The 70,168-nt window shown below is 35.1% G+C and overlaps 2 protein-coding genes across 2 annotated transcripts; both read left to right on the forward strand.

The window, feature by feature from the left end:
• The first annotated feature begins 13,727 nt into the window (after positions 1-13,727).
• On the forward strand, positions 13,728-23,764 carry LOC125874175 (protein INVOLVED IN DE NOVO 2-like). The gene is made up of 7 exons (XM_049555019.1): positions 13,728-13,859; positions 15,111-16,072; positions 16,150-16,331; positions 20,159-20,248; positions 20,349-20,636; positions 21,016-21,225; positions 23,399-23,764. The coding sequence occupies exons 2-7, from the start codon at positions 15,154-15,156 to the stop codon at positions 23,624-23,626; spliced, it is 1,917 nt and encodes a 638-aa protein (XP_049410976.1). The 5' UTR covers positions 13,728-13,859; positions 15,111-15,153; the 3' UTR covers positions 23,627-23,764.
• A 19,433-nt stretch (positions 23,765-43,197) lies between these two features.
• Positions 43,198-44,529, forward strand: LOC125874179 (expansin-A4-like). Its single transcript, XM_049555026.1, has 2 exons — positions 43,198-43,709; positions 43,803-44,529. Exons 1-2 carry the CDS (start codon positions 43,234-43,236, stop codon positions 44,110-44,112), a joined length of 786 nt encoding a protein of 261 aa, XP_049410983.1. The 5' UTR covers positions 43,198-43,233; the 3' UTR covers positions 44,113-44,529.
• Positions 44,530-70,168: the final 25,639 nt, after the last annotated feature.

A 70,168-nucleotide genomic window follows, 5' to 3' on the forward strand; every position in this document is an offset into this window, starting at 1 on the left:
TGATAACTAAAACCAAAACCCCCTGTTATTTGACATTCGTGTCACCCCCTAATTTGAATTATGTTTTTCTTCAATAATGTATATTCATATGGCTGATTAGAACATATTCATGCTTTTCAATTGATTCTCAAACATGTACCGCTCCCTGTGTGATTCGACCCCAACTCATTTAGTTAGGTTACATACTGACTAAAGACGATTGACGCTTAGAATCGGATGAAGTGTCTTTGATAACGTTATTCAATCAAAATGATGTCGCTACTAGGTATGTGGTGTTGGTTAAGATTTTTTAGTTAAGTTGAATTTTGTTCTTGTTAGTTATAGTCGAACTTACTTAATTTTAGTTTTGGTTTTCATGTTTCTTGTTTAGAGCAGAATAAAGGAGCATGTCTTGTAGCAACGGTAGCCAAATGGACCACTCTCCTTTGAGAATGATGATTCTTAGGGATAACATCCTAAGTTTTAGGCAAATGGAGGGTGAGTCAATCTATGAGTTGTGGCTGAGATTTAAGTCACTATTGCTGCAATGCCCAGCTCATGGAATCTCAGATAGCATGCTACTGGACTACTTCTATAGAGGTTTTGGTCCGGAAAGCAGAGGAGTGGATGACCAAATTTCTCTGGGGGGTCTCATACATCTACCTTATGCAATAGCAGCCTAGCTCCCTGATCGCATGGCCAAGACCAACAAAGAGACTGAGAAGGACAAGATTTTGGCCACATTGTTGACTCAGATGGATCTCGTGGCCAAGCAGATTATGGAATTAGAGGTACCGTACAAAAAGAAAGATCGGTACATTCCCCCTCATGAGCGTAGAAAGTCCAAGAAATACGAGGGTGGACAAGTAGAAGATATACTCTCACTCATTCTCCACAAGTCGAAGAACACGACAAAGTATTGAATGATATAAAGGAGAATGTTTCACTGCTGAATCATATGACTGCTTCCCATTCAATATCAGTTCAGCTGCTGGAGACCCAAATGGGTCATGTGTTGTCTCCTCTCTACCCCATAAATCAAGATTGAGTCACGACGTTAACTAAGGTGCTACTTGGGAGGCAACCCAAGTTTTCATTTGCTTTCTTTTTAATTTTGAAATAATGATGTGTTGATTGTGCAGGGTAAAGTATGGAATGTGTTTGAAAAGTGGTGATTCACGAGCAAGAAGTCCAGTCGGCGACTCACCGAAGAGGTCGGTGAGCCCGACTTAGACCGCCGTTGGACTCATGGAGTTTTGAAATTGGAGTCTATAAAACTCGGTGATCCCAGGAGCAACTTGGCGAACCGCCGACCAGGTCGGCGATCACGATTTTCACCACCGTTTGGACCCCCACCTAACTGGAGGTCCTGTAAAAGTCGGTGAGGTAAGTGCCCACTAGGCGTATCGCCGAACGGGTAAGAACTGGACGATTTTTAAAGGCCAAAAGTTCAAAATCTTTCACATTCCCTCACCTTTGAACTTCCCAAACTCACACCCATATTATATTTTCCCATAATTTTGCTTTATTATTGCTTTCTAGTAGCCATTTGTGTGTTTGTAGTTGGATTCTTTGCCACCTAGCTTTACAACTTCTCGTATTCGGCTTCTAAGGTTGGTTTTCCGAACCCCAAATTCTTACAGTGCGATTTTACTCATTTGCAAGTGATTTTATCTTAGTGATGTGTGTTGAGCCTCTCTTATCATAAATGTATGCTTGAATGCCTGTTTTAATTAATATATCATGCATATAATGCCTTTATCGTTGATTTCCCAAATATTGTGTGCCTTAAAATTGATCAAAATTATTGGGTTGTGCTTAAATGATGTTGAGTCTAGTCGGGTGAAGTCTAAGTAACCCGCAATTGTGCCAAATGACGTATTTTCCCAATGATGCAGCGGTTGACGTCATTCTTAAGGGCAAAAGTCATCAAATGGCAAAATTTGGCCACACCGGGAGAAGTCTGAGTACCCTGGGGGCATGGGTGTAATGGGTCTTAGTTTAATTGTATGGATGCATAGTTTGATTTTATTTTCGGTGGCTGCGGGGTTGAATTTGGAAGTGGGGTGAAAGTAGGCACATTGGGCCACTCGGCGGTTCACCGAAACCCCCTTATTGCCTTTAATTTCATGCTAAAACTTGAGTTTGGTTCTGTAACTTTTAGCGAGAAGCCTGAGTTCGCCGAGTGCACTCGATGACTCGCCGAAAGTCCTTCTTGATCTCCCTTTCTGTGCCCATATTCCCTAAAATGCATGGTAACTTTCAATGGGTTAGTCCTTGCTCACCGAATTCTGTTGGTGATTCGCCAAAAGGCCCATCCCATCACCGACATGCCAAATTTTCTGGAATATTTTGAGCCAATTCTTTAAGCGAGCCCGATCTGGCTTGCCAAAGTGATTCGGCGACTCGCCGATCATTCGGCGAGTCTGTCTGCAACTATTTTCTGCAATTTTGCTTGAACTATGCCTAATTCTTTTTGATGTTTTTGCATATATGGATAGAACCAACCTAGACATGCCGCCCCGCAAAAGAGCACGGGGTATAGTTATAAATAAAGAAGGACCCAACCCTCCTGAGGGGGGAAGAGCAGAGGCTCCAAAATGAGGCAAGGGTAAAGGCAACAAGCTCCAGAGCACAACTCTGATAGTGAGGGTTCCCAAGCCGCATTTTCTGAGCCAGACGACGACCAGACACTACAGTCCCGGCGGGCTGAGATCCGTGCTAGGTCTCACCCTGACTCATCGAGAGCTCCAGTAGTCTCCTCTCCAGCAGATACTGTGCTAGCTCCGGCACCTTCTGTGGCTCCAATGCCACCAGTAGTTCCTTCTCCATGGCTACTTAACAGATTGAAAGCCGATGGGTTGCAAACGATTCTTGAGGCGAAGCTACTTTCTACAGAAGGCCTAGATGGCAAATACTCCAGGGTAAAGGAGACACTCCAGTACCATAGCTTTGAGCAGTTTACCAGACCCCGAGGCCCATACATCCCTACATGGGTCCAGGAGTTTTACTTAGCGTATAGTGATCTGGTTCCTAAAGGCAAGAAGAAGGCTAGTGAGTTCAGACCGGTGGGGTCCATAATGGTACGGGGGACAGTAGTGCATTGTAGCCATAATCACATCAACGCAGTACTTGATAGAGGGGCAAGCTTTGACTGCCCAAATTTGGCTACCTCAACAACACCTTTGGATCAGCTCAAGGGATGTCTATCTCCCCTCATTTCTGACTCCACCCCGAGGTGGATTGAGGTAGGAGTCCCGATCGAGAAGAGGGACTTGAGTGTAGCTGCACGATATTGGTTTGGATTCATCAACAACTCCATTATGCCATCCCAGAATGAGTCCATTCTCTACCATCCTAAGGCGGCCTGCCTTGGGTTGATTATGTCTAAGAAAAGCATTGACATAGGACTTATCATAGAGCAGGAGATGACCATGAGGGCCAAGTAGAGGCACACGTACCTTCCCTTCCCGGTGTTAATTACATAGTTATGCCGGCGTGCTGGAGTTCCTCGGGACGCGACAAGAGATATTGAGGTCACTTATTCATCTTCCACAGACATTCGTAGTATAGAGGTCGAGTACACACGGGAAGAGGTAGACAGGAGGAAAGCAACTCCGGTGGATACATCTCCGGAGGTGGACATTGACTCTATACCTACAGAGGCATCATTGCCTACTCCGGCCTCCGGGTCTTCAGGTACATCTACTCCCACTTCTTCCTCCCAGGCTCCTGGTACCTCTACCTCTTCCCAGCCTACCAAGATTACTTAGGCTATGATCATGAAGATGGGGCACCTGGCCTATTCGACTGATGTGAGGGCTACTCGATTAGAGGTTGTAGTTTCATGGATGATTGAGAGTGTTATCGTAGCTGCACTAACCCCCTTACGAGCATCCATTGACACTCTCACTATGAGGGTTGAGGCTTGTGAGAGTAGACATGGGGAGACTTCAGAGGTGATGGCTTTGAAAGTCGAGGTTGCAAATTTGAGGAAGGATGTGGACTACTTGAAGTCGACAGACTTCACTTCACTATTGGAGGCAGCGGATGATGTGGATGCCCTAGCGACTTTTGAGATTCATCCGGCCACCACCGGAGACGTACATAGGGATGACCTAGCAGCTGATGAGTCGGAGGCAGAGACCGATGAAGAGCAGATAGAGGTGAGGGAGGAGAGCATATATAGAGACCTGCCAGATCTAGAGGAGACGATTGTACAGTCGGTGATCCAGACATCGCTGATAGAGACGTCCATGGCAGCCCCTAGTGGATCTGGTACTGTTGATGTGACTCCGGGAACTGATGCCCATGATCAGGCTGCTGTGACACAGGCCATTAATGTCCCAACAACAGAGCGACTATTTAGACAAGATTCCTCTTTACCTCCCTCTCTGTCATTTTTATTGATTTTTGGATGTTTTCTTGCATTTGAGGACAAATTGCTTTTTGTTTTGTGGTGAGGTGAGGTATTTCCATACCTACTTTTTGTGTTGATGACATCTTTTGTCTGTTATTGGGTTTTTGTGTTGTATATTGAGTTTTTGGCACTGTTTTGTGGATGCTTGAGTTTGTGGATCCTTATTCTAATTGTAAATGATTTTGGACCCTTCTGAAAATTTTTACCACCTCTTGTGTTTGAATGTGGCTGTTCTTTTGCAAATTTCAGTGACAGTCTTGTTCAATACCAATGACTTGAATAGTGCTTATAATCGAACAAAAATGAATGTGTGGCTACGCTGAGGCCAAATGAAGTTGCATAGACAATATGTGAACTTTTTGCATCTCATTGTAACTAGTCGGTTATCGGATGAGTCTCTTGTGATGAACATTGCACACTAGCAAAAGTGTGGAATCTTGTTTGATATTTGGTTACAATATCGTGTGTGATGAGCTTACCGTGAACCATGTGTGATTACACCTAGATTTTGCCCCGTTGGTCCGGTTGACTAAGTGATGCAAAGCTTTTGAAATGATCTTAGGCAACAAATTTGAAAGAGTGAAACAATTTGACATTAAACCTCTTTTGTGGCCTACCTTGTGAGTGTGTGAACTTTGTTTGAACACCCTTTGAACCTTACCCTTTTTCTTGGAAGGAACTTGATGCAATTGTGACCTTTCTTTATACATTACCCATAATCCTCATGATTTGTGGTTAGTTTGAATAGCCAACTTAGGCCAAAGTTGGGGGTGTGGTGAAAAGACAAGGTAAATCAAGAAGTGCAAAGAAGTCCCCTTTGACCCATAATTTTGAGAAAGATGGAACCCCTCCATACAAAAGAAAAGAGAAAAAGAAAAGAGGAATGAAAAAGTTTGAAATAAAGTTGTGAAAGTGTAAAAGAAATGGGGTGTATGGTATTCCATGAAAAGTGAATAATGGGGTGACTTTTGAGCATGATTGAAAATGTTGAAGAAAAGGGAAGAAAGTGTTGTTCATACCACATTTCATGAGGACAGTATCCACTTAGCCTAAATGACCATACCTTTACACTCAGCCACGTTACAAGACTTGAAAAGACCTTTTTGATCTTGAGTGAGCTGAAACAAGTGTTGATTGAAAAATAAGGGCAAACCTATGGGTGAAGTCATACATGTGTTCATCTTTGTGAGTGTGAGAGTTGTTTTTTATTCTGGAACTATAAATTGTTGATCTATTGTGTGTGAATGAGGAATCATCTTTGTGTGAGGACATTTGAGTACCTTTGTTGAGCTTGAACTTGCATTTGAAGCAAGTATTGTGAACTTGAGAATCTTTGATAATGGTGAGTCACAACTTAAATCTTTGAGTGCACAATTGATCCTTGCATAAGTAAGTTGAGTCTTGTTGTGTGCGTTCATGATTGAGTCTTGTGTAGTACTTTTTGAGACATCTTTTTTGAACTGCTGAACTTGAATTTTACTTGAAGACAAGCAAAAGTTTAAGTTGGGGGTGTTGATGAGTCCTAGATTTGGACTCATTCAGGGCTTTATTTGGATAGATTTAGTGTCCTCAAATGCTTATTTTGTGCAAATAACTAATGTAAAATCCTTGATTTCCAGGTATATGGATTGAGGAACAAAGAATTGACACTAACTTGCAAAAAAGAACAAAGCGAGCTTAAAGAAGGAAGAAAGAGAGCCTGATGATCATCAAAGTCCATCTGGTGAGTCACCGAGTGGCCATTTGACCGCCTAAAGTTCCAGTGTGCCAAGCCCTGAAGGAGAAAATCAAGTTGGCAAGAAAAAAAAGCAGTCGGTGTGTCGCCGAGTGGTTCCACAATGCAATGTTGGATCGCCCAACGTTACAGAACTTAAAGATGCTGAAGGCCAAAGCAAAAAGGTGATGGAACTGACCAAAGGGCAGATTGTCGAGCTAATCGGTGAGCCCAACTTACTGCGCCGAATGGTCTTTCACAGCATTTTTTTGGCGATTGTAAATACGTTTTCAAACATTAAGTTTAGTATCTAATTTTGATCTTTTACATATATAATTTTCATAGGAGAGTAATTTCGAGTTTTGAACTCTAAGTATTGAGAGGATATTTTTCCTTAGCTTTGAAGAATTGAAGTTTTCCATTTTTGAGAAATTGGAAGTGGGTCTTTGAGATTCTTCAATTTGGACCTTTGTAAAGACGAAATTAATCTTACCTAGTTGATGGAAACACAATTTGGTAACGATTTTTTATCTTTTTATGATGTCTAGCTAAAACCTCAATTCTTGGGGTGTGATTATGTGATTATGGGTTGATTTAGCTTATGGGTATTGCTAATTGTTAGTTTAAATAATGTTAGAAGTGATTTCAATCAGTAATTGTGGTTAAAATTAAAGGATTGTAGTTGCAAATGCAGTTCTACCTTCGTGTTTTTGGCTTGCTCGAGATAAGTTTTAAAACCAAGATTATTGATTGATGGTCTGGGGATATTGGGTTGCCATGGGTTCAACTCGAGAGAGTGAATCCTAAACCCTTTCCACACATTTAGCTCAAGAGAGTGAATGGACTAAGGCATAGGCTGTTCTTATTTGCTTGCTTATTGGTGTTCGAGAGAATCCGACTTGATTTGGGGTAAACTGTTCGAGAGAAAGTTTACCTTCTCTATAGTCTAGCCTATTCACTAATTTACAGCTATTTACTAACAGTTGCAATTACCCATTTGTCTATATTTGCCTATAATCGAATCACATCCCAAGAACTCGACTCATTATTGTTATTCCTTGCTATTTGATGTTGATGTAGTTGATAACTAAAACCAAAACCCTCTGTTATTTGACATTTGTGTCACCCCCTAATTTGAATTATATTTTTCTTCGATAATGTCTATTCATATGGCTGATTAGAACATATTCATGTTTTTCAATTGATTCTCAAACATGTACCGCTCCATGTGGTATTCGACTGAAGTGTCTTTGATAACGTTATTCAATCAATAGGGCAGTACCTCCCGATGCAGATGTTATTCATGGGGATGTGCAAGATCATGTCGATGGGGGATGGGCCAGCTCAGGCTCCACCCGGTTTCATTGCCACCCAATGCTTCAAGATACCTTGGTTCGTATGCTCGGACTCCTAGAAGGGATGTCTCAGGTGGGAACATTGCATGTCACCTCTGATGCCTCACAGACCTGTGTTTAAGGTCAGATTCTAGATCCGATGGTTTCTCTAAATTCTCAAACTCCCAGGACTCAGCCAACTGTTGTTGTAGCTCCCCGTTTAAATAGTATGGAATTGCCATGTATTGCATCACATTTGGCTAGCATGCCTTCCCTGAGCATTGATGAACAAAATATGTTCGAAAGATTCAGAGTAATGAATCCTCCGACTTATATTGGTGACTTGACTGTGGATACATATGAATTTATAGTTAGCCGTCGTGAGAGGTTGCATAATCTTGGATCAGTGCAGTCTCATGGAGTTAACTACACAACGTTTCAGATGACTGACCCTGCCAAGCAGTGGTAGAGGGATTATATTAGTAGTAGGCCAGCTGGATCACCTCCATTATCATGGACTCAGTTTACTCAGGTGTTTCTAGCCAAGTTTGTTCCACACAGTGAGAGGGAACGCAAGAGTGCCGAGTTCGAGGGTTTGCAACAAGATAGTATGTCAGTCACATAGTATGTGGGTAAATTTCATGCCTTGGCAAGGCATGTTTCGATCATACTACCCACTGAGGTTGAGAGAGTGAGAAGGTTTGTTAACGGGCTGATTATTCCGATTCGCCTGGGAGTTTCTCATGTTGTTACTTCTAGTGTTCCATTTCAGAAGGCGGTTGATGCTGCCAAAGAGTTAGAGATGATTCAATGTGAGGGATTTGAGCAGCATGAGTTAGGCGTTTGGCCATGCGATACCATATCACGATATGGAATCGTGAGATGGAATCAGCGTTTGGACATGTGATTTTACGTTGATCCATCTCATGATTTCATATCATGAGATGGAATACCAAAATCTCCAAAAATCATGATATAAGAATTCCATATCATGATTTGAGATTTTTTATATACAAAAATTGACCCACAAGTTTATATTTTGTTAAAACAACCCCACATTTATAACTACTAACCATTTATTTCATATGTAAATTAAATATATAATCACATCATTGCTTTTTAAAAAAATTATTATTCTCACCAATATAAAATTTATTGTTACTTTAAATTTGATCAATATAAATGATAAAGTGGAAATTGATTTGGTAAATATAAATAAGAACGGAGCGAGTAATATTATTTTGATTTTTCATAATAAAAAATACTTTTCTTTCGGCTACATATGAAAATGTTTAAAACAATGTAATATGAAAAAGGAAAAAAATGGTATGTATGTTTGATAATCACTACTTCCAATATATTTTATTTTAACGCGAAATTAATGCATTGAAAATGTGTAATTGCACATAAGTGAAACAATACATGAATCATTATGATAGTAACAAGTGAAAATTGGCATAGCTTGTGTAGTGTTACATAATTATTTGCAAGAATACTGAAAGAGTGATGAAATATTTATGATGTATGAGCATGAAAATATAGTTGCGGATGATATTGACCAACAAATGACTCAAAGTAACAATGTTGGTACGTCTTCGCAGTCATATGATCGAGAAATGCAGGTTCAATGTGAGGAGATTGTTCGTACTATTGGAGAATTATATTAAAGACTAGTACACTATAATTTATATTCAATTATTTTATTGAATTAAAGTTTGATCAATTAAAGTTAGATGAAAAAGTTACATAAGTGGAGAACAAATAGTTTTGTAATAATTAATTATGCGATTTTATAATTTTTTGTTTATTTGGTAAGATTGAATAAACAATTGGGATTATTTTAATAGTTTTACAACTTATGGATTCTTATGTTTATGAGAAAATATACAACACAAAAATTTCATATCGCATGTCCAAACAAAACTTCAATTTCATCTCATGATTTCATATTATGATATCATATCATGATTTCATATCATGATGTAACATCCCGCCTTAGAAAGAGCTAAATTTAGAAAGCGCTAAATTGGAAATAGCTAAATTGAAAATTTTGCAAGTTATGTTTAAGTTGTGAGTTTTGGGTCAACTTCAAACGATCATAACTTTTAGTACATGATGAGTTAGGTGGCCCATAAGATATCAAATGAAAGGTCTTCAAATCCTCTTTCCAATGCCACCGAGTTTGCTAAGTTTTGAGTTTGGATGAGGGAGATATGCCCATTTGAAATATGTCTGTCTAGTTAAGGAAAGTTACCCAAATTAATGAGGGGTATTTTGGTATTTTTCTTACTCCTTCAGATTAAAACGTTTTTAGTAGATATTTTGGGGTCAAATCTGATTTGGATCAGTTTTACAATCCTAAATTACTCTTAGGGTTTTGAAAGGAGTTCAAAAAGAGGAAAATAGGAGAAAAGGAAGAATGATCGAGGTTTCTTGCGAATCGAGGCTTGGTTTCGCCAAATCGAGGTATGCAAGCTTCCATAGTGCTAGGTTTGTTCGCCCTCATGCCAATCATGTTATCTTTTACCTATGAATTCATTCTTGATGTTGAATTGTTGAGTTAATTGATGTTTCCTTGTGTGGGTTTCACTGAAATTGTTTTGGGTTATAAGAATTCGTAAATTTTGACCTTAGATTTGTAGTGGGTTTGAGTTGAATCGAGTTTGGGAGAGAAGGAAAAGATTGGACAAGATTATGTGCTCAGGTCCATGTCGTGGAGGCGCCTCAAATTTCCAGTACCCATTCGAGCACTCCCTCTCTGCATCGCAGAAAGGATTCAGAGTCCTCTGTCTCAAAAATTAATTCGCGACCAAATATGTAATCTTTCTCTCGCGTCACGCCAGTGACCTCAAGTTTGTGTCTTCAATCATTTCTTGTGATCAACTATCTAAACTCCAGTAATCATTGAGAGATCCTAAACATCCTAATCATAACCCTTGAATTCATAATTCAAATTCAAGGTAGAGTTAAGAGTTAATTCTTGAGAGTTCTTTCGAGACATTTGAGAAGTTTTTTGCAAACTTTTAAAACTTGTTTTAAGACTTGAGTACTTGAGTATGAAGATGAGTAGAGTTGAGTTCATTTTTCAAAATGAATATATGAGAACTAAGTATTCCCAAGAGTAAATGTTTTTACATTTAAAAGATGAGGAAACTATGATTTTCAAAGGAGTTTAAGATGAGTTTTGAGTACTATCTCTTTTTAGAGAAATCTTTTGAGTAATTATCTCAAACTAGAGGAAGAGAAATATTTTTAAACATATGAGCTAAGTTATATTTTGGGAGTAGTATTGAGCACCGATATGGGGACGAGTTCATATAACTCAAAGTCCTCATAAACCATATAGCCAACGTGGGTAGAAAGGGTCATATTTTTTAGATGATTCCTTATTGCTTTTTAAGCCTAGCTTAGTGGATCCACTTAGTGAGTAGGTCCTATACCCCGACAAAGTATAGGACACTTCTGGCAGTGTGGGCGAGACATTGTATCATCACATATCTCATAGTGATGGTTGTCGATTAGAGAATCTCCCACACAAAGTTATTTTGTATTCTTATATACAAATAGAGTTATTTTGTATTCTTACATACCAACCGAGTTATATTGTATTTTCTAATACATTAAGTTGCTATCTATTGTTTTTAAAAAGCTTTTCTTCATAATGCATCTTTACTACTGCTTTATATTGAAGTGAGTTGAGTAAGTTTGAGTATCATTGGGATTGAGTTGAGTTCAGTTGAGACGAAGTAAGTTGTTTCTTCAGTTCCAGTTCAAGCTTATGTCTTATTTTAGATTTCTCCTTGCATACTCGTACATTCCATATACTGACGTCATTTGCACATGAGATCAGGGTCATCAACAGGCGATTCGTTGATACCATTTGCAGTTCCAGAGTTGTTTGGTGAGCCTCCTTGCTTCCGGAGGATCCCTCATTTATATAAGTCATGCTATTTCAGTTTTGTTAGGATAATCGGTGGTCTTGTCCCGACATCCCTCATAGTATTAGAGGCTTCATAGATAGACAATAGTAGTACATGATTCATTTTCATTTCCTTTGTTAAATGTTGTGACTTGAGGTGCCTCTTTTGGCTAGCGAATGTTTATTTTTAAACTTATCTAAGTTGTCTAATTTGAGACTTTTGAGTTAAAGCTTCCATTTGAGTTTATTGTATTATGAGTAAGTCTTCCGCTGAGAGTTGAGTCAGGCCAAGGATTCGCTTGGGGCCAGAAATGGTTCTCGAGTGCAATCGCGTTCAGGGTGTAGGCTCGGAGCGTGACACATAATTCCATATAGCATGGCCACATAGGCCTTTAGTGTCATATATGTGAGGAACAAAGTATTTTTTTTCCTATGAGGAGTAATATACTACTTACATTGTGTAACTTTTGTTGGTCATGAAAATGCATTTACGATAATCTTAAAAATCTTGCAATAAATTAATTTTTTCACAATTTACTACTGTGTTTGGTACTCCCCTCATTATCAGTAGACTTATAAGTACTTAGAACCTGTATGACATTGCTGCTAAAATTACTTATTTTAAAAATAGTTTTTCTAGAAAAGTGTTTTTGAAAAAAAAACAATTTGTGTTTGTCTAATTCATTTGATAAGTATTTTTCCCAAGCAAATTGAGTGCCTGTTTGGCATTACTATTGGGAGGTTGTTCGACAAATCTTTAAAACTGCTTTTAAATGGAAGCGGAAACAGTTTTTTTGTTGTTGGGAAGAAGCTAAAAAAATCGGTTTTAAAAAAAAGCGAAAGTAGAAGCAGAAAATTATTATTTTTAAGACTAAAATATTCCTTACATATGTATCTTTATCAATATATCCCTTATTAATTAATTAACATATCTCATAAGTTTGATTCATTTTCATTCAAGAATTTTATTTTTTTATTTTATATAATAAATTTTTTATTTTATTTATATATATATTTGTGTATAGTACAAATTTGTATTTTGTATATATCATTTTACGTATTATTTTACAAAATTAGAAATAAAAGTAACAACAATATTTTTGCAAGATTAAAAAAAGAGATAGAAAGTAATAATTAAAGATTTAGACCCTCCCAAAAAAGTAACAAATAACACATTTTTATTTTCTTAAGATATGTATTATTTTAGTTTAATTTGAATTTTTAAAAACTTTAGAGTATTGTAATAGCTAAGATTGAATCCAAGAGAATAGGTAACAAATAATAACACAAAGATTCTTCTTTTCAATATTTTTCAATAATATTAATCTATGTATAATATTGATTGAAAATTTGAATATGTACATTTTAATTAATTAAATTTAAAATATAATTAAAGTTTTTGTATTAGATGTTTAAAATAGTTTCTCTCTATAAAATAATCTTATATTAATAGTATATTGATACATGGCCCTTTTTCGTAATTTGTCTCTCAAAACCACCTTCTTAAAAAAAATTAGCCAAACACAAATTGCTTATCAAAAGAACTTTTCAAATCAATTTGCCAAACACAAATTGCTTTTTTTGTAAAGCACTTTTCTAAAAAGCTATTTTAAAAAAACTTTTCTATAAATAAGCAGTTTTTAGCAGCAATGCCAAATAATAGCTGGACTAATCATTCTAAAAAGTGCTTTTGAGAATCAAATTACGAAAAATAGTAAGTATCAATGTACTTTTAATATTAAGATTATTTTATAAAGAGAAACTATTTTAAATAAAATTTAGTTAAATTTTATTTTTATTAAATTAAAATATGCATATTCAAAAATTTTTTATCAATGTTATACTTTTTAGGGTTGGAAACTTTAATTGTTATTTTTTTCTAGCCTTGCTAAAATATTGTTGTTATATTTTTTTCTAGTTCTGTAAAATAATATATAAAATAATAATGTATAGACATGAAATAAAATAAAAATCTATTATATAAAAAATAAAAATAAATTCATAAATGAAACTTAACCAAACTTATGGGATATGCTAATTAATTAATAAGAGATATTTTGATAATATGTATATATAGAAGAAATATTTTAGTCTTGAAAAAAATAATTTTCTAAAGTTTTAGCTTCTTCCCACCAACATAAAAACTGATTGTGCTTCCATTTAAAAACAGTTTTACTGATTTGTCAAACACTTACTTTTCAAAAAACATTTTTCCTTCATTAATATTGTGTGATTATAAATTATTTTAATGAGTATAAAATAGACATTTTAAACTTATATTATTATATTAAATTAAATATATAAATTTATTGTTTTTCTTTTCTCATATAAATTGGAACTAAGTGACTACAAATCTGTGTTTTTGTCTGTGCTCAGCAAAACCCAATTTACTAAGCTCGCTCACTACCTACCAGAAAACCCTATTCACTCTTCAAGAGAATCTTCTGCCAAATGCCTTCTTTTGCCGCTTGAAGCTCCTTCTGGAAAATCCAGGCAAGTAGATCTGAGACTGATTTACAATTCTTTACCTCTCTGCTTGTTTTGTGTTGTTTAACAAAGTTTTAATTTGTAATTTTTGACTCTGCTATGTCTTCCTTGGATGCATGTCTCTGTATACATTTGATTGCTGTTTGGGCCTCTTTTTTTTGGTTGATTAGTTGTTTGGCTGCTCAAAAATCTGAAGAAAGCCAAGGAAATGAACAATTCAAGTAGCTCTGTATTTTATTTTAGTAAAATGTAGCTTCCATATGGTTTAGGTTATTATCAAAATGTCTTCATTTATGAGTTTGAAGCTAAAATTGGACATGTATGGAAGCTATTTCCGGATAATCACTTATTTTTGAGTCCGGTTAGGGTGTAATTATTGCGATTGACCTCCATGCATTATCATCCTGATTATTCTCCTTCAACTTGCAAGTTTTTGATCGTGAACACAGAATGTTGTGGTGAAAAAGGTAAAACAGGAAGCACAAAATACCCTGTATTAATATCTGTAATCCTGTTGTCTAGTATTCCATTGCTGGCAAAAACTGCGAATTTTTTACTGTTGATTTCTATGTCTTTGTATGGGTGTATTGTGGAGAACCTTCAAAGTAAACCTGCTTCCTTTTATTGTGCATGTATAATATCTGTCAAAAACTGCCTATACTAGTGTTGATTTCTAGGTCTTTGTATGGGTAGCTATTGGGGAGAACTTCAAAGTAATATTAGTTCTTTTCATTGTGCAAGTGGTTTGTATTTGTAAGGTAAAAAATGACTGTATATCTTACTTTATTTGCACATAATTATGTTTCTGAACTTGAGGGCAGGGGATGAACTTTATCATGTAAGGTAAATCTTACTGGGATGAGTTCTACATTTTCTTCTCCTTCCAAGAAATTGGTGCTTATTGACTGTCAAGAGTTCTTGTTATAGTCTTTTGATTGGTTCATTCTTCCATGAATTGTTGTAAATGAAACTAAGTGTATCAAAATTTAATAAACATTTCTTTAAAAAAAAATTATCAAAACCTTTGATAGCAGACACTTCATGTGAGAAATTTCCATATAACATTTTGCTTCTACATGCTTCATTTGTCAACTACTATTCATGCCTCTAGCCTCTCTGTATCTCCTTTGACAGGGGCCGGGTTTGAAGGGTTAAGTAAGCTGAACTAATGTGTGGTTCAAATACCCCTGAGCTGGTATACTTTAAGATGCTGACTTTCACCTACAATTGATGAGGTTATTTGTTTTTATTATCCAGGTGTCATTCTTGTACACTCAAATCTTGCAAGAAGGGGAGTTCTATGGATCATAGCTCCGGGGAAGACACTGATATAAGTGAATCAGAGATCGAAGAATATGGAGAAAAATCTTATGAAGATTTGAAGAGCGGAAGTCATTCTCTTAAGATATCAGATGTGGCATACACTTGCCCCTATTGTCCAAAGAAAAGAAAATGTGACTTTTTGTACAAGGAACTCGTACAGCATGCAAGTGGGGTGGGAAGCTGTAGCTCTAATAAGAGAACTGCAAGAGAAAAGGCGAATCATCTTGGGTTGGCTAAGTACTTGGAAACTGATGCTGCAGTTGCTGCTGATTCATCTAAACCTGATACCGAGCCAGATTCTCAAACTGACCCTCTTGCGGATCATGACCGTGATGAGATGTTTGTCTGGCCTTGGATTGGGATTGTTGTGAACATTCCCACTGAATTCAAGGATGGACGCAATGTGGGAGAAAGTGGTTCTAAGCTGAGGGATCAATTGACAAGGAGAGGTTTCAACCCTACGCGGGTACGTCCTCTGTGGAATTATCAAGGCCATTCTGGTACTGCTCTTGTTGAATTCAACAAAGACTGGTCCGGATTTGGTAATGCAATGGCATATGAGAAGGCTTATGAGGCTGACCATCATGGCAAGAAGGACTGGAAAGTCAACCATTGTAAAAACTCTGATCTGTATGCTTGGATTGCTCGAGCTGATGACTATAAAGCTATTAATATCATTGGTGAAAATCTCCGCAAGGTTGGAGACCTTAGAACCATTTCTGATATCATGGAAGAAGAAGCTCGGAAGACGAACAAGCTCGTTTCTAATTTGACAAATGTTATTGAAGTCAAGAAGTTACACCTAAAGGAGATGGCAGACAAATTTAAGGAGACTTCACAGTCTTTGAAACAATTGGTTGAAGAGAAAGATAAACTGCATCAAGCGTACAATGAAGGTTAGGAGTCCGTATATGCTATTACAAACTCTTGTTATCTATAATGCTTCATGGCCTTGCATTTGTTTTATGAGCAGAGATAAGAAAAATCCAGTCAAGCGCACGTGATCATTTCCAGAAGATATTTAATGATCATGAAAAGTTGAAATTGCAATTGGAATCTCAGAAGAAAGAGCTTGAGCTACGAGGTAGAGAACTGGAGAAACGTGAGGCGAAAAATGAAAGTGATAGGAAGAAACTGTCTGAGGATCTTGAACAGGTATAACTTTTCGTCCTTGGCTGTTACATGTCTGAATCTGAAATTGTACCATCTTCTTTGTTATTTGTTACATGCAAAATTCAGGGTCTGCTAGCAGCAGGATGCTTCTCCTTGCATAAGGGTTAAATTTTCTCATTTTCTGTAGTGGCTCACAATGTTTGCTGATGTTCTGATGACTTAGTCTAGTCTATGATAAAAGCATGGTATGAGAACTACTGCATGTAGTTATGAAAGTTGTTTGGACATTCCAGTTTTGTGTTTCCAGCCTCTTCTTTTGCCAATGTTTCTATGACGGAGCCTCTGTCTTTAGTCAGATTCTAACTCGATCAGTTTATTTCCTCTCTTTTCTTCTTTATTTTCTTCTTCATCTAGTTCTTTACCGTTTCTAATGCTCTGAAACACTAGGCGGGTAGTGTTGCTCCACAATGCACAAACAAGGATATGTGGTCGCTCAAGTAATGAAGTCTGAGTAGAGTATGCACACACAAGTATACGTAGTTTTGCTCAATTAATAAAATATGATTAGAGTATTGTTCCGCTGAGGACTTGAAATTAATTAACTAAACTATAGAGACTAAAGATTTTCTAGTTATTAAGGGAAAATTAAAAAACAATATAATTTTAGGTGATTTAAATAATTAAATCTAAACTTATAACTAAAATCAAGAAATAAATTAACAAATAGCAATAAAAACAAACTTGCACACTTCTAAAAAATTCAATAGTTCTAGGGTATATTACTTTTTTGATAACCGTGGTGTCCGAGTTAGCTTGCGCGCGACTAATTCCACGGGGGTACCTGCTATCTCTCACTAGCATGGGTACCGGGTAACTTTGTGCACTAAAGCTTGGTTAGATGCGAAGAAATCACCTAGTATTTTTACCTCCATTGGGATTTGAACGTGCAATCTCACTAAGAAAGGCGCAAATGGAGAAAAAAATACAAATATATATCTTGGAGTCCAAGACTAATAATTATAAGCACAAATAACAAATATATGGAGAACGAATTTGATTTTTATTTATTTATGAGAAAGTAAAATATCAATTATTTAGTGTAAGCCTCATCAGAAAACACTCATTGGCAAGGAAAAATGTCTTAGAGCCTTGATGACAACACATAAGCACACATTAAGCGAGGCGAAGCGCTCAACATATTTTGAGCCTCGCTTCGGGGCTTAAGTGTGCCTTTGAAAACTCTCCTATCGTGGAAGTTGCTGGCTCCTTCGTGATTCCGATCGATGTTGCTGATAACTGTATTCTGCACAGTTGCTGCAGCCTTTTAACTCAGGTTTGGTCCTTTTTGGTGGTTCCATCCCTGGGTACTTAAGCTCCCTCGTCTTCTATAAAATTGCAAGACGTACATCGTCATAGGATTCTACCAAGGCTCCTCCAAGAGTTCTACCAAGGCTCTTCCGGGGCATCTATCTTCATTGCATAAGCTTGTAAGTTTATTAACTCCTTAGCATGTGATCTTGTGAAGGGTCTGAGACTTATGTACTAGGGTTGCCATCAAACCTAGGGTTCACAGCTAGTATCTGAGAGTTGATTAGGCTATCGAATGATTAAGCTCATAATCTTGAATAAATAATTCAAGAATGTAAATTAATTCAAAGAATAAATTTAATCCATAACAATCATGAAAAGTTTCACCATAATCCTAGCGAAGACAGAAATCAGCCACTCATGGCCAGTGGTCATTACAAATGACTCAACACGAACTTTCAAAAACATGAAAAGAAATAGAAGAAAAGAGAAGAAGGAATTCCACTAATTCTCCTTAGTTTTTGCTCTCAAAGTAGTCTAAAGTGCTAGAACCTCCATGAAGAACAAGCCTTGGGCCTATTTCTAATACATGGGATAAATTTGAAAAAGACTGAATCATCCCTTTTGCAATTTTGGGCCTGGCCACCCGAAATTCACTGCTTTTCCTCTGCACTGCCAGTGTTAAGGTCATAACTTTTGTAGGAGACTCTGAATGACGAGCGGTTTAAACCGTTGGGAATTAGACTCAGACCATTTCCCTTCCAAAAGTGTGATCATATTTCTTATGTATTGAGAGTTATTCTCTGTTGAAGTTGACTGTGTTTCTTGATGGAAATTATTGCTCTGATTGATAATTGCCATCATCTCTTGAATTTTTATTATGTATCGCTTTTTGACTATGAAAAACATCATCTTTAATAATCAAGCACTCTCCTTTGATATGGGTTTTTTCATCATTTTCTTCTAACGTTGAGATCACAACTTGCAATGCACATCATTAAACACAAGCGTGAGTTTTCTAATAGTAATAACAGTTAACTTACTCATAAATGTTTTAATTATTATATAAATATATCCGAATTAACCCCCCTTGATCACTTGATGTGCACTCATTAGACAATGGCTGATCTATTATATACCATTTTATGACCCCACTTTCAGGTTTACTTTCGTGTTGTACTTATCATGTGCATCAAAGAAGTTTTCTAAAAGTAGTTTCATTGGGTGGATGTTTGAAACTTTTCTTGAAATAAGGAATATCATCTGCTACTTTTATCCATTTCAAAGATCATTAACCTGAACACATTACTCTCCTTGTGATTCCTGATAGAAATTGTTGTTCCAATCTCTAATCACCATCATCTTCATTATATATCACCTTTTAACTTCAAAATCTCACCTTTAATAATCAAACTCTCTCCTTTCATATCTATATTTTTGGGCTTTTTCATAATTTTCTTCTAAGTTAGCTCACAACTTGCAATGCACATTATAAAACACAAGAGTGAGTTTCTAATTGTAATAATAATAACAGTAAACTTACTCATAAATGTTTTAATATTATACATAGATATAACCGAATGGGTTTGGGCTTGGGACTCCATGTTGGAGGTCTCAAGTTTGAAACTCCTTGCCAATGAAAGCAAGGGGTTTGCCTTCTGGGTCGAGCTCGTCGCACTGGGCTTGTCTAGTGTGGGTTACCTCTCCTATGTGGTTTGCGAGCTATTACATAGGAGCGGGGGTTTTACCCTGTGCGCACCCAAAGGATAGCGTTTGTGAGTTTCCGTTGTCATAAAAAAAATAAAAAATAGATATAACCGAATTAAACCCCCTTGATAACTTGATGTGCACTCATCAAACAGTGGTTGATCATTATGTACCATTTATGACTCCACTTTCTGGCTTACTTTCATTTTATACTTGTGTTGGAGGCATCAAAGTAGTTTCTTTGGATGTATGTTGGAATCCTTTCAAGAAATAAGGAATAGCATCTGCTACAATTTTCAATTTCGAAGATTGTTAACATGAACGCGTTACTCTCTGATGAAATTGAGTCATGTGTATCTTGATTGAAATTGTCGCTCCAATCTCTAATTGTCGTCTTCTCTTCCTTTTCATCATGTATCGCTGACTTCAAAAACATTATCTTCAATAGTCAAAAACTCTCTTTTGATATCTTTTGTATATTTTTGGGCTTTTCATTATTTTCTTGTAATGAAAGCTCACTATTTCCAATGCACACCATAAAACACAAGAGTGAGTGTTTTTAATAATAATAACACTAAACTTACTCATAGATGTTTTAGTAATTATACAAATTAAACCCTTAGATCACTTGATGTGCACTCATAGACAGTGGTTGATCCATTATTTATGATTTGATGACTCCACTTCCAGGTTTACTTTCATTTTATACGTAAGTTATGTGCATCAACGTTTTTTTTCTAAAAGTAGTTTCGTTGGGTGGATGTTTGAATCCTTTCATGAAACTAGGAAGAACATTTACTGCTTTTGTCCATTTCGAAGATGGTTAACTTGAACACCTATCATTGTTACTCCAGAATGCTACTTTAAATACCTCACTTAGTGCCGCGGCTGAAGAGCAAAGGAAGGTTGACGAAAAAGTACTGAAATTGGCTGAAGAGCAGAAGGTGCGTGTATTTCTCGTTTTGCTCTTAGTACTGTAACTCTCTTATGTCTAGTTCATATAACAAATAACTAATCACTTAGGGGTCATCTTGCTGATTGCAGAGGCAAAAGGAAGATCTCCATAAGAGAATAATTCAGCTGGAAAAACAACTTGATGCGAAACAAGCGGTAGAGCTGGAAATTGAGCAGTTGAGAGGGTCACTGAACGTGATGAAACATATTGAAGATGAAGGTGATCAAGAAGTTTTGAAAAAGGTGGACACACTCCTTAAAAGTTTAAGAGAGAAGGAAGAAGAATACGATGGTTTGGAAGCATTAAATCAAACTCTGATAGTGAAGGAAAGAAACAGTAATGATGAGCTGCAAGACGCGCGCAAAGAATTGGTTAATGTAAGTGAAGTAATTTAATTGTATACTAAGTTTTGTCATAGCCTATTCGTAATAATTGTTCAATAAGTTTCTGCTTGAGGTGGCTATTTAACATATTGTTTTTAGAGTTTAGTTTCAACTGAACATCTGGTTTTATACTATGGCTTGATGGTTGGTTACATTTACTTTTATACATTCATGTCTTTCTGATTGACCATGGTTTCCCAATCGTTTTTAGCATTGAAATTGTTTATCTAGGATGCCATTATTTAGGTTTCTACAAGAAGATAATACTACTTTGTTATCTTTTCTTGTTTTCCATTAAATTCATGTCCTCGTCTCTTTTGTGGGGTTGTTTTGTGTGGCTTTGGGTAATGGAGTAACTGAATTGCTCTTATAGGGTTTGAAGGAACTACCAAGAGTTGGTCCAATTGGTGTTAAGAGGATGGGGGAGCTTGACAACAGACCATTCCATGAAGCAATGAAGAGGAGCTATAATGAGTCAGAAGCAGATGAAAGAGCTACAGAGTTATGCTCACTGTGGGAGGAATACCTTAGAGACCCTGGATGGCATCCCATTAAAGTCGTTATGGTTAACGGGAAACCTGAGGTATGCTTTTCATTCACAGTGGAATCTATAGTTTTTTTTTCTGTCTTTTTAACAAGGATAATGGATTCTATATTTTTCAAGTTCGATATAAAAACAGGATGGAAACAACAGTACTTTGACTTTCAATTTGTTTTTTTAATTTCTAGTTTTCTACTACAAAGATGTCATGTAGGTTGATAGGGTGTTTATTAAGTTTGTATTAGTTGGATTTACTGTTGTCGTGGGATATATTTTCAATATGTTTACATGTTTAGGAATTTTTACTGGCAGGGATAACTTATTTAATACTATTATACCATCTCATTGCTCAGGCGATGAGAATTTGCAAGTCTCTTGTTCGTACAACACATGAATTTCAATCATTTTTTGTTGCTCTATAATACATCTTATTTTCGGACTACAAAGGGGAAAAACAGGTCCTAGTATATCACATGCTCCTAATACATTTAATTCTTGGTCTAAAAACTATCGAAGGTTCTGGAGAATCAATGAAATTTTGTTGAAAATGTCTCTCAGGATATTGCAGAAATAAAACAGCTGGCTACATTTTCTATAAAGATTTCTGTTGCAGAAATTTAGTTTATGAGTAGCTAACTTTTAGGAATTTTGAACTATATAATTAGAGTCCTGTGTGGCTTGAATTTAGGAGTTAGTTTCCTTTTGTTTGTTATTTGAATTTGCAGATAAGTTTAGTAGCATAGTTTTCTATTTTCTGGTTAGAAATTATAGCTATAAATGTATGTCTCTTGAGTTACTTATAAAATAATTTCCGTAGCAACTCTGCAGTACTTTTTTCTCTAAGCCTTCCTCTGTTATTTCCTTTAATTTCTTTGCTAAAAACCAACAAATTTCATAGCAATTTGAAAATTGTTTACAGGAAAATAATGCTAAAAAATGTCAAGAAGTTCACTTTTAAGTACAACTGCTGAATGCTTTTAAGTATGCTATTCTGAGGACTAATTGATAACAATTGTTTTTCAGAATAAAAAGAGAAAATTAGAAGTGTTTTTAGGAAAAGGTTATACTTGAGAAAAATTAGAAATGGAAGAGGGCTTTATGTTTCCTATGCAGCTACTACAGCTAATCAGCTATGCATGATGATATATGATGCATGCTTTGACTTCTAAAGTTACTAGTTTGATGTAGTAGTAGTTTTATCGTACATTATGTTTTTACCGAGACAGAAAAATACAACTAGAGACAAAAGGTTCTTTAGGAAATAGTACTACTATCTACCACAAAATCCCAATGAAACAAGTGAGGGCAAAGTTGGTAGGATACGATCAACATAGCAAAAATCATGGCTTTAAGTATGCATTTTATCAAAGTCACTGGGTGCATCCTGGGATAGCTGGATTTGCCTATGTTGTATTATAATGCTGGAGCTTACTGCTTCTACTTTGATATAATTGACACACCCATGGATGTATTTCTATGTTTTATATGAGTTTGGTGCAACGGTAAATCTAAAACATTTCATAATGTTGCAGTGCAAAAAAAATAAATTTAAAACTTACTGATGGTGTATGAGGCCAATTTGAAGGTGTCAAGTAGGAAAGTGAAGCACATAATTTACTATTCATTTAAAACAAAGTGTTATGTTTTGTGAACATTTGAATTTGTAAAAACCAACTGTAACGTAAACATTTGAAGATATACAAAATATGGGTGCATTGTTTTCCACCAATCAAAAATAAATATAAAAATGAGTTTTTTTTCATCAATTTGCAGGAAATTTCTGATTGATATATAGACAATTTTAAACATTGGAGCATTCTTGAATAGTATCAAGTACTTGTATAATTGAAATTTAAATTCTTAACAAAGTAAGATATATTTTACAAAATCAAAAAGATTGAAACAAATGAAATATCAACTTCACCTTAGTTACATTTGAGAAATGAAAAATTGAAGCTGAGCAGGAGAATCCTCCTGTAAATGCAATTAACAATTAGCTTTGATGAGTGTGTTTTTAGTCCCTTTTTGTTTTGTTTTTCCTCTGTGCAATGATGGTAGATTTATTTTACTGTGAGTGCTGGGATCTGTTGGTTTGGTCTTAGTGTTGGATATGTTGAAAAAGCTGGTTATGTATGTAGGTTTGTTTTTCTTTGGTTTACTTGTATTTGCATAGAGGTAGCATCAATTATGTAAGTGCTGGTGTTACTCCTTTCAGAACGTGATAGACGATGAAGATGAAAAGCTGAAAGACTTGAAGAAAAATTATGGTGAAGAAGTTTGCAAAGCTGTGACAGCAGCTTTGATGGAGGTAAACGATTACAACCCGAGTGGAAGATACATCATCTCAGAGCTGTGGAATTATGCAGTGAATAAGAAAGCAACTTTGGAGGAGGGAGTTACTGTGTTACTAAACATGTGGAAAAAGAAGAGAGGATCCGATTGAGGCTTCCATGTGCTTTGCCTTAGCTGTTTAGGCAGCCCCAAGAATGGGGTAGGTGTGTGACAATAACTTCTAACTCCTGATAACACAATTAAAACCATGAATTCTTGTGTGAATAAGAAGCACTCTTGTGTTCCAATTGCCCTCTTTATTTGGGGGTTGAGCTTCACCAATGCTCTTCCTCCTGTGACTTAATCATATCCTTTGCTGAATATGCTTGAGCGAAGGATAACTTTTTCAATACCATCTTGTAGAATTTGTGTTAGGGTGAGATATGTAGTTTGAGATGCAGGTATGTCAAGTCTTCCAAGGGCACTCAACTCCTTTGATCTTCCAAGAGTAGTGTCAGGAAGTGAAGTCTGATGATAAATAAAGCAGATTTGTTCTCAGTGAAATCTCTACAACTATGTGCTCTCCTTATTTGTATTACAACTTCATATAGATTCCTCTAAAATGTTTCCAGTTCCTAGCTCCCCCCCCCCCCCCCCCCCCCCCCCCCCTTCCCCCATATTGCTGCCAATATCATCTTCTTCTTGTTGAACTCATTGTATCTCTTTCTTTAATACTCGTCTCATCTTCCCTGCAATCAGTGTAAATCCAACCCAACCATCTCTGTTCTCCTATTAACTTTATATGATCGCTCATTGGGGGCGAGTCTATTAGACTTGTTATGTACCTACCTTAGATTTATTCTTTCTATCTTTGAAGGAATATATTTTCCTCCAATATTATATCCTCATATATAATTCATGGACCCATAGGGCATCCTTTTTCACAATCACTTGCCATAATAGCTTCCCAACTGAAGGTCTGCTTTAGATTCTATAATTTTTAACATTCAAACCACCTACCTTTTTTTTGGATGACAGACTATCTCATGCTCTTCTGTTGCACCCTATAAGTATTCTCTACACTTTCTGTCAACCTCTTTAAGGATACTTTGAGGCAATATCAAAACACAATCCCAGAAATTATATATTTAGAAAGAAGGAAAACTACCCTACATCCACCTATTGCCTCCCAAATACTTCTGTCATATACCTATTGGCTCACAAATATCCTGGTCAATATTGGACCCAAAAGTGGATGGAAGGATATTTGGGAGCTCATAGGTGAATGTTAAAGATATTTTGGGAGCCAATAGATGGATGTAGGGTAATTTTGTATCATTTCTAATAGTTTGAGGATATTTTAGGCCTTTTTCCGTTAGAAAAAAACTGCATTTACCACTTGAAGCCAGACATTGTTATCCTGGAAATGATCTTATCCACAAGCTTCCATTTTAAAAGAATAAAAATATTAGTTTTTATTATTAATATTATAATATAATTTTTTTGAAAACTGAAAATGAAAGACTATGACATGTCTTTTAAAGAAACTGAAACGCTTTTTTAATTTTTAAAAAACTAACAATTTTAATTGGGGTAAAGAAACTTTAACTGTTCTTTTAAAACAGTAACTTTTTTTCTTTGATTAAAATATTGAATTAATTCTATTTAATTAATTGATAATTTAAAAGTTAAAATAAGAGATTAATTGTGGTGTTGACACGTAAGCGCTATCACCTCTCCTATTATATATACTAGTATACGTACCCGCACGTTGCACGGATGATTTAAAATGTAATAATTTTATAATTAAAGATAATTAATAAAATATATTATGCACTTAATAATATATTTAATTTGTTATAATAATAATAATACAAATTATTAACTTATTTATTTGAGCACATTGAATTAATATTATTAGTACACAATTTATTTTATCGTATTAAAATATTATATCTATAATTGTATCAGCTACGCTTTTAGTTTTATAATATAATAGGTTGAATTCTTTGTAAGGATACTATTAATTTTACGATCATCTTATCTTTGATCACATATCAAATACTTCAAATATTTTTATTTGTTTGTGCTTTATTCTTTTCATATCGTTTGAATAAAAAATCATGTTAGTAATTTATTAATTCTAACATTCCATAAGAAATATTTGATATCATAAGATTAGATGGTATGTTGATACATTTTCTTTATATATTTTATTCAAAACCAAAAGATTTTACAAAGTGTTTTTTTCCGTATTAAAATTGTGCTACAATATGATAGAAAATTGACTTAAGGTAAATAATTTTAATAAATACAACCATATATATAGTGAAAGTTAAAAAAATAAAATTAAAGAAGTAACCGATTATAGAGGCAAAACTGACATATTGTTGAGATTGTCAGTTTTTACAAAATTTAATTTTAAATAAATTAAAAAGAAACAATAGTTGAGGTAATTTTAAAAATAGTTTTTTCTTTTGGATATTTGTAAATAATCCAAATGGAAGATTATTATTTTTAATGTTTTAAATATTTTATTTTATATTTATTTATTATTATTAGTATTATATTTGTCATTGTTTTTATTAACTAGAAATTAAAAAGATAACAACATTAATGTCTTTATTTTGAGTTGATATGGTTATTATAACTTTGAAATTGTTTAAATTATTTTATTTTTAAAATTAGGATTTAATTGTTAGTTTTTTCTTTAATTTTTTAAAAAAATGCTCAACTTTCACAGTTTATAGGATTTCATAATTCATGTCTAGTTGATGAAAGTCTTTATGTTGTATTTTATTTTAATTGAAAATAATTTTCAAAATTATCTCCTAGCCAAATTTGATGAAAGTTGTAACTACTTGGAACAACTCTTTTTTTTCAAAAAAAAAAAAAAGACGAATTAAATTGCTAATATTTTTAGAATATAAAATAAATTTAAAACTATCAATTTTCACGTTAGGGTTCCCTAATTTGTGGGTAGTTGGTGAAAGTCTTTACTTATCATTTTTTTCATTTAAATTAATTTTCAAACTTATCTCCTATCTAAATTTGAAACACAAATTTAAAACATATTTTTTAAAAAATTAAACACAAATTTATAACGTATTTTTTGATAATTTAAATTGCCCAATTTTCACATTAATGGTATCCATAATTCATGGATAGCTAGTGAAAGTTTTTACTTAGCTTTTATTTTAATTTAAGTTAATTTTCATTCTTATATCCTAATTATATTTGATGAAAATATGATTACAATTACATGAAATTGATTTTTTCTTGATTATTATTTAAAATAATGAATTTAAATTTTTTAATGTTTTAAAAATTAAAAAGAAATATATTTATTTTTTAATTTGTTTTAAAAAATATATAACTTTTCGTAAATATTCCTCTTTCTTTAGATCTTTTAAAATTTGCCAAAATAAAATGTTTCTCCATAACTTAATGTAACTTTTAGAACTCAAAAACAATTCTTACACATTTAATACAAACTAACAAACAACGTTAAAAAAAAACACACATAAGAAAACCTATATTATCCACATAAAATTTTTGTGGGTAATAAATCTTATCTATTTACATATTATAAAGAAAAGAAAATTTATGCAAATCATATATTATAAGATTTACAAATTATCACTTATATTTATGTTTTACTTTGTGAATTTTAAACATAACTGGTATATTTACCTGGACATTTAAAGAAGAATGAAGTGTGATGGCCTGATAAATAATCATCACATTATGGTATCAATGCTTATTCCTTTACCATTGCCAGTATAATCTTGAAATGATCCAAAATAAAAAATGATGATCTACTTTGCTGTATTTCTTTTATCATTTCAGTCATTGTATGTTCCTTCTTGATCTTCTTTTTCTTCTTCTTGATCTCCTTCGTCATCTTAATATTTCTTTTGTTGTCCACTTTAATCTTCATTGTTGTAATATCGATATCATCAACGTCGTCGTTATTATCACTGTAGTCGTTGTTGAAATTGTTGTCATATTAACATTTTCAACATCATCCGATAAATAAATAAATTGCAAGCAGATATATATCAACTTTCATTTATATTAATATAGAGCGATATATGTAAATTAAACATAGTTAATTATATTTGTTAACATCTGAAAAGATAAATTTGTGAAATAGTAAGAGTTTTTTTAGAATTCTATAAACATGAGTTTCTAATTTTAATTAAGTTAATAATTTTTTTTTCTTTTGAAAATATAATATCTTCAAATTCAAATACTTCTGACCTTTCAATTCAAAATTTTCATCATAATTTCATCATTATCTGCATGTTAAAAAAATAAGATAAAAAATTATAAATATGAAATATGCAGTAAACAAAGAATCATAAATTATATGTAAATGCATCAACACAGTTTGATTTTGAAACAAAACATAAGATGAAAAAAATTTAAACTATTACATGCTTGGCATAGTTATCGAATATAGTCTTAAAAGTGTTTCTCCTTCTTCAACTACATATATTCATCACATAAATGGCTTGATCCTAACTTCATCGATTGACATCTTCAACATCTAGAACTTCCAAAATAAAGTACAATTATTGATAATGTAAACTACATAAAACAGAAGAAAAAGAGAGGAAACATGCAAAAAAAAAAAACCTTTCCATGAATGGTAAGGATTATTATTGCTTTGAATTTCCTTTATTGAGATGTATTTTTTTTCCTGAAAAAACTAAAGAAAAGATCGTATTTAAATTTAGTGAATTAATACGGTTGATTTTTTTGGGGGAAGGAAGTTAAGTAAGTGGGTGAGGAATTTTAGGGATAATTATTTGTAGTTGAAGTATCTTTTTATTTTATTTTTAACAAAAAAAAAAGAAGATAATTACATAGGTTTAGATTTCTTTACAATTTTGTATATAGCTTAAATATGCTTTAGTGTTATCTAAACGGTAAGTTGCAAAATGTATGTTTTTTTTTTAAAAAAAATTGTTTTATATTGTTATTTATTTTTAAAGTTGAATTTAAACATTACGTTCCAAAATAGATTTTTTTAAGAAGTGGTTTTATATTGTTATTTGTTTTTAAATTTGAATTTAAATTTTAAGTTTCAAAACTGTTTTTATTTATTTTTTAAATATTTTATATTGTTCTTTGTTTTTAAAATTGAACGGTAAGTTGCAAAATGTATGTTTTTTTTTTAAAAAAAAATTATTTTATATTGTTATTTATTTTTAAAGTTGAATTTAAACATTATGTTCCAAAATTGATTTTTAAAAAAAGTGGTTTTATATTGTTATTTGTTTTTAAATTTGAATTTAAATTTTAAGTTTCAAACTGTTTTTATTTTTTTAAAAAAATATTTTATATTGTTCTTTGTTTTTAAAATTGAATTTATTGTTTAAATTAACTAAAAATATCAGTTTTAAAACTAAAATTTAAGAATAATTGTGGTAATGACATGTGCCGTTATTTTCTCTCCTATTATATATATATATATATATAGATAGTTTATTATTATTATTATTATTATTATTATATTGTTATTATTATTATTATTTAAATTGTACTTCAATTTTAAAATTGTATTTCAAAAAAGGAAAAATTTAAAATTCAAATTTGTTGACAGTTTTCGTGGAAACTGATTCCAACAGTAACCTTAATATCTTTTTGGTTAATTTAAGATAGATAATAATTAAAATGTTTTTGATTAATTTTTGAATTTTAAAATTGTTAATTTTTTTGTGATGTTGACATGTGTCATTCTAATTCTAATTATTGATACTAGTATTCGTACCCGCGCGTTGTACGAATATTTTAAATAATTTGTAAAATTTATTATTCACTTATTAATTTATTTTTAAAAGTAATTATAGTAATACATTATACTATTTATATGATCATAGTAACCTAACTTATACATAACTTTATTTGTTATAATATTATTGTAATAGCTTTAATCAAATACGTTTTTAGTTTACAATATATTTCTGTTGAACTATTAATAAAATCATAATTTTTTTAACGAAAAAAAATCAACTAACTTTCCACATAAAATGTTTAATACAATAAGAATAAAGACAAATTTAAATATTTTACATATATATAATTCAAAACCACAAGTTTCAAAAATATTTTTTATTGATTTTAATTCGAGTTAAACTATTAATGGACAATTTAATTAACTTACTATAATTAATAATTATTTAATATTAGTATAAACATGAAAAAAAAACTAATACATAATTCATAAATGCATTTATATTTATTGAAATTAATTAAATACACATAGTGAAACAATTGTTTGATCTTATATATAAGTGATTATTCAATAAAGAATTTTGATAAGTTATATTTTATTTATGCACTATAAATAACTCAACAAATTATACACAGTAAAAAAACAGAAAAATGCTATATAAATCTATAATTTATTTTTACAATAAAAAGTAGTTAAATGATCTCAATTACAATATCTGAATAAACTTTATTTTATTTTTTTAAAATAAAAAACACACGTTAGATATATATAAAAAATAAAAATAATGTGTCTACAACAAATGAATAAAAAAACTTTTTAAGATTATGTGATGTGTTTAATAAGATTTTGACCTTATTGATAAATGCATAATTACTTATCAAACGAAAACAATAGGGTTATATATAGAGAATAACATGAATTCTATGTTGAATTTTTCTTCCTTCAAAATCTGTGATCTTTTATAACTCCTTTTTTCATTTCCTTCAAACATTATTTGTCTTAATATTAGTATCAATGTTTAAAAATTTTAAATCATAGAGTTACCACTATAAATTTCCAAAAAGTGTTCCTATCATATCACTTGAGATAGTATTTTAGGAAAAAAGATTAGTATATTCATTTTCAATTAAAAAAATTATATCATGAAGGCAATATCTTATCGGGGTTGTAGAAATTACAATCATATGCTATTATTTGATCGATAAACGATATTTTAAGCCTCTATCTATGTTTCTATAAGTGGCAAATATTCATCTCAATTTCAACCAAAATGTCTAATGATATCTTGGGAATTATTTATGTTTTGCTTATATATAGAATTACGAAAGTAACAATAATGGTGACAACCTGCCTATATTTTTCTATGTTACATTTTTACGATTTCACATATATAAAGTGTGTTTAATATGCTATTGAATAGAATTTTATAACTTATATTGTCGTAATTTAAATTATCAAAAGAATATGTTAATTATTTTAATAGAAAATACTCATATAATAACATAAACTTTTATCAATATAAAGTTACACAATTAAATACATATGCATTTGAATTTTTAATTCATTTCATCAAAATTGATTAAATACATGATTTATTTATTTATTGCAATTCATTTTTTTTTTTAAAGTTTATTGTTGATAACTTCTACCAATCTAACTATTAGATTTATATTTTTTTTCAACCATGCATATTTATTGCACATAAATCAATAGATCATATTCAAAATCCATAATTATTATATTATTTACTTATCATATTCAAAAGATATACATCATATTTAACTAATCTCTTTATTTATCTTGTCTTAATTTAAATTAAGAAAATAATATGTGGATTTATATATACTATTTTATTTCTGAAATTAAATTAAATATTAAATAAATGCATAATAAATAAGAAAAAAATGGTAAAATTACAATTTTTAATAGTTCAAGCCCTCCAACTACCTTCTCTCTTATCTTCCTAATCATGCAGTCATGCAGTTATTGCTGCTCCACTAATCCTTATCCTAATCATGCCGTCATGCAGTCATTTACTTGATCTTCATTTTTTCGTGATAGCTTATTAAAAATTCAACATAAATAGTTTGATTTGATAGTTGTACTTGTGCGTTGTGTGAATATTTTTAAATGTTATAATTTATAATTTAAAAATAATTTATAAAATTCAATATTCACTTGTTAATTTATGGATTGTTTTGACGTATACTTTAATTATTAATTATTAGAATTAATAAAATGAAGAGCAAGCAAGTGGAGTGTCTAGAGCACCATCATCAATTTATTGTCCTTTCAAATTACACCAACAAAAGAGTGAGAAGAAAGTTTCTTTTAAAAGTGAATAACTTTTTTTTTTTACAAAATACATGATAAGAAAAATAATAATATGAATTCAGTTTTATATTACTATCGCATTCAAATAGGTACTAACAGGTTGATTGACTTGATCAACTCCTCTTTTCAATAGTCGTTCAATATCCTGAAATGTATAAAAATAATATAATAGGAAATGCAAAATATTTCAGTTACAATTAATCATTTCACTAATATCATAATATTTAAAAATAAAATAATTTAAAGTGGTCTAAAATTAATTTTGACACAAAGCTTTGAAACACACCTTAAGGATTATAAAATTCTTGCTTTTGATTTTTGGTATGATATAATTGCTTTCATGTAACCTGCAACACACAAAAGAAAAGACATAAAAGCATTTAAATTATGATGGCTAAGAAAAATTAAAGAAGATGAAATATTTACTCTGTATTTATTTTATATCTCATTTCATTTCAATGCCCTCATATATTTTGTGATAATGTAATATATGTTTCTATATTGTGTAATTGTGTGAATAATTCCTGAGAGTTATTATGTGATGAGGTGAGAAATGGAAAGTGTTTATATCTTATAGTTAAATCTATAAACTTTTGTCTTGAAAATTACATGCTCTTTTCACTCATGTTCCAATTCACACAACCAAAATACATGAGAACAAAATCATTTAAGTTTGCTTTGGAATTTATTGACGGAATAATGACACCATTTTTAAATTTTAAAACTTCTAAGATCATTTGAAGACTGTTCAAGCATCTGCATCTTTTCATGTGGTCAACATTCATATTTTTTCTATTTCATATCGAATGAAGAATTGTCGAAAGCATCAAATTTAAAGGGGTCTTCTTTCTAATCCGAAGTGTTGTTATACTTGCATGATCGTTTAGTAGCAAATGAACCATGGAAAAGAAGCAAACACAGTAGCAAAAGCAATAGCAAAAGTAGGAGAAACCTGAAAAAGAACAACACAAACACTCCACCCATAGAATAATGTTCACATATATTGTAAAAACTAACTTGAAATGGGAGAAATCTATGAATTGAACTGGTGCTTTGCAAGCCGATTAATAAAATTGAACCCATGGCTTCTTATTCAACTTTAAAAAAATTACTGCAAGTTTTTAAATTTAAAAATTGAGGATAACTGCTTGCAATAGTTATTTTAGATAATTAGCATTTTTTCGATCTTTTTCTTCGATCTTATTTTTTGCAACTTTTATTTTTAGTTTTGGATTTTAAATTAATTTTGATAATTCATAAATTATATTCGATTTCTCCTATTAAATAGACATATAGATATTATATAAATGATGAATTTAAAAGAAACTTCTAAATGTGGGTTTATAATTTGAGGATATGTAATTAGATGTTAATTTTAAATAATAAAGTTTAATTAATTTAAAATATTTATCCAAAAAAAAAAAGGAATCGCTCACAGACACACACGTCATATTACTATATTTAAAATTATTGATTGATATTTATTTATTATTGATTATTTAAAATAATTTAAAATTTAAAATTCTAAAAATTTGTGGTAATGACATGTGTCATTTTTTCTTCTCCTTTTATATATAGATATATAGATTATTATTATTATTATTATTAATATTATAATATAATTTTTTGAAAACTGAAAATGAAAGACTATAACATGTCTTTTAAAGAAATTGAAACGTTTTTTTAATTTTAAAAAACTAACAATTTTAATTGGGGTAAAAAAACTTTATCTGTTCTTTTAAAACAGTAACTTGTTCTATTTAATTAATTGATAATTTAAAAGTTAAAATTAAAGATTAATTGTGGTGTTGACACATAGGTGCTATCACCTCTCCTATTATATATATATATATATAGATAATATACTTATAGTACATTTATAATGCAGTCACAATATATTTTTATACATATTGCAAAAATCACCATTTTTCTTAGTAATAGAAGTCAAAATAATTTATAAGACACCTATAATATATGTTTTATTCATGAACAATACATTTATAATAGATATTGCAGACATCACTCCTTTTTTTAGTGATATCAACCAGAATAATTTATAATACACTTATAATACAATATAATACAATATAATACAAGGATATAACATTTTCAATGCAAATTATAGACATAAAAAAATGATCAAAATGATCTTTAATGTATGGGGTTGAAGTGTTTTGGTCCTTTATATATACCACTTAATAGATATAGTCCTTAATGTATGTAAAATGTGATCATTTTGATCCTAACACCAAATATAACATAGTATATGTTAACTTTAACGGGAAAACTCAAAAAACATCCTCATCCTCTACACTCTCTCTCCTCCTTTCTTCCTCGACTACTTCTGCAATTGGATTTCACGTTCTTCTCTCTCTTTAGATTGTTTCACAATTGGTTCCAAATGAAAGTTTGTTAAGTTTTAGGGTTAACATTAACATATACTTTGTTAAGTTTTAGGGTTACGATCAAAATGATCACATTTTACATACATTTATGACTATATCTATTAAGTGGTATATATAAAGGATCAAAACATTTCAATCCCTATACATTAAGAATCATTTTGATCATTTTCTCTTCCAATTTTAATAGCATCTTCAAAAATTTATATCTTCATATTTTTAAATCCTCATATATTCAAACCTTCATATGTTCAAATCTTCATATCTCCATATCTTCAAACCTTCATACCTTCAAATCTCCATATCTTTAAATATTCTTCGGATATGACACGGTTATTAAAATAACCGTCATTAGAATGAGAATTATTGTCAATGTCAAAAAAAATAATGAAAAACTACCCGACTTCTCCAACAAGCTGAGCAACCCCAGTTTCTTGGGCTATAAAATTAAATAGCTCTAACTTCTCTTTGGATAACAATGTAAATCTTAATTCTTTGATTTTTGATAGAACCCCAATTTTATTTATGGTATGAGAGATAGAAAGAGAGATCATAAAGAAAAAGTATAAAGAGAAAGAAAGGGAGAAAGAGTGTGCGACAAAGAAAGAGAAAGAAAGTTCAATGAATTACTTAATATTGCTACTTTATATATTACTATATAGATGGTAATAATTAAAAAGTATATTTAAACACAATAATTATTATTTATTAAAAGATACTCACTCAAATAATTAATCCTATATAAATTTTGATTTTAAAAACTAATTGAGTACTTTACAATCTTTTTTCCAGAAAGAAATCCCACAATAAGGAAAGAAAGAAATACAGATATGAACCCTTCATAAAATTTTAACCTAACTTTCTTCCAAATAGTTATAAATAATATTTTTTTTGTTTTAATTTGTTTATTTTATTTTAATTTTTAATTCGTTAATTTTTATTTATTTTTAGTAACTCTTACTCCTCTGTAATATCAATTTCTTACGTATCATATTTAAGACAACAAGATTAAAATATATTTTGATACGTTCTACATATTTTTAGTTTACAATCATATTTTTTTTTCTTTAACTTCATGTCAAATCAAAACAAATTGAAACAGAGATAAGTAGTAATTTGTGAAAAAAACTGTGAATGAAAAAGAAATACAGAATCAAAGCTGATAGGGTAGGAAGTCCTTTAGATTAACTTTTGGGAATTTCATACAAATCTCATAGTGTTAAGAGCTAATTACATTCTATCCATACTCTTTTTCAAATTACAAAAATCACTTAAATTTGGTGAAATTCGAATACATCCCAAAACGTTCCGATACATCGCGTCCCGGTTTCATGATGAATTAAGAGCAGCTATGGCAGCTTAGAAAAGAGAAACTGTATTCTGTACGTATTATTAGATCAAGAGCATATACAATAAATCAGTACCAATATATATAGTGTGACTTATCTACTAACAACTGTAAACTAACTAGTATAGTTAATGTTAACCTGACCATAGTTAACCTGTAACAAACTAACTAACTTTTGGACTTTTACTATTCATTTGTAACTAACTGATATAAATGACTAGCAGCTACTCTATGCTCAACACCCTTCCTCAAGCTGATGGCTGAAATATATCTTTTAGACTCAGCTTGGTCATCAAATACGAATGAGAAGTTTTCCATAATCCTTTTGTGAGTAAAACTGCCAGTTGATCTTTGGTAGATACATGATGAGTCTTGATCATATCTTGAGCTATCTTTTCTCTAAAAAAATGGCAGTCTATATCAAAATGTTTGGTTCTTTCATGAAAAATAGGATTGGTTGCAATTTGTATTGCAACTTTACTATCACGAAATAGATTCACTGGTTGTTTGATGTCTACTCCGAGCTCTTTATATAGTCCAATAAGCAAAGTTACTTCTGCAACTGCTGAAGCCATACTCCTGAACTCGGCTTCAACAGAACTTCTAGCTACTGTTTCTTGCTTCTTTGATTTCCAAGAGACTATAACATCTCCAAATTTGACGAAGTACCCAATTACAGACTTTCTTGTTTGTAAACAAGTCCCCCAGTTAGAATCACAGTAGGTAGTCAACTTATCTGTACTCTGAGAGGGCATAAACAAACCTAGACCAGGAGCTGATTTGATGTATCTCACCACTCTTGGGCAGCTTCCATATGAGACTCTTTGGGAGCAAGCATGAACTGGCTTAATGTCTGAACTGCAAATGAAATATCTATTTTGGTCATGGTTAAGTATAGCAATCTCCCAACTAATCTTTGATACTTTCCAATATCTTTTAAGGGCTTATCTGAGTTTGTAACTTCTGATCCTTGGACATGTGAATCATAATCAATGGATGTTAACCTCAAACTAGGATCCAAATGTGTATACTGGTTTGGCTCCACTTAAACCCATCTCAGAAATCAACTCCAATGCATACTTGCGCTGGTTCATTACATACCCTTCCTTGGACCGGGAAAACTCAATACCAAGGAAGAACTTCAGCTCCCCCAAATCTTTTATCTTGAACTTGAGCTTTAAGTCGTTTCTAGTTTGAGCAATTAAGTCATTGCAGCTTCCTGTTATCAACAAGTCATCTACATAAATAAGCACTACTATCAACTCTTTACCTACTCTGCTAGTAAAAAGAGAATAGTCATAATGACTTTGAACAAAATCCAGTTGAATCAATGCCTCAGTCAATTTCAGATTCCACTGTCTTGGTGCTTGTTTTAGACCATAGAAAGACTTAAGGAGCTTGCAGACCTTACCAGACCCTTCCTGTCTGCAAAAGCCAAGAGGAACCACCATGTATACATCTTCAGGAAGATCACCATGTAAAAAACCATTGTGTACATCCATTTGAACCACAGACCAATGCTTGGCAGCAACAACAACTAACACTGATCTAATAGTCACCATCTTGGCAACAGGAGAGAATGTTTCTGAATAATCTATACCTTCTGTTTGACTAAAACCTTTAGCAACCAACCTCTCTTTGTACCTTTCAACAGCCCCTGAGGCCAAATATTTGACCTTAAACACCCATTTACACCCAATGGGATGTTTTCCTGGAGGCAGGTCAATAAGGGTCCAAGTGTTGTTAGCTTCTAGAGCAGTTATTTCTGATTTCATAGATTTAACCCATTGAGGGTGAGAAGTAGCTTCAACAAAGGAAGACGGCTCAAAAACACTGGAGTAGGTAGCCAGAGCTGTACCATAACTAGACGACAAGTGATCATAACTAACATAATTGGACATTGGATATAAACACCTAGACTTGGGTTGATTGATGTGAAAATCATGCATCCAAATAGGAGGTCTGGTTGGTCTAGAGGATCTTCTCACAGGGAGAGAAGAAGAAGACAGAGGAGGAGGAGCAGAAGAAGAAGGACAAACAGTCTCAGATAGAGGAATATCATTCAAAGGAACAACTAGAGGATGAGAGGTCTCACTGACAGCCGTGGGTTGTAGAGCTGGAAATAAAGTTGGAACAGATGAACTCATGTCCTGAAAAGGGAAAGTATCTTCCTTAAACACGACATCCCTACTAACGATGAATTCCTTGGTGTGCAAGGTGAACAACCTGTAACCTTTTCTACAAACTGGAATAACCAATGAAGACAGTGGGGACTGCTCTGGAAGCAAACTTATCAACTTTTCTAACTTCAGTAGCAAATGCCAGACAACCAAATACTCTTAAATGTGCAAGTGGTGGAGATGACTTAAACAACAATGCATAAGGAGTCTTCCCTTTGAGTATGGAGGATGAAATCCTATTGATGAGATACACACCGGTCAAACCACATTCCCCCCAAAACCGTAAGGGCAGACTACCTTGAAATCTCAAGGCTCTGGTTGTATCTAGAATATGTCGATGCTTTTTTTCGACCACTCCATTTTGTTGTGGAGTGTAAATGCAAGAGCTCTGATGAAGCACACCTAGAGACTGAAGTAAAGCAACCACTTGGGAGTTAAAGAACTCACAACCATTATTTGTCCTTAATACCTTAATAGTTGTAGAAAAGACATTTTTGATCTGAGCAAAAAAATTCCTAGGTGCTACAATAACCTTAGACTTGGAATTCAATAAGAACAACCAGGTATATCTTGAAAAATCATCCACTAAGGTTAGAAAATATCTTTTTCCAGCATGAGTAGGTACTCTATAAGGACCCCAAACATTAGCATGAAGAGTATGAAAACAAGTAGTAGTTGTAGTATTACTCAAAGTAAAAGGAAGTCTGGATTGTTTTGTCAATGAACAAACAGTACACAGTTCATCAGCAGTAGGAGCTAAGGCTTTGAAACAATTCAACTTCTTAATTGTAGAAAAAGATACATGTCCTAGTCTTCTATGCCAAAGGGACAAGCTACTCTTATCAGAGATAATTGGAGGACAATGTTTAGAAACAAAAACTGCATTAGCTGTGGAGGTAAGTGGAGCTCCTTGTGACTTCAAATGACAATCAACATGAAGCACATAGAGATCCCATTGGAGAGGTCCTAAAACAAGCAGAAATCAGGATAGAAAATAACATAGCAATTCAACTCCTTAGTCAACTTTGATACTGAAAGCAGATTGTATTTGAACTCAGGAATATGCAGTACATTGGTAATCTCAATCCCTCCAAGGATCTGAGAAGAACCAATGTGATCAACCTGAGCTAGGCTACCATTAGGCAAGTGAACTCTTCCTTCTGAAGAATCACAAATATTGGTGGACTTGGTTAGTAGATGCATATTGTTTACCATATGTTTGGAAGCGCCTGAATCTACTAGCCATTTATCATCGACAGTGTAGTGAGAGCAACTTAACATACCTGATGTTCTCATAGTACAGTCACTAGTAAGCTTATCATTCTCAGGAGCTGGAAGATGAGGCGTCTGCAGGTATTGATGAGGAGGCTGTGGATACAGGTACTGCCATTGCTGAGGATACTGATACTGAGGACACTGATACTGAGGAGGTTGCAGATTAGTCATAAGAGCATGAGAAGAATTTGGATTGAAGGCAATAGAACCTGTTGGTGAAGGGATTTGGTTCAGCTGAGGCCTGCTGGAATTGTTACTAGAAGAGCTACTTGGCAAGGTTGGCTACAGTGGTAGGGCTAGGACTGGTTCTTCTTTTACCTCTCCAGTTAGCAGGATAACCATGAAGGCTAAAGCATATAGCTATAGTATGCCCTTTTCGGTTACAATAGTCACAATACAAGTTACTATTATTCTGAGGTTTCTGAGATCTGTAGTTAGAGACTGAAGTAGATCCTGAGCCTGAACTGGTAGGATACCCCTTGTTACTACTAAAAAATGCCATGGCCTCACACAACTAACCTGAATTAGGGATCATAGAATTAGAGGAGACTTCACTTCCAGCTATATTGGCTTTACCAAGGATCCTCTGACACTCCTCAGCCATTACTAAGGAGTATGCCTTGTTCACACTAGGTGTAGGATCCATCATAATTATCTGACTTCTACACTGATTAAAGGATTCATTCAATCCTAAAAGAAATTGCATCAATCTCTGATATTCAAAGTGAACAGCGTATGTCTTTGACACTTCACATGCACAACCAGGACAAGGCATGAGAGAGTCAAATTCCATCCATAACTCTTTGAGTCTAGAAAAATAGCTAGAAACTGAAGAAACACCTTGACTTAGGGTTGCAATTTCCTTGTGTAGATAAAAAATCCTAGAACCATCAACTTTGTCAAATCTTTCCTTTAGATCATTCCAAACTTGTAGAGCACTGCTTGCATACACTATACCACTGAGTAATTCCCTACTAACAGAGATCATGATCCAATAGAGCACTATAGCATTACATTTTTTCCAGAGGTCATACAGAGATGTAAGGTACATGCTTTTGAGACATTTGCCATCAACAAAGCCTAATTTATCTTTACCTAGCAATCCAATTTTCATAGATCTACTCCATAAAGAGTAATTTTCAAATCCCGTAAGCTGAATAGAAACCAAGGAGCTACCTGGAGTATCACACGCTTGAAGATACAGTGGATGATGTGCATCAATCACAATCACTCCTCCTTGCTCCGAATTGGTAGAAATCTCAGGTGCCATTAATGAAGCTGCTATTGAAGTAAAAAACAAAAAATGATCTGAATTACTTTATGGACAATGCAACACCTCCTCTAAAGAGCTACAAGTTACACTGAAAGCAGAAAGATCTAAGAGAAATCGATCTTCAAAGGGCTCTCTCGTGCTCTGATACCATGATGAATTAAGAGCAGCTATGACAACTTAGAAAAGAGAAACTATATTCTGTATGTATTATTAGATCAAGAGCATATACAATGAATCAGTACCAACATATATAGTGTGACTTATCTACTAACAACTGTAAACTAACTAGTATAGTTAATGTTAACCTGACCATAGTTAACCTATAACAAACTAACTAACTTTTGGACTTTTACTATTCATTTGTAACTAACTGAAATAAATGACTAGCAGTTACTCTATGCTCAACATTTCACATACATCACTCAACTTTATGATATTTCACATCTCAATTTCGGATACATCATTCAATGCTTTAGTACATCACTCAGCGTCCTGATACATCGTGTACATCCCGATACATCGCGTAAAGTGATGTATCCGAGAATAGGAGAGAGCAGAGACTTTTGTAATTTTTTCATATGGTAGAGATTTTTAGAGAATATGATAAAATAAGTTGTGTATTTAGGTAATTTCTAATTAAAATTTTCCCCACCCTAATTTCTTCCACGACCCATATAACTCTAAATCATTTTCCCATAAATTCTATTTTCTGCTAAAAATTGTGGTCTTTCTCTACTGAGACAATAACAATAATAAAATTAAATTCATAATATTTTGATTACTAAAAATTACTATAAAAAAATGACCAATCAATATTCAAAGGAAAACTCAAAAAACTGTTGAGGAAATGGAAGAATAGTCACCCGTAGATATTGAGCTAAAGAAATTAGGGACTCGAAGAAAGAATTAGGTGAGTAGTGTGGAAATTGGAAAGGATAAAAAGTTTAGAGAAAATATTGGATTAGTAAGACTTTTAACTTCACATATGTCCATTAATAAGAGTCCTCACATAAATATGACATGGCATGTGAGATTCAAAATAAATTTTTTAGAACATTCTTAGTTTAACCATGATTTATGAGTTATTTTTCTTAAGCAGATTTTGGTCCTTAGATTTGTTAATGTACAAGTATAATAAGATTTAAGAGCTTGTTTGGTATTGTTGTTTGCAGGTCAAATCAGTAAATTTTAAATTTTAAAGCGTTTGGAAAATCAGTAAAACTACTTTTAAATCGAAGAAGCAGCAGTTTTCTTCCATTTGAAAAAGTTAAAAAATCTGCTTCTTAGAAAAAGTAGAAGCAGAAAATTATTTTTTTCAAAACCAAAATATCATTTTCCTATACACATATTTATCAATATATCTCTTATTAATTAATTAGTAAGTTTCATAAGTTTGGTTAAATTTAATTTAAAAATTTATTTTTTATTTTTATATAACAAATTTATTTTATTTTATTTTACATTTATATATTTTATTATTTTTACATTTTATATGTTATCCAACGTATTATTTTGCAAGATTAGAATATAATATTGATTGAAAAATTGAATATGCACATTTTAGTTTAATTAAATTTTTATAATAGATATAATTATCTCTATAAAATAATCTTAATATTAAAAGTACATTGATGACTCACAAAAGTACTTTTTAGAAAAAGATTAGTTAAACCTTATTAGAAACACTTTTCAAATAAATTAATCAAATATAAATTATTTTTTTAAAAGAAAACATTTTTCTAAAATAATATTTTAAAAAATACTTGTAAATATAAACAATTTTCAATAATAATGTCAAACAAGCTCTAAAACTAATTAGACGAATTGGAACCAAAGACTATTGGAAGGGAGCCACATCCATGATTTGTGAGACCATCAACTACTAATGCTTCCCTTTAAAGAAAATAAAGAAAAAAGGGAGTTTGACCCAAGTGAGATATGTAGGGCGTAATACATGGACCGATGATTGCGGATAATTCACCTCAAATTTTGGCCACCTTCCATATTGTCAAACACACTATATTATTTATTTTTCAAAACTTCAAATTTTTTACTTCCAGCAGCTAAGTTGGCAAAAAGTGAAACCACTAATCAACTACTAGACAAAAAAAAAAAAAAAACTACTATTATTATGCTCAAAGTTTTGGCCTAAAACATGATGCTTTAAGACAGAGAATTTTATATCATACAATGAGATGAGACTGTTAATTATTATTTTTGTACCTACTTTCAATTAATTATCCAACGTAACAACAATTTTCAAACACAAGCAACTTAGGGGAATATGGGTATCCTTCATTTTAGGCTCATAATTTGATCTCTCTGTACCACCTAATCGTAAGAATTTAACGAATTGTCCTATTTTTTATCATCCTAATACTCATTTTATATTTTTTTTTTCTGCATTCAAATACGTATGATTGAAACTTTAGCCAATTTAAACATGTGTTTCAGTTTTGTATGATTGAATGTAGACATATATGAAAAAATTGAAAGTGCGTTAAATAAGTTTATTAAATTTGTCGTTATATTGATAAAATGATGAGTGAAGTTTGTTATTTATAAAAGATGAAACTTATATTTCAAATTTGGTTGAATAGGGCATATTGTGGCAATTTTCCTGAATTCAACGGTTGTACAAGAATGTTAAAAGGATGGATGCGTGAATTGATAGTCCATAAAACAGAGGAGAAAAGTGGGAGCGGAAAATTCGGAAGTAATTAATGAAAATGTGTAAAAAGTGTAGCAGATTGACGGAATTAAAGATAAAAAGCGGCTATAACTGTTTTCATGGGAGACCTTTATTCTGATGTAGACCTATCTTTTCCTTTTTTTTTTTTTATTCCATTTCAATCAAATCAAATCAAATTGATGAGACGACTTCACTTTTGACTAGAGATTTTGGATTCGAGCTATGAAAAAAATATCATGTTGGAAGCGCCATCTTTGAATGAGCCTTGCAGTGTGCGATCCGTATTTAGTCGAGCCTCCAATGAGACTTCAATCTTCAATGTGGGCTCTAGACATCGAAATGAGAAACCAAAAACAAAATAAATACTCTCTTTTTTTATGTTTTTGTTTCCGCCAATATGTCCTTTGATTAAGGAGGACCAAAGTTAGGTATACACATAATTTCGTTTCTTTTCTCTCTTATAAGTAGTCCTTCCCCTTCCATCATTTTCTTCAACCACCTCAACTCCATAAGCCTTAAGCCCCAATTAAGAATGGGTATCATGATTATCATCGCTGTTCTTCTTTTTGTGGACTCATGTTTCAACATTGTTGAAGGAAGAATCCCTGGTGTTTACTCTGGTGGTTCATGGCAAACTGCACATGCTACATTTTACGGTGGAAGTGATGCTTCTGGAACAATGGGTGGTGCCTGTGGTTATGGAAATTTATACAGCCAAGGATACGGAGTTAACACAGCAGCACTAAGTACTGCTTTGTTTAACAATGGATTAAGTTGTGGAGCTTGCTTTGAACTTAAATGTACAAATACTCCTAATTGGAAATGGTGTCTCCCTGGAAGCCCTTCAATTTTAATCACAGCTACCAATTTCTGCCCACCAAACTACGCATTGCCAAATGATAATGGTGGCTGGTGCAATCCTCCTCGCTCTCACTTTGATCTCGCTATGCCTATGTTTCTCAAGCTTGCTCAGTACCGTGCTGGCATTGTTCCTGTTACCTATCGCAGGTAATAATCAATTAAATATACCTCTGTACTATCGGAAATAATGTTTATGTGACATTCCATAATAATAGTAATGTATATTTGTGAAATGTTCAGGATACCATGCCGCAAGCAAGGAGGAATCAGGTTCACAATCAATGGTTTCCGTTACTTTAACTTAGTCTTGATCACGAATGTAGCAGGTGCAGGAGATATTATTAAAGTTTGGGTAAAAGGAACAAAGACTAATTGGATTCCATTGAGCCGTAATTGGGGTCAAAATTGGCAATCAAATGCGGTTTTAACTGGTCAATCACTCTCTTTCAGGGTTAAAGCTAGTGACCATCGCTCTTCTACTTCATGGAATATTGTTCCTTCTCATTGGCAATTTGGCCAAACTTTCACCGGAAAGAATTTCAAAATATAAAATCCGAAAAAAAAAAAAAAAGTGAATGGAGGGGAAGAATAGAGTTACATTTAAAGGGTATTGTTATTTAATTTGTGGGAAAAGTAGGATATTTCCGAGTGTGTTTTTCGAAAAAAAATTGAGGGTAGAGAATGAAATTACAAAGTGGAAAATCGAATCCACACCAACAAAGTGGAAGTTCAGATAGATAACCAATTAAACTAATCTGACTTCTGACTGTGTTTCAACTTTTTTGACTATATTGGAAATAGGTACAGAAATATAGTATGGTTAAAGGGGAAAACCGAAATGGAGAGAGGTTGAAGTGGCTGCAAAATCATGTAGCCCGCAGCTGTTTTTTTTTTTACTTTTACAATATACATCACAAGTTTTTATAAATGCATTGTCCTTCTGTTCAATCTTTTTTACCTTATTTCCTTTAACTAGATTATCAAACATGTTTAGTAGGTGTTACAACAATTAATAAAATTATATACTCCATATAAGAATATTAATTATTAAATAATTATAACTGACATTAAAATAAATATTATAGTTATCTAAATAATTAAAATAAATATTGTGTTAAATTATGTTATTGTCTTAGTATAAAATTTTAAAATAATTTTTTTGATATTTAAGACTTTAAATCAAATATTAAAGAATAAATATAATATATTTATTAGTTGAATTAGTTCTTACATCTTATTACAAATAAGTAAACAGTCAATTACTATAGGAAAAATTGTATATAATAGCAAATTAATTCAAATTAAATGTTATAAACATAGTTTGATTTAATTGTACCCATAACAAACTGTTGCTATTTCGCCTCTCTCCTGGTGAATCTCGCTCGCTACTCTCGTTCTCTCCATCGCCTCTCTCGCTTTTTATACAAACGCAACTGTATAAAATGCATTTGTGTTTCTATAAAGCGAGAGAAAATTGTATATATATATATATTTTTTTTTTTTTTTGTTCCCCTTTCCCAGATCTCGCTCGCCACTCTCTCAGATCTCGCTCGCCAGTCTCTCCCTCACCTCTCTCGCTTATACAAACAAAAATGTATAAATTATATTTCTGTTTGTATAAAGTGAGAGAAAATTATATATACACATGCAAATACATATATCTTCGTCCTATACACTTATAATTATACAATACAAATATTCCCCTGTCTAGTTCTCTTTTACCTTTCTCTCTTTCTCGCTTTATACAAACACATATTATACAATTGATCTTTTGTATATGTATACCGAAACAGAAGCATATTACATACAACTGCTTTCTTTTGTATATGTATAGCGAAATATACATATTTATGTTTGCTATGGAGCGCAATTATGCAAACTATAGCTATAACATACAAATATGATTTTTGTGTTTACTATATGTGAAAGTTGCTATAACTCTAATTACTTCGAAGTCAATTAAACAAAATTGTTATTTATTATTTTCTCGAATAATCATGATTTAATTATTGTTCTCAATTAATTAAAATTATATCTATTATATTTTTACTTATTTGTAAGACACAAGAACTTCTAATATTTGGTATTTTATATTTTAAGATCAATTACAACTTTGATCATTTTCAAAAACTATTTTACACTATAGATGAAAAGAATGTGTTGTGATCCAAAAACTTAGGTCATGATGACACATATTAAATTTCATCAGAAACAACAAAAATAAGATATATATATATATATATATATATATATATATATATATAGTAAAGATACTAAAGTAGAGCATAGTTAGACAGGAATCATAGTAAAGATACTAAAGTAAACTACGAAAGCAATAAAGTTATCTAATAGCTAGTTGGACCCCATAAGCTCTGAAAACAAACAATGTCATAGCAACAATAATCATACAATCAAACATCCGATCGAATGGGTACACACAATTGCTACACTACAAAGACGGAACTCACTAATAAACACGAATGCCTTCTCAGAATATGACATCGGAATAACACTATGTAACCTAGCACCTCTCGGAATTTTACATCTAAATAGCTAGTCCTTCCCAAAATCTTACATCGAAAATCCTTTTCGGAACTTAGCACACCCTAAAATCTTCAAATCAAGCCCTACTGGCCACAAAAATCAACACCTAAGGTAAATACTAGTCAACCATAGGCTAAGACTCAACAACCTCAAAACTAATATCATTCTAGCGTATTCACAACTCATAGGAACAAACATAACACCACACTAATCATAATCAACCCAAACCTTATCCAAAACTATCAATATAAGGCTAAATCAATTCAATAACGATAACAACAAGGAATCATACTAAATACCAACCCAACACTTATCAAATCATCATGCTAGAACAATCAACAAGCAAGGTCTAAGAATAGTAAGTCATAACTACATTTCATCCAATTCTAAGTGTAGGTGGTCTTTATCTAGTATAAACCCAACGAGGAATTGGAGTCGATCCCACAAGGAGTGATATGGAATAAAATTCAATTACGAAGTAACAAACGTGTTCTAGTTGTTTGTAGAAGTAAACATTATCAAAACCAATTAAAGTAAATTTAAGGGGTGGTCAATAAATGTCAAATGGTGTGGGGGGGTGGGAGTGGGGGGTGGGGAGGGGTTAGATTATCGATTAACAACTATGAAAACAGAGTAATACTCAGGGTGAGGGATATTCTCGAGAATGTGATTGATTAAATGCTAATTTCGTTATATGGGTGATTTCTATTTACTAAAAGATATTGAATCTTAGCAGGTAGACTAGGCTTTAAGTACGATAACCATCTCTCGATCAACTATCGTGATTTAGGCTAGTTCTCTCGAACCTCGACAAGTAAAACAATGTGAGCTGCCCAACACCTCAATTAATCTACTCTCTCGAGCTAGATTGTTGGATCGAATTTAGATTCACTCTCACGAGTTGAATCAACGATAAACCAATCACTACAATCATTAATCGATAACCTTAATTATAAAACCTCTTTCTCAAGAAAGCCTAGAATACTAAGTTAGAATCACAATTTCAATTACAATTCATGAAGTAAAACACAACTATCAATCAAACCCACTTCAAACCAACATTGAAATTAGTAAATCAAAACACCCATAAGGTAATTAGAGCAATTAATCACATAATCACACCCCCAAGAATGGAGATTTTAGCCTCACATTATAAAAAGCAATGAAAGCTTACCAAATATGTTGTCCATGAGATGGGTAATGAATTCCAAGTCTTTACAAAGCTACCAATCAACTATATTTCAAAACCCACTTGAAAATCTCCTCAAACACTACTCAGACAATGTTTTTGGTGTTCAAGATCAGAAAACCCAGACTGAGGACGTATGGGGATATCTTTTTTTCTTTTCAAAATTCAATTTGTACGTTTCCATTTTTTTGCCTTTAGGGTCATTCGGCAGAATAAGTCGAGCGTTGCCGAACAGGTCGATGACACGCCAATTGCTCATGTCCATTGCCTTTTTGACTTGAGTCTTTACCCTTTCAGTGTTGTGATTTTAGGCGATCGAAGTCGGGTTCACCGAAATGGTTGGCGATGCGCCAACTGTCCCTTCTTACCGCCGTTTTTGTTTGTATCTTCCTAGTCACTCTATAACTTTAGGTGGGCAAATGCTCCTTCGCTGATCCATTCAGTAAACCGCCGAAGAATATGCTCCACCATCGAGTTGCCTTTGTTCAAGAGCAGTCATACTGTAACTCTAGGTGAGCTGAGGGACCACTCAGCGGTTCACCGAGTAGTCTTGGCGATCACCAGGATTGCCCTTCTTCAATTTCTTCAGATTTTTTGCTCTTTTTTGCCCTATAATGTCCTTGCCTTGCTCTTTTGCCTTCATTGCTGCAAATAAACACTTTAACATCAGTTTTGAGCATAAATAAGGTATTGAGGATAATTAAACTATGAAGATAAAGTCCTAAATGAGTCAAAATCCCCAACTCATCAGTTGTCCACAGGTAATTTTATTGCATATAGGGATGAAAGAGAAAAACTTTGAGCAACTTGCACTCTAGCTTTAGCCTAACAGTTCAGCTAAGAAGCTATAAATCAGGAATTAGTTGCATGAAGTTATATATTAATTTGCTTTATTTTTCTTTCCACTAATCTATATATTGTATATGTTGCAAATGTAGACTATGATAACATTTATGCCCACCCCACCCGCAACAACCTTTTTGGAATTTTATCCTCAAGAGCACAATGTTATTGCCATAGGAATGGATGACTCCTCCATCCAGATATATAATTTTTGAAATATTACTAATTCAGTATTTAGTTTAAATTCGTTGACATCAAGTATGATCCCTTTGTGTAGGTAAAGACAAAGCTCAAAGAACATCATAAAAGAATATCTGGGCTTGCTTTTTCAAATTCTCTCAACGTGCTTATATCTGCACGAGCAGATTCTCAGGTAAATTAATATATATAGATGTATTTCAACAGATACCTTACTTAAAAGAAAAATATAGATGTTTTGTTTTGGGCGAATTTGTGGCTTGATGTTGTTGATAATAGTTGCTTCCCTTGATGAACAATTCAACACTTTGACCATTTTTTTGCTACAATCTACTGAGGCTAATAGTGAAACAACTTTGCTTATTTAATTTCTGTTTGGCATGTAATTTATCGTTACCTCATGTCTTTGATGAGAATTAATTATTGCCTTTGATGAGGTTGACTGCTATAGTTTGACACCTCATTTTGAAGTTGAATCACTGCTCCATTTTGGCATTTTGCTGCTCCATTTTGTAATGTATTCTGAGCTTCGGGTTGTTGTATGTTTTCTTTTTCTACTGCTGAATTTTGGACTAAGCTATTTGCTATACTTTTGGCCAAATTTGAGCCAATGGTTGCTATGTGTTGAGCTAAACTTCACTGCACTTTTAAGTCAACCATATTTTCAAAAATATAGCTATCATAAATGTGGTACTTCATGCAGAAATTGAGGCTTAAGGACTACTGTTGTAACACCCCGTATCCGAAACAGACCAAAAATGCAGATTTTGAGAAGTTGTAGCTGCAACCCACGGTTGCCATCCACGGACCGTAGGTCAGACCACTGCCCGTGCTGGTGGTCTGTAGTTCACTACTGCAATTCCTCCCTAAACCCAGCTTAGAAAATCGGCTAAGTTTCGACTCACGGACAGAGCCACAGTCCGTAGATCAGACCACAGTCCGTGGATCGAGACCCCATTTACCCAACCTCTGACGCAAACGATGGCCGACCAACACGGACCGTCGTTTAATCTACGGTCCGTAGGTTTGATCGTAGGTGAGGGTCAGCAGCCAGTTAGATGAAAATTGTTGAGCGGGTCAACTTCAGATGGTCATAACTCTTAGCACAAAAGGAATTATGTGTCCTATGACCTATGATATGATAGATAATTAAATCCTCTTTCCAACGCCACCGAGTTTGCTAAAATCCAACCTCCGAGTAAAAAAGTTATGCTGGTTTTAGTGAAGCCCTATCGGGCAGACTTGACCTACGACTCCGATCTATGCACCGTAGATTGAACTACAACCCGTAGGTCCAATCCATCGGCCACTCCGACAATAGTTAAGTCAAGGGTCTTTTGGTCTTTTCCTATTTCGTTGGACCCCTAAGATACGTCGTTTAGACCCTAAATCATGAGATTTTAGTCAGTTTAAGCCTGGAAACATAGCTAGAACTTACCTAAGTCAAATCATTTTTCATAACTTAGAAAATTAGAAGCGTAAGAAGAGAAAGAGGCGACCAACTCTAACTCCAAGAACACAACAAGTTTTCTTCAGTTCCAGCCCAGAAATCAAAGGATTTCTCCGTGGAATTCTACACCAGGTATGTGGGATTTCACTAGTGGGTTCCTTTCGCCCATTAGGTCTCTAGAATTCAGTCAGATTCTTAATTCCATGATTATGAATAGACCTACGGTTTCTAGAATTTTAACAGATCATTATGAATTAATTATTTAAATGTTCCAAATCAGATTATCATGTTATTGCTCAGTTTATTGCATGAATTTCAGAACCCTAGCTATGTATTTCTTTAGTTCTTGAATTACACATGCTAGGTCAGATATTTCAGTATTCAGTTATACATGCCTCAGTTTATGAATGCATCATTATCAGATTAATTGTTGTATTCTCAGTTTTGCATGTTCAGTTTTGAGCTATCCAGTATTATAGAAATTCAATCATATTGTGTTAATCACTTAATCTATTGGGAGTAGCATAATATCGAGTTGGACTAGGGTTCAGCGTACCCATATAGTCCCAGAACTACGAGCCACGTAGGTGTAAGTCCCCTATGTGGGCATCATTTTAGTGATCACGCCAGCTTGCCTCTACACCTTTGGCCAGGTGTATTGGGTCCTCTCGATGAGGCGTATACATCGGACTCCACATTTAGCTCATGTGGTTTTATATCGTTTATTAGTAGCTCCCACAGTTCAGTCAGATTCTATTGCATTGACCATGTATCAATATATTCAGTATTCAGTCTCAGCATGTTATAAATTCGTCATTGCATTCAGTTAGCTCAGTATTTAGTATCTATATCATATTCATATTATTTCATTGCTTTATTTCTTTGTTCAGTTATATGTTATTTCAACTTTACTCTATCCTGCATGCTTAGTAGCTTTCAAGTACTGACATATATGTGCGCTACATCTTCTCGTGATGTAGGTTCAGGTTCTCAGCATCCAGATCACGCTTAGATCGGTTCCCGATCTCCAGTTCTGCAGAATCAGTGGTGAGTCCTCATTCTCCGAGGACAATAGTCATGAGTTTCTTTTCTATATTTTTTTTAGTTCTTTAGTTTCAGTTTTGCTAGACTTAGCTGGGGCTTGTCCCAGCATTTCTAGTCAATTAGAGGCTATTTTCAGACATAGTTAGATTCAGCTTAGTATTGAGTTAATATCTTTTTTGTATTAAACTTATCAGTTTTCATTTATCTTAGTTATAGTATATGGGTATTCTCCATCCTTTTCATTTTATGTATGATTTAGCTTCCGCATCAGTTTATTATCTTTAGTATGCTTATGATCATGCCAACAGGGTTAGCTTGGGATCACTTGTGGTCCTAGGTCCCGTGTCCATGTCTCAGGGGTAGTCTCAGGGGTAGTCTCGGGGTGTGACAAACTTGGTATCAGAGCATTAGGTTTAAATGTCCTAGGATGTCTTAAAAGCCACACTAAGTAGAATCCTTTTCATGGGTGTGAAGTGCAACACATCTAATGAGAGGGAGGCTACAAGGTGTTTTAGGAAAACTTCATTCTCTTTGTTATTGTTATCGGGCGTTGGTATGATCTCCTTTCTAATCCATCGTTATGCGCTTAAGATCATTCCTCCCCGTAGAGCTAACACCAAGAATGCGAATGCCAGGAATGCTAATGCAATTCCTCTAGTTCCAGACCATGAGGTTAAGAATGAAAAGTTTTAGAATACAATCCAACTATTGGCTCAGAGTATGACCATCAAGAACAATCAGCAGGTTCCAGTTCCTACTAATAGAAATGGTGGATCAGTGGCAGTTAGAGTTCGAGATTTTTTTAAGGATGAATCCACCTGAGTTTTAGGGTCACAAGTTGGTGAAGACCCACAAAATTTCATTGATAAGGTTAAGAAAATCTTTGGAGTGATGCAAGTGACTAGTAATGGTAGAGTTGAGTTGGCATCCTACCAGCTTAAGGATGTGGCTCACATATGGTACACTCAGTGGAAAGATTCAGGGGCTACTTTATCTTTTGTAACTCCTTACATAACTGTCCAATTCAGTGTTAGTCCAGAAACTCTCCCAGAACCTTTCTCAGTCTCAATTCCAGTCGGTGACCCAGTTATAGCTAGACGGGTATACGTAAATTGCCCTGTCACAGTCTCTTAGAAAGTCACCTCAATAGATCTTGTAGAGTTAGAAATAGTAGATGTAACGACCCGAGAGCACCCCCTAGTCGTTACCGACGTATTCGACGTCGAAGAGGTCTTATACAATCCCTTAGCATTCATCATAGCATGCATCATAGAATAAAAACACGGAAAATTTAAAACTTTTACTTTGAAAGTTCAACTTCACTTCATATACGAAAATAAAATCTAACTTCGTCACAATGTACCATCTAGACATAGAGGCATCGAAAATAGGACTTAGCCCTTACATCAATAAGAACTCTAGAAATAGGAAAGTACAACATTGTCTTTCAACATAAGCAAAGAACTAAACATAGAAGCTAGATCATAGGGTCTTGTCCTCGGACTTGAGGACTCACCAACTTGGGGAAGCAACTCCAAGTGTCTTGAGAAGTAAGCTTGAATCCTCAACGGCCCGAACCTAAAAGTTTGGGGAAAAAGGAGAAAAAATGGGTTAGTACAACACTTGCACTAAGTTTGGCTACTATGCATAAAAACCATTGAAACATGCATAAATGGTCATTTTAATCAAAACACGCTTTTTACCAAGTAAATCCAATATGGCCACAAAGTAAGCATCATAGTACAAACCAACATAATATCATTCTAACACGTAGACAACCCAAGTAATACTAGTGCAATGCAAGGAATAGAATCCCATAACCCTATTCAAAGCCAAGTATCACATTAAGCAACCTACTTCATGCATACATACACAGGATCATACTTCATCATAACTTACCATATTCATAATGATCATACATAACATAGCTTCAACATACATAAGTCATAATCATCATAATCATAAGTGAACTCTACGACAACCATCTCTTAGGATCCCACAAGTGCAATGTGCAAGAGAAGTCCCATACCCTCCCTTACACAATGAAGAAACCCTTAAGAAAGCCCTAGTAAGAGTTCACACCTTTCATACCTTCATTTAGTTTTACATTAGGGAGATATCTCCATAACCGACATAGACCATGAGAGCTACATGGAATTCGACATTCTACTCCCACACCGAAAAGAGAGGGTTAACAGTTGCCTAAGGTGTAACCATTCGTACATAGCTATCTAGGTGGATCCACTAAGCTAAAGTCCTATGTGGGCACATAGTTAAGGGTCAAGGAGATTGCTCCTAGAAATCCTAACTTACTAAACGTGGGGATTTCCATCTCATGAGACAACACATACCTTGGGTAATCCAGACTTGCTAAACGTGAGGAAACCCATGTGGGGAGCCAAATATACTAAACGTGAGACCCCCATCTTATTTACATGCTCTTTCGGTGCTAAGCATCTAATTCCCTTTTGTAATCATCTTTAGTCATCACATAAGTTCACATTAGTCTTTACTAGACTTTTATGAAAACATCTTACCATAATAGCTCATATATGTTCATAACTGAGTAACAATCCTTTCACTTTAGAGACACTTAGCAAGTGAGTAAACCTTTCACTTTACATTACACTACAATCATGAGAACTATCTTTCAATCATATAGCAATCATACCATAATATACATACATACTTCATAGTTAATTCAAGTGTAGAGGGTTAAGGATGAGGAAACTAGGTCATTAACACCATAACAACACATTAGGTATATCATCATTACAATCTAAATAGTTCACCTTTCATACTTGAGTTCAAAGAAGAACCAACCTTTATACCTTCTTGCCCTTCCTAGGAAATTCATACTTCAATCACCAATCAGTTCATGACCAATACATAATACAAGGTGATTCATGAAGTAATACATAATCAACATCAATATAAGCAATTGACATATTCCCTTCATAGCCTTCAAGGCTTCATTCAAAGACTCAACCCTAATTTCATAGAATTTATACATAACCTAGGGTAGAATAATCATACAAACATGAATTACATAACATCACATTTAATTCATAGCCTTCACTCAATATCCAACACAAACTAGGGTTAGAATTAGGAAAAGGAGGAGAAACATGGGTCTCATAGGGAATTCTTCAAGAAACCACAAATACAACATAAATTTCACTTTTGAAAGAAGACCCACATTTTTGGATTGAAAACCTAGAAATTGGAGATTTTGAAATTTATCTTGAAGGGATCTCTTGGGGAAAGGAATTCCAATAGTGATAATCAACCATACCTTAGTTGATTCCTTGAGAATCAATGGAGAAACTCCAAGCAATTTGGGAAAGAACCTTGAAACCCTAGCTCCAATGTATTCTTCTTCTTCTAAGGTTTCTAGAGAGAGAGTTTAGAGAGAAGTGGGAGAGTTTTGATTTCAATTGGGTGTTGTGTATAATGACCAAAACTTGTGAATTTAGACTTAAAAACTAATATATAATTAACCTCTAAAAACATCCAAAACACCCCTACTTAAATAGGACTTAAAAGGAAAAGTGCCAAAACTCCTCATTTAAATGGTCCCCGTCAGGGACCACGGCCAACATTCACGGACCGTGAAAATGCACCACGGGCCGTGGTACTGCCCATGGTGTTGGAGGCAGTGGCTCCCCTTTCATGCACAAGCCAACACTTGGCCATGGCAAGACCACGGAGCCTCCCACGATCCGTGGTCATGACCATGGTCCGTGGTGATGGTCTTGGTCATGACTTGGCCTTGTGGAGGCAAGGCCTTCAACCCTTGGTGCCAATTGATATTCACGAGCCACCCCTCTCCCTCGTCAAGTGCACCACGGCCCGTAGTGGTGCCCGTGGTGCCTTGGGAAGTAGCTACCCTAACAACCCCCAACTCCCTAAAAGCTAAGAGAACTCCACTCCCACCCTCACAAGCCGTGAAGTGGACCACGACTCATGGTCCCTCTCGTGATGGGTGGGGCAGTGTCTGGGACACTTGGAGGTCCCTCTCCCTTGACCAAGGAAACTCCACGAAGCCTCCCACGATCCGTGGTCATGACCACGAGCCGTGGTGATGGCCGTGGAGTTTGAGGCAGTCGCTCTAAATTTGGGGCAGCCTTGGCCTTAGGCCTTGGCTTGCCCCTTTTGTTTGGCACTCCTCCCTTAGGCCTTAACTCATAGACCACCATAGCACACCTTGATGGTCTACTAACTTAGGGGAATTCATTTTATACCTCATTGACACTACGTTTAGGGCCTAGTTCAACCTACGAAATTTCTGGGGTGTTACAATATCCCCCTCTTAGAACATTCGTCCTCGAATGTCGCTAGGACTTCTTTCTAGGGAGACAATGACTCGAACTAGAAGCACAACAGCCAGTCACATCAACATCATCATATCATCATATCATAAAGGAATTTAATCCACAACATCACTATGCTCAAAACTCTTTACTTCACATAAGTATAGGAGGAACTACCTTCTTCATATTCAATGAGCATCAACATATATTTTCAGCAATCAACAAGACATTTTGTTAACAAGACACCATCAAGCAAGCTCATTACAATTCTCATGAAGACAACATTACACAACATCTATGGGTGCGATTTCAATCATGAGAAACAAAATTTATGAAAATTCAACATATAACTTAAGCATGAATTTTCACAAAAATATACACATACAAGGAAATCATGTTATAATCATCAACACACATGATTTTTCAATTTATACCAAATTAAGAGAGACTACTAACCTCAACTATGGCTAGGAGTAGGAGGAAAAATATGAGGGTAGCGGGACTTCATGTTGGCCTCGGCCTCCCATGTTGCACCCTCAACTAAGTGGTTTCTCCATAGGACTTTTACGGAGGCAACTTCTTTATTCCTCAACTTCTTAACTTGACGATCTAAGATTTCGACCGGAACTTCTTCATAAGAAAGGTTCGCATCCACACTTAAACCTTCTAGAGGGAGGATGGACACCGGTTCACCTATACATTTCTTTAACATAGAAATATAGAACACCGGGTGAACCGAGGCCAATTCATTGGGTAATTTCAACTCATAAGCGACCTTTCCGACACGTTTCAAGATCTTATAAGGCCCAACATACCGGGGGCTAAGTTTCCCCATCTTACCAAACCTCATCACCCCTTTCATGGGTGAGATCTTCAAGTAGACCTAATCACCTACTTCAAATTCAAGATCTTTTTTTCTATTTTCGGCATAAGACTTTTGCCGACTATGAGCCATTTTCAACCTATCTCTTATAAGTTGAACTTTCTCCGTGGCCTCATAGACCACCTCGGGACCAAGAAAAGCAAATTTACCCACTTCAAACCACCCAACCGGAGATCGACACCTTCTACCATAAAGTGGTTCAAAGGGTGCCATAGCAATACTTGAGTGGAAGCTATTGTTGTAGGAAAATTCTATCAAAGGTAGGTGGTCATCCCAATTACCTTTGAAGTCAATGACCCATGCTCTCAACATGTCCTCTAGGGTTTGGATGGTGCGTTCCGCTTGACCATCTGTTTGAGGGTGAAATGCGGTACTAAGCTTAACTTGAGTACCAAGCCCACTTTGGAAAGACCTCCAAAAATGGGAAGTAAATTGGGCACCTCTGTCCGAAATAATCGACAATGAGGCCTATGAAACTTCACAATCTCTTTAATGTACAACTTAGCATAGTCTTCTGCCGAATAAGAAACCTTGACGGGAAGAAAATGGGGTGATTTAGTAAATCTATCCACAATGACCCAAATGGAGTCATGTTGCCTACGAGTTTGAGGCAAACCTACCACAAAGTCCATATTGAACTCTTCCTACTTCCAAGTGGGGATATCGATATCTTGAGTTAGACCTCCCGGTCCTTGGTGCTCGACTTTGACTTGTTGGCAATTTGAGCATCTAGCCACAAATTTTGCTATGTCTCTTTTCATCCCGTTCCACTAATAAATCTCACAATAGTCGCGATACATCTTGGTGGCTCCTGGATGGATGGAGTATCGGGACCCATGGGCTTCCTCTAAGATTGTCTCTCTTAGGCCATCCACATCCGGCACACATAACCTCCTTTGGTGCATAAGCACCCCATCTTCTACTTGAGAGAAAGTTTCTATTGCTTTGTTGAGAACCGACTCTTTTAGTTCCATCAAAATAGGGTCAAGATGTTGCTTAGACTTCACGTCAACAACAATCGATGACTCGGAATTATGACGGACCATGACACCTCCTTTTGGGGAATCTTCAAGTCGGACACCCAACCGGGCTAGCCTATGTACATCACGGGCTAACTCCCTTTTCTCTTCTTCCACATGAGTCACACTACCCATAGATACACGACTCAAAGCATCCACAACTATATTTGCTTTCCCGAGGTGGTAAAGGACACTCATATCGTAATCTTTCAAGAGTTCCAACCACCTCATTTGTCGGAGATTCAATTCTTTTTGGGTAAAAACATATTGAAGGCTCTTGTGGTCGGTAAACACATCCACATGTATCCCATAGAGATAGTGTCTCCAAATCTTTAAGGCAAAGATTACGACTGCTAGCTCAAGGTCATGAGTTGGATAATTCTTCTCATGCACCTTGAGTTGTCTCGAGGTATAAGCTATAACCTTACCATGCTGCATGAGGACACAACCCAAAACCACTCGGGAAGCGTCACAATATACTACAAACCCTTCGGTGCCCTCCGATAAGGTCAGAACTGGAGTGGAGGTGAGCTTATCTTTTAACAGTTGGAAGCTCATTTCACAAGATTCCGACCATTTGAACTTGGACTTCTTTTGAGTTAAGGCCGTTAATGGAGATGCAATAGATGAAAATCCCTCAACAAACCTCCGGTAGTAACTGGCCAAACCCAAAAAGCTTCGGATGTCGGAAGGACGCAAAGGTCTAGGCCAACTTTTGACTGCATCGGTTTTCTTTAGATCAACTTCTATACCTTCACTAGAAACAATGTGACCAAGGAAAGCAACCGATCTTAGCCAAAACTCGCACTTGCTAAACTTAGCATAGAGTTGGTGATCTTTGAGGACTTGCAATACTATCCACAAATGATTCATGTGATCATCCTCACTTTTTGAGTATATCAAGATGTCATCGATAAAGACAATAACACATGAGTCTAGAAAATTTCTAAACACACCGTTCATAAGGTCCATGAAAGCCGCCGGGGCATTTGTCAGACCAAAGGACATCACTAAGAACTCAAAATGACCGTATCTTGTTCAGAAGGCTGTTTTCAGAACATCAACACCTCTCACCCTAAGTTGGTGATAACCTGACCTCAAATCAATTTTTGAAAAGTAACTCGCTCCTTGAAGTTGACCAAATAAGTCATCAATCCTAGGGAGTGGATACTTGTTCTTAATGGTCACCTTATTTAATTGTCGGCAATCAATACACATACGAAAAGATCCATCCTTCTTCTTCACAAATAACACCAGTGCACACCAAGGAGATATACTAGGTTGGATGAAACCCTTATCCAACAAATCCTTGAATTGAGTTTTTAATTCCTTCAATTCCGCTGGGGCCATCCGGTAAGGAGGGATTGAAATGGGTTCTGTATCTGGCAATAAATCTATGCCGAAATCTATTTCCCGTTCGGGAGGAATCCCGGGTAAGTCATCGAGAAAGACTTCCGGAAAATCCTTCACTACGGGGACCGACTCAAAAGGAGGAATCTCGGACTCAAGATCCTTGACCCTCACAATGTGATAAAGACAACCCTTAAAAATCAACTTATAAGCTTTTAGACATGAAATGATCCTTCCCCTAGGGACGGAATTTCCTCCCTTCCATTCTAAAATGGGTTCATTAGGAAATTGAAAGTTCACAATTCGGGTTCTACAATCTGTGGACGCAAAATAAGTATGAAGCCAATCCATCCCCAATATAACATCAAAGTCCAACATAACAAGTTCCACCAAATCAACCAAAGTGACTCTATTTGGCAATGATATGGGACAACCCCTATACACTCTTTTAGCAATTATGGAATCACCCACCGGGGTGGAAATCGAAAATGGTTCATTTAAGACATCGGGAAGCATATCAAACTTTATAGACACCAAAGGGGTTACAAAAGATAAAGTGGCACTGAGATCTAACAATGCATAAACATTAATTGTAAATACTTGTAACATACCCGTCACAACATCCGGAGAACTCTCTTGATCACCTCGATATTGGAGAGCATAAAAGCGATTCTTCTCAGGAGCATCGGGATTTGGGCCACTCGCTTGTGCTTGAGCATTTTCCCTTCCTTGAGCCTTTATCATAGGGCATTCCCTCCTCATGTGGCCGCTTTTACCACAACCATAGCAATTTCCCGTGCCTACTAGGCACTTGCCTTCATGTTTTCGGCCACACTTTGTACAAATAGGCTTCTCAACATAAGGACCACCACCTTTTGTTTCTTGAGGCTTGGGGGTAGACACTTTACCTTTGTTGACCCTTGGAGTGTTAGGAGGACCTTGGTTGGAAAACCTCTTTTTGAACTTTGGTTTATCTTGGATTTCAAACCTAACCTTAGAAGAATTTCCATCATCGGCCCTTGACCTCTTCAATTCTCTACCAACTTTCTTAAGCTTTTGCTCGTCAATTTGTTCGGCATGAACCATTAGACGAGAAATGTCCATGCTTGGGATTAGCATAGCCGGCCTACATTCATTTACCACAAGATCGGATACTCCCATAACAAATTTGTTCATTGTAGCTCTAGAGTTTGACACCAAAGTAGGAGCATGCTTGGACAATTGAGTGAACTTGAGGCCATACTCCTTCACACTCATACCCCCTTGACGAAGGTTGATGAATTCTTGCATTTTCCTCTCCCTTAGTTCCAAGGGGAAAAACCTATCAAGAAAAGCCATCTTGAATGTAGCCCAACTTATCGGACTCTTTCTAATAGGTCTCCCCTCCTTCCATTGTTCATACCACACTTGTGCCACATCTTTGAGTTGATAGACGGCTAACTCCGCCTTTTCTTGAGAAGACACACCCATAGCCTCTAGAACCTTAAACACTTCATCAATGAATCCTTGTGGATCTTCTTCCACCTTGGAGCCAAAGAAAGTAGGGGGACTCATCCTTGTGAAATCCCTTATCCTAGAAGCGGTAGTGCTAGCATTGGGGTTCACTTGCACCCTAGCATCCCTAGCAACTTGAGTGGCCAACACTTGAGTCAAGTTAAGAATAGCCGACCTTATCTCAACATTAGACATAGCCCCTTCTTCAATAGGAACTTGAGGGTTTTGAGGAGCTTGAGGGGGAACCGCCTCATTCACATTCTCCTCACCAGCCCTCCTTGCATTGTTCCTTCTTGTATTCATTGCCTATAAGCACAAGAAAAGGATTAGAAGAGAAGGACTAGATAGAGTTAAGGCTGTTAGGCACGACTATGGAGTAACAAAAGAGCAAAAGTTCCTACGCATTTCGTAGCCTCCCATTAATAAGTGTGGCACGCTTCACACCCATGAACAAGACTCTACTCGACGTGGTATCTTGTGACATGGATCCTACATTATTCTCAACCTTATGCTCTGATACCAAGTTTGTAACGACCGGAGAGCACCTCATAGTCGTTACCGGCGTATTCGACGTCGAAGAGGTCTTATACAAGCCCTTAGCATTCATCATAGCATGCATTATAAAATAAAAATATGAAAAATTTAAAACTTTTACTTTGGAAGTACAACTTCACTTCATATACGAAAATAGAATCTAACTTCGTCACAATGTACCATCTAGACATAGAGGCATCGAAAATGAGACTTAGCCCTTACATCAATAAGAATTCTAGAAATAGGAAAGTACAACATTGTCTTTCAACATAAGCAAAGAACTAAACATAGAAGCTAGATTATAGGGTCTTGTCCTCGGACTTGAGGACTCACCAACTTGGAGAAGCAACTCCAAGTGTCTTGAGAAGTAAGCTTGAATCCTCAACGGCCCGAACCTAAATGTTTGGGGAAAAAGGAGACAAAATGGGTTAGTACAACACACGTACTAAGTTTGGCTACTATGCATAAAAACCATTGAAACATGCATAAAGGGTCATTTTAATCAAAACACGCTTTTTACCAAGTAAATCCAATATGGCCACAAAGTAAGCATCATAGTACAAGCCAACATAATATCATCCCAACACGTAGACAACCCAAGTAATACTAGTGCAATGCAAGGAATAGAATCCCATAACCCTATTCAAAGCCAAGTATCACATTAAGCAACCTACTTCACGCATACATACACAAGATCATACTTCATCATAACTTACCATATTCATAATGATCATACATAACATAGCTTCAACATACATAAGTCATAATCATCATAATCATAAGTGAACACTACTACAACCATCTCTTAGGATCCCACAAGTGCAATGTGCAAGAGAAGTCCCATACCCTCCCTTACACAATGAAGAAACCCTTAAGAAAGCCCTAGTAAGAGTTCACACCTTTCATACCTTCATTTAGTTTTACATTAGGGAGATATTTCCATAACCGACATAGACCATGAGAGCTACAAGGAATCCGACATTCTTCTCCCACACTGAAAAGAGAGGGTTAACACTTGCCTAAGGTGTAACCATTCGTACATAGCTATCTAGGTGGATCCACTAAGCTAAAGTCCTATGTGGGCACATAGTTAAGGGTCAAGGAGATTGCTCCTAGAAATCCTAACTTACTAAACGTGGGAATTTCCATCTAATGAGACAACACATACCGTGGGTAATTCGGACTTACTAAACGTGAGGAAACCCATGAGGGGAGCCGAACTTACTAAACGTGAGACCCCCATCTCATTTACATGTCCTTTCGGTGCTAAGCATCTAATTCCCTTTTGTAATCATCTTTAGTCATCACATAAGTTCACATTAGTCTTTACTAGACTCTTATGAAAACATCTTACCATAATAGCTCATATGTATTTATGAGTGAGCAACAATTCTTTCACTTTAGAGACGCTTAACAAGTGAGTAAACCTTTCACTTTATATTACACTACAATCATGAGAACTATCTTTCAATCATATAGCAATCATACCATAATATACATACATACTTCATAGCTAATTCAAGTGTCGAGGGTTAAGGATGAGGAAACTAGGTCATCAACACCACACCAACACATTAGGTATATCATCATTACAATCTAAGTAGTTCACCTTTCATACTTGAGTTCAAAGAAGAACCAACCTTTATACCTTTTTTCCCTTCCTAGGACATTCATACTTCAATCACCAATCAGTTCATGACCAATACATAATACAAGGTAATTCATGAAGTAATACATAATCAACATCAATACAAGCAATTGACATATTCCTTTCGTAGCCTTCAAGGCTTCATTCAAAGACTCAACCCTAATTTCATAGAATTTATACATAACCTAGGGTAGAATCATCATACAAACATGAATTACATAACATCACATTTAATTCATAGCCTTCACTCAATATCCAACACAAACTAGGGTTAAAATTAGGAAACTGAGGAGAAACATGGGTCTCATGGGGAATTCTTCAAGAAACCACAAATACAACATAAATTTCACTTCAGAAAGAATACCCATATTTTTGGATTGAAAACCTAGAAATTGGAGATTTTGAAATTCATCTTGAAGGGACCTCTTGGGGAAAGGAATCCCAAGAGTGATAAGCAACCATACCTTAGTTGATTCCTTGAGAATCAATGGAGAAACTCCAAGCAATTTGGGAAAGAACCTTGAAACCCTAGCTCCATTGTATTCTTCTTCTTCTAAGGTTTTTAGAGAGAGAGAGTTTAGAGAGAAGTGGGAGAGTTTTGATTTCAATTGGGTGTTGTGTATAATGACTAAAACTTGTGAATTTAGACTTAAAAACTAATATATAATTAACCTCTAAAAACACCCAAAACACCCCTACTTAAATAGGACTTAAAAGGAAAAGTTCCAAAACTCCTCATTTAAATGGTCCTCGTCAGGGACCACGGCTAACATTCACAGACCGTGAAAATGCACCACGAGCAGTGGTATTGCCTGTGGTGTTGGAGGCAGTGGCTCCCCTTTTGTGCACAAGCCAACATTTGGCCATGGCAAGACCACGGAGCCTCCCACGATCTGTGGTCATGACCACAGTCCGTGGTGATGGTCTTGGTCATGAATTGGCCTTGTGGAGGCAAGGCTTTCAAGCCTTGGTGCCAAGTGATGTTCACGAGCCACCCCTCTCCCTCGTCAAGTGCACCACGGCCCGTAGTGGTGCTCGTGGTACCTTGGGAAGTAGCTACCCTAACAACTCCCAACTCCCTAAACGCTAAGAGAACTCCACTCCCACTTTCACAAGACGTGAAGTGGACCACGACTCGTGGTCCCTCTCGTGAAGGGTGAGGTAGTGTCTGGGACACTTGGAGGTCTCTCTCCCTTGACCAAGGAAACTCCATGAAGCTTCCCACGATCCGTGGTCATGACCACGAGCCGTGGTGATGGCCGTGGAGTTTGAGGCAGTCGCTCCAAATTTGGCATAGCCTTGGCCTTAGGCCTTGGCTCGCCCATTTTGTTTGACACTCCTCCCTTTCGCCTTAACTCATAGACCACCATAGCACACCTAGATGGTCTACTAACTTAAGGGAATTCATTTTATACCTCATTGACACTACGTTTAGGGCCTAGTTCAACCTACAAAATTTCTGGGGTGTTATAGTAGACTTCAATGTCATTCTAGACATGGATTGGTTACATTCCTATTATGCCTCAGTCAATTGTAGAACTAGGATTGTTCGTTTTCATTTTCCAGATGAAACCAATCTTAGAATGGAAGGGTAGTAGCTTGGCGCCTATGGGTCGATTCATTTCTTACCTTAAGTCCAGAAAGAGGATCTCTAAGGGTTATCTCTATCATCTAGTTCGGGTTAAGGATTCTAGTTCCAAATCCCCAACTCTTGAGTCAGTCCCTGTAGTCAATGAGTTTCCAGAAGTGTTCCTGATGATCTTCCCGGAGTTTCTCCCGAAAGGGAAATTGACTTTAGAATTGATCTCCTTCTAGATACCCAACCTATCTGTATTCTTCCTTACAGAATGTCTCTAGCTGAGCTTAAAGATTGAAAGAGCAGTTGAAAGACCTTCTAGATAAGGGCTTCATCAGACCTAACATTTTACCATGGGGTGCACCAGTGTTGTTCGTAAAGAAGAAATATGGTTCTTTCAGAATGTGCATTGACTATAGGTAGTTGAACAAGGTCACAATCAAGAATAAGTATCCCATCCCCAGGATTGATGACTTGTTCTACCAACTTCAGGGTGCTAGTCATTTTTCAAAGATAGACCTCAGATCAGGTTATTATCAGCTTAAAGTCAGAGATAGTGACATTCCGAAGACAGGCTTTAGAACTCGGTATGGTCATTAGGAATTTGTAGTCATGTCATTTGGACTAACCAATGCTCCTACAACTTTCATGGATTTGGTGAACAGAGTGTTCAAGCAGTACTTGACCTGTTCGTTGTCATCTTTATTGATGATATCCTCATTTACTCTAGGAATGAGGAAGAACATGCGAGTCATTTGAGAGTTGTTCTGCAAACTCTCAAAGATCGCCAGTTATTTGCAAAATTTAACAAGTGCGAGTTTTGGTTACAACAAGTTGCTTTCCTTGGGCATATTGTGTCTAGTGAAGGAATTCGAGTAGATTCCCAGAAGATAGAAGCAGTGAAACAATAGCCTAGACCTACCTCTGCTACAGATATCAGAACTTTCTTAGGTCTAGCGGGTTATTACATAAGGTTCGTGGAAGGATTTTCATCCATAGCCTCACCATTGACTAGGTTGACTCAGAAGATGGTCAAGTTTCGATGGTCAGATGATTGTGAGAAAAACTTTGCAGAACTGAAAACTAGGTTGACTACAGCTCCTATTTTGACTTTAGTAGAGGGTTCAGATGGTTATATTATCTATTGTGATGCATCCAAAGTCGGCCAAGGTTGTGTGTTGATGCAGCGAGGTAAAGCTATAGCTTATGCTTCTAGACAACTTAAGGTACATAAGAAAAATTATCCGACTCATGACCTCGAGCTTGCAGTAATGGTGTTTGCACTCAAGATTTGGAGACACTACTTGTATGGTGTTCATGTAGATGTGTTCACAGACCATAAGAGCCTCCAATATGTATTCACCCAGAAAGAGTTGAATCTTCGCCAGAGAAGGTGGCTTGAGTTCCTCAAAGATTATGATATGAGCGCGCATTACCATCTGGGTAAGGCGAATGTAGTAGCAGATGCTCTTAGCAGATTATCCATGGGTAGTGTAGCACATGTTGAGGAAGAAAGAAGAGAGCTAGCAAAGGATGTTCACATACTTGCTCACCTAGGAGTTCGTCTTATGAGCATATCAGATGGTGGTGTAACGGTTCAAAATGGGGCAGAATCTTCTTTGGTAGTGGAAGTTAAGAAAAAGCAAGACAGAGATCCGATATTACTTGAACTCAAAGGTGTAGTCCACCAATAGAGAGTTGAGGTTTTCTCCCAAGGGGGAGATGGTGTGCTTCACTACCAGGGTCAATTATGTGTTCCTAATATGGGCGAGTTGAAACAACATATTTTTGCAGAAGCCCATAATTCCAGATATTCTATTCATCCAGGTGCCACTAAGATGTACCGCGATCTGCGGGAAGTCTATTGGTGGAATGGTATGAAAAGAGATATAGCAGCTTTTGTGGCTAAGTGCCCCAATCGCCAGCAAGTCAGGGTAGAACATCAGAAACCAAGAGGCATGACTCAAGAGATTGACATTCCTACTTGGAAGTGGGAAGTGATCAACATGGACTTCATCACAGGTTTACCTCATACTCGCAGACAGCATGACTCCATTTAGGTGATTGTTTATAGGGTTACTAAGTCTTCTCGCTTTTTGGCGGTCAGGACTACAGATTTGGCGGAGGATTACGCCAAGCTTTACATTAATGAGATTGTTAGGTTGCATGGGGTTCCTTTGTCTATCATCTCAGATAGAGGTCCTCAGTTTATCTCTCATTTCTGGAAGTCATTTTAGAAGGGTCTTGGTACTCAGGTTAACCTTAGAACAACATTTCATCCACAAACGGATGGTTAGGCAGAGTGTACCATTCAGACCTTAGAGAACATGTTGAGATCTTGTGTGATCGACTTCAAGGGTAGTTGGGATGATCACCTTCCTTTTATTGAGTTCGCCTACAACAATAGTTACCATTCCAGCATTTAGATAGCCCCTTATGAGGCATTGTATGGGCGTAGATATAGATCTCCAGTTGGTTGGTTTGAAGTAGGTGATGACAGTCGTTGATGCTATGGAGAAAGTGCAACTCATTAGAGATAGATTTAAGACTGCCTAGAGTTGCCAGAAGTCTTATGCAGATGTGAGAAGAAGGGAACTGGAGTTCTAAGTTGATGATTGGGTTTTCCTGAAAGTGTCACCTATGAAGGGGGTGATGAGATTTGGCAAGAAACGAAAGCTCAGTCCCAGATATGTAGGCCCTTACCGAATCTTGAAAAGGATTGGTAAAGTGGCTGATGAGTTAGAGTTGCCAGCAGATTTACCAGCAGTGCATCCAGTCTTTCACATTTAACTTTTGAAGAAGTGTGTAGGTGATCCAACATCCGTAGTGCCATTAGAGACTGTGGCTGTAAAAGATAGCCTTTCTTATGAGGATGTACCAGTTGAGATTCTCGACCATCAGGTTAGAAGGTTGAGAAACAAAGAAGTCGCTTCAGTCAAGGTTTTGTGGAGGAGTTAGTCCGTAGAGGGAGCTACTTGGGAAGCATAATCAGCCATGAAGTCCAAGTATCCTCACCTCTTTCCTTCCGATTCCATTCCAGCTTGAGGTAATAGTTCCTATTCAATTTTTCAGTAATTTATGCGTAAATTCAGTCTTAGAATCATGTTCCTTTAGTTTGTACTTGCATTTTCAGCGTATTCACATGTTCTTGGAACTCAGTTCAGTCAGAAATTCAGTTCTTAGTGTTTAATGGTAGGGATTGCAGCCCTCTCCCTCTATTTTAGCTAGTTTAGTCTTCATTCGAGGACGAATGGTCCCAAGGGGGAGATAATCTAACACCCCGTATTCGAAACAGACCAAAAATACAGATTTAGAGAAGTTGTAGGTGCAACCCACAGTTTCCATCCACAGACCGTAGGTTAGACCACGACTCGTGCTGGTGGTCCGTGGTTCACCACTACAACCCCTCCCCAAACCCAGTTCAAAAAATTGGCTAAGTCTCGACTCACGGACAGACCCACGGTCCGTAGATCAGACCACGGTCCGTGGTCTGTGTCCGTGGATCGAGACCCCCTTTACCCAATCTCTAATGCAAATGATGGCCAACCAGCACGAACCGTCGTTAGATCTATGGTCTATAGGTCTGACCGTAGGTGAGGGTTAGCAGCCAGTAAGATGAAAATTGTTGGGTGCTTCAACTTCAGATGGTCATAACTCTTAGCACAAAAGGAATTTTGTATACCATGACCTATGATATGATAGATAATTGAATCCTCTTTCCAATGCGACCGAGTTTGCTAAAATCTGACCTTCGAGTAAAAAGTTATGCGCATTTTTGTGAAGCCCTGTCGGGTAGACTTGACCTACGACTCCTATCTACGGACCGTAGATTGAACTACGGCCCGTAGGTCCAATCCGTCGGTCACTCCGACAACAGTTTAGTCAGGGGTCTTTTGGTCTTTTCCTATTTCATTGGACCCCTAAGATACGTCATTTAGACCCTAAATCATGAGATTTTAGTCAGTTTAAGCCTAGAAACATAACTAGAACTTACCTAAGTCAAATCATTTTTCATAACTTGGAAAATTAGAAGCGTAAGAAGAGAAAGAGGCGACTAACCCTAACTCCAAGAACGCAACAAGTTTTCTTCAGTTCCAGCCCAGAAATCAAAGGATTTCTTCGTGGAATTCGTCACCAGGTATGTGGGATTTCACTAGTGGGTTCCTTTCGCCCATTAGGTCTCTAGAATTTAGTCAGATTCTTGACTCCATGATTATGAACAGACCTAGGGTTTCTAGAATCTCAACAGATCATCATGAATTAGTTATTTAAATGTTCCAAATCAGATTATCATGTTATTGCTCAGTTTATTGCATGAATTTCAGAACACTAGCTATGTATTTCTTTAGTTCTTGAATTACACATGCTAGGTCAGATATTTCAGTATTCAGTTATACATGCCTCAATTTATGAATGCATCATTATCAGATTAATTGTTGCATTCTCAGTATTGCATGTTCAATTTTGAGCTATCCAGTATTATAGAAATTCAGTCATAATCTTTTAATCACTTAATCTATTGGGAGTAGCATAATATCGAGTTGGGCTAGGGTTCAGCGTACCCATATAGTCCCAGAACTACGAGTCACGTAGGTGTATGTCCCCTTTATGGGCATCATTTTAGTGATCACGCCATCTTGCCTCTATACCTTTGGCCAGGTGTATTGGGTCCTTTCGATCGGACTCCGCATTTAGCTCATGCAGTTTTATGTCGGTTATTAGTAGCTCCCGAAGTTCAGTCAGATTATATTGCATTGACCATGTATTAGTATATTTAGTGTTAAGTCTCAGCATGTTATAAATTGGTCATTGCATTCAGCTAGCTCAGTATTCAGTATCTATATCATGTTCAGATTATTTCATTGCTTTATTGCTTTGTTCAGTTATGCATTATTTCAACTTTACTCTATCCTACATGCTCAGTAGCTTTCAAGTACTGATGCAAACGTGCGCTACATCTTCTCGTGATGTAGGTTCAGGTTCTCAGCATCCAGATCACGCTTAGATCAGTTCCCGATCTCCAGTTCTGCAGAATCAGTGGTGAGTCCTCATTCTCCGAGGACAATAGTCATGAGTTTCTTTTCAGTATTTTTTTAGTCCTTTAGTTTCAGATTTGCTAGACTTAGCTGGGGCCTGTGCCAGCATTTCTAGTCAGTTAGAGGCTATTTTTAGACATAGTTAGATTCAACTTAGTATTGAGTTAATATCTTCTTTGTATTAAACTCATCAGTTTTCATTTATCTCAATTATAGTATATTGGTATTCCCCATCCTTTTCATTTTATTTATGATTTAGCTTCCGCATCAGTTTATTATCTTTAGTATGCTCATGATCATGCCAGCAGGATTAGCTTGGGATCACTTTTGGTCCTAGGTCCCGTGTCCACGTCTCGGGGGTAGTCTCGAGGCGTGATAACTGCATTTTTGTCAAACTATTGCAACATTTTTGAGTTGGTTGAGGTTCATTATTGCTCTGTGTTTTGTTGAAAAAAATGGTACTATAAGGATGTTTGGAACAACTGCTTCACTTAAATATTTTCATCTATTTCTCTTTAAATATTTAATTGATTTGAACAAATACTATTGATCGATTAAATCGTCCATGATCCTTTGAAATATCCCTCAATTTGGGTCACTTGTCAAAAAGGTGATGACAATGTATCTAAATAGTGGTAAGGCAAAGAAACTCACTCACAACGGCTGATGAGCCACTAGCTAGCTTCCAGCCATGCCATGCCAGATTTTCTTTGCTCTCGAGAAAACTCAACTATACTGCTTTATGTTGATGTGAATTGACGGGAAGGTCTTTCAAATATTTTGTTGTCTTTTCTAATACTCATCTCTAAATAAAGGTTATTGCTCCCTGTTTTCCTGTCTCGTAGTAACAAAAAGCAATTTTGGGATATTGTTGTGTTCTCTCCCCTCAACTCTCATCTTCATCACTCTCTGTGTACTTTGCCTTTGCCTGCAAAAAAATCATTGCTTAATGCAAGATTGAAACATGACCAATATTGTTCGATGACATATATATATATATATACATACACATGTATATACATACATATGTATATACATACATATACATATAGGCTTAAGTCATCTCCGGCCACCTAAAGTTGTCCGCATAATTCACTTAGACACTTCAACTTATCCCTGTGCCAATTGAACACCTTATTTGTTCAAAAGCCATTTCTATTAGACACAAAATGCTGATATGGCAAAAAACGTGTGCTTCACTTTCTTTGAGCGCGTTAAGTTATCAATAAATAATATTTTTTATTTTTTTCCCTTAACTTATGCACTAGAATTAATCAAAAAGAAAAAAAATTAATTAACAAAAAAAAAGGAGCAGTCGTCTTCTTCACCATCCCCGCATCTATTATTCCACCATTTTCATCATTTTTCTTACACAAATGCACACACCCCACCCCCTCCACCTCTGTCTCTCTCACCCTCTGCCATTCTTCTTCTTATTTCCCTTTTTTATGTTAATTTATGTTTCAAATATCTCGATGAAACTCA

This window comes from Solanum stenotomum, chromosome 8 (genome assembly GCF_019186545.1).
Source record: "Solanum stenotomum isolate F172 chromosome 8, ASM1918654v1, whole genome shotgun sequence".
Classification (NCBI taxonomy): domain Eukaryota; kingdom Viridiplantae; phylum Streptophyta; class Magnoliopsida; order Solanales; family Solanaceae; genus Solanum; species Solanum stenotomum.

Coding starts and splice junctions, on each gene's coding strand:
- LOC125874175 (XM_049555019.1), top strand. CDS start 15,154: ATGGATCATAGCTCCGGGGAAGACACTGATATAAGTGAATCAGAGATC. Junction 16,332..20,158: donor TGTCTGAGGATCTTGAACAG/GTATAACTTTTC, acceptor TTGTTACTCCAG/AATGCTACTTTAAATACCTC. Junction 21,226..23,398: donor TGGTTAACGGGAAACCTGAG/GTATGCTTTTCA, acceptor TACTCCTTTCAG/AACGTGATAGACGATGAAGA.
- LOC125874179 (XM_049555026.1), top strand. CDS start 43,234: ATGGGTATCATGATTATCATCGCTGTTCTTCTTTTTGTGGACTCATGT. Junction 43,710..43,802: donor GTTCCTGTTACCTATCGCAG/GTAATAATCAAT, acceptor TGAAATGTTCAG/GATACCATGCCGCAAGCAAG.